This window comes from Pseudophryne corroboree, chromosome 12 (assembly GCF_028390025.1).
Source record: "Pseudophryne corroboree isolate aPseCor3 chromosome 12, aPseCor3.hap2, whole genome shotgun sequence".
NCBI lineage: Eukaryota > Metazoa > Chordata > Amphibia > Anura > Myobatrachidae > Pseudophryne > Pseudophryne corroboree.
The window spans coordinates 137,122,076-137,194,164 of NC_086455.1; the positions used below are offsets into that span (position 1 = coordinate 137,122,076).

The 72,089-nt window shown below is 40.7% G+C and overlaps 1 protein-coding gene across 1 annotated transcript; it reads right to left on the reverse strand.

The window, feature by feature from the left end:
• Positions 1-9,214: 9,214 nt before the first annotated feature.
• LOC134979952 (putative olfactory receptor 5AK3) lies at positions 9,215-22,467 on the reverse strand. Its single transcript, XM_063946558.1, has 3 exons — positions 22,386-22,467; positions 14,312-14,493; positions 9,215-10,165 (listed from the first exon to the last, which is right to left on the reverse strand). The coding sequence occupies exons 1-3, from the start codon at positions 22,465-22,467 to the stop codon at positions 9,215-9,217; spliced, it is 1,215 nt and encodes a 404-aa protein (XP_063802628.1).
• Positions 22,468-72,089: the final 49,622 nt, after the last annotated feature.

Sequence of the window (72,089 nt, forward strand, 5' to 3'; positions counted from 1 at the left end):
GAGGTCCTTGCTTTGCGGATGGCGTCGCTCTAAGACGGACCAAGTGGGGAGAGGTCGTTGGGTCACCTTGGTTCCGGCACTGGATGGGAGCATTTGCCCAGTAAGTGTGGCAGGGTAGTATGCGGCAGTACGGCCCGGCGGTCGGGGGTCATGGCTGCTGCATGATGACGGGCTGCTGGTGACGAAGTATCAATTTCATTGGATGCTGGGTCGCTGTCTTGCGAGCTTGGGCCTTCCACCCGCTGCGTTCGGGATGCATTCCTTCCGCATAGGGGCTGCGGCGTCGGCTGCGGCGGCGGGATTTTCCATGGACGAGGTCCAGGCGGTGGGGCGATGGAAGTCGTCAAGTTACAGACGATATATTCGCCCCGTTGCATGAGATGTTGGCTCGCGCGTAGTTTGTTGTTTAATTACAGTTGTTCAGTCATGTTGTACAGTTCAGTACGTTATGGTGTTGTGCGTGTGTTTGTCTTCCCCCCTTTTAGCCTACTCAGGGATTAGCTACTCGCCGTTGCGGGCATGAGCCGGCAGCGGGGGTCTGGAGTTATTTTGCGATTTTTTGCCTGACTTGACGGACTGAATTCTAATCCACAATTCGGCTAATCTGTTCTAATCAGAGTCCCTCAGCAGGTCTTTACGCTTTCACCTCCAGCTGAGTTATTACATGTTTTACCCCTTTTTTACCCCCCCCTCCCCCCCCTTTTTTTGTTTATTTCTTAATTTTGTTTTCATCTTTCCCATTTGTGTGTTCATGTTCTGCTTCAAATTGGCTGGAAGCTCGTGCAGATCGGCTAGGCCGGGACTGCTGCAATATACGGAAACAAAATTTTTCTTTTTGGCAGATCCTTCAGGTTAATGCAGTAAATTAAACAATGGTATAGATGATTAGTAACCACTTTTACCCCTTTTCCTCCTCTTCAGGTTGGTTGGAAGATGACTTGCCTATTTGGGTGGTTGGCCACTCTTATGTGTATTGGGCCGCCCAGTTTTGGCCTCGGAGGGGGCACAGATGTTTCCTAGGGCTCGAGGAGTTCGTTGGCTTGGTTGGCAAGGGATGATGTGGACGGAGTTGAGAAGTAGACTAGTGAGTCAGGCCAGCAAGCATGGAGCCCTAGGGTGTTGGTTGTCCATTTAGGTGGCAACGACCTGGGGAAGAGGACTTCTTTGGAGATGCGGTGGGCCATGATACAGGATCTGGCAAGTTTGGCCGCAGCATGGACCAATTCAGTATTGGTATTCTCCTTGATGGTGCCAAGGTTGAGTTGGCAAGGTGTGGCGGATGGTCGCGAAATTGAAGAGGCCAGGCAGAAGGTGAATGGGGCGGTGGCGAAGTGGGTGTTGTCCCACGGAGGCCAAGTGGTTCGCCACCCTAGGATTCGGTTCAGAGACAGTCACCTTTTTCGGCCTGATGGTATGCATCTATCCAGTGAGGGGATGATGCTTTTCCTGGAGGATCTGTTCCTAGTGTTGCAGGAGACTCTGGGAAGGAGTCTTTCGCTGTTGGCGGAAAAGAACGGCAGTTTGTATTTGTATGGTAAGCTGTAGTGTTTTACAGTTTGGTGTGGTTTAGGTGCACTCACCTCCATCGACTTATTGGCCGCTTGACCACCCGTCCGGGAAGGCAGCGGCAGGGCACCCAGGAGCGGTGGGTAGTCACTGTGGGGGTTGAGTTGTCACCTATTACCGGTTTGTGATAGTTGTAGTAAAATTAGGATGGTCTCGAATTTTTAGTATTTTAAGGTTAATTTAGGTTAATAGAGCCGTTCTTTTTGCTGCCACCATATGCCGGCTGGATCGGCATCTTAATAAAATTTTCTATTACAGGTTTGCTACTGGTTAGGGTCAAATAAATAGCTAGCAATTTTTCTGCCAAAATTCAAGTCTCCGTGTCTTTATTTCTGGTTTTGAAGGTAATGAATGCTTTACTTTAAAAGAAGGGGGTCCACCAAATATCACTAGGATGTTTAGATTAGCAGAATTGCGAATAGACAGTTCTTAGCAGTTTCTGAGTAGCTCCACACTTACTCTGCCACTGCGATCAATTCAGTCAGTTTCGTTGCTGGTTTGACGTCACAAACACACCCAGCGTTCGCCCAGACACTCCCCCGTTTCTCCAGCCACTCCCGCGTTTTTCCCAGAAACGCCAGCGTTTTTTCGCACACACCCATAAAACGGCCTTTTTCCGCCCAGAAACACCCACTTCCTGTCAATCACATTACGATCACCAGAACGAAGAAAAAACCTCGTAATGCCGTGAGTAAAATACCTAACTGCATAGCAAATTTACTTGGCGCAGTCGCACTGCGGACATTGCGCATGCGCATTAGTGACTAATCGCTCCGTTGTGAAAGAAAAATAACGAGGGAACAACTCGGAATGACCACCTATATCCTAACTAGCTGGTGTTAAACACTTGTCCTTTTCTCTGACTGCTTAATTCTTTCTTATATAATGCTGAATAACTCAGATGTTCTGATTGAACTTTTTGAATTGCAGCACCACACTGAAATCTGCCAACGACACTAAAGCTGGGTACACACTGGACAATGGGGATCATTCTGAGTTGATTGCTAGCTGAATTTGTTCGCAGCGCATCGATCAGGCTAAAAATCGGCAGTTCTGAGCATGCGTATGCGGCGCAATGCACACCTGTGACGGACAGGTACAACGAACGATGTAGTTTTGCACAGGGTCTAGCGATGCATTTCAGTCGCACTGCTTGCCGCAGAGTGATTGACATGAAGTGGATGTTTCTGGGTGGCAAATGACCGTTTTCAGGGAGTGCGCGTACGCGTGCCATGAAAACCGAAGGTGTGGCTGGCCGAACGCTGGGCAGGTGTGTGACGGCAAATCCGGAACTGAATAGTCTGAAGTGATCGCAAGTGCCGAGTAGGTTTTGAGCTACTCTGAAACTACACAAAAATGTTTGCAGGCGCTCTGCGATACAACCGTTTGCACGTCTGCTAAGCTAAAATACACTCCCAGTGGGCGGCGGCATAGCGTTTGCACAGCTGCTAAAATTAGCTAGCGAGCTATCAACTCGGAATGACCCCCAATATGTTGCCCAATACCACAGATCAGAGCCACATATCAGGTACATCATCTAGTGAGTACCCATGATATGCGTGCTCCCACATTCTGCAGAATGTCATGTGGCTCCCCCCTCACTCTTTGGACACGGCATCGGCAAGCGTGTATGCTCTTGCCGCATGACAGGTCCTGGCGGCAATATTGGGTTGGGTTGGGTACACATCACTAAGTGTGTGCCCAGCTTAAGGGCACAGTCCAAAACACAGTCCAGGATCTGATACATAGGATTTTGAACTGCAGGGGTACAGAAGAGCTAAGCAAAAGCCAAGTTCAGGCATAGAGCAGAAAGATCAATACACAGAATTTCAGCTAGGGTACTGCAGATGAACTAGAATCTAATTTAATAACCTACCATGGTTTACTAGAAAAATGATTTCCTTTTGTACCCATGTAGAGATAGGAGAACCAGCGATACTAATAGAGGTGGGTTTTGTTGCAGTGACTGCACACAGACAGGTTGTAACTGCTGATGCCATGATGCAGGCCGGGTAACTATCCTTCCTAGCTTCTCACAATGTCAACAAAGTGTTGAAACCCAAACTGGGTAAGGTGGCTCAAGTAACTAGCATGTATTTTATAAGAAAAAACACTGTTGAGTTTTGAATAATCTTTTGCTATCAAGATATCGCTTCATATACATTGACTACAGTACTCTCTTTGTAAAATCACTGAACTGCAAGATTGTCCTCTCCAGTCTCATAGTATTGATGTATTCTTGCGGCACTATGCGCTGTCAAAAATGCATTATACTATAAACAGTTGCCAGAGCCATTGCTAGACTTTTTGGTGCCCTGTGCCAAAGAGAGAGAATTGCGCCCCCCCCCCCCCCCCATTTTTTCCAGTAGGGACATAAGGAACATGCCTTGTGCGGAAGGGGCATGACTAGACTGATACCAGGGGAGGCCCATGCTATATTGCCCTTTCATACATTTTAAATATAATATATAATAAAATATATTATATATAAATAATACACACACATTTATAGGCCACTGCAAAAAAATGGATTCGGACACAATTCCTCTTTATACCACATTCATGCACTTAACTTGGGAGCTCATTGTTATTCAGTTACAATACCCTTTATTAAATAACACATGTCAATATACTGGCATAAAAAAATTCTCTAGCTTGGAATTATCTAGCTTCCTATGTAAAAGCAGATAGCTCAATGAATAGATTGTCTGACTGCAATGTTACAGGTAATGGGTTTGAATCCCATGTGACTGAATAACAAAGACATCTCAAATTGAGTTAATGAATGTTGTGTAGGTATTAGCGACAGAAGGGCTAAGGGTAGGAGACAGGGGCGGTTAGGAGAAGCTGCAAGCGAATGTAATTAAAACAGATAATAGACAAGTGCCGCCAACAGCGCCCCCTACCCTGCAGCTCTATGTGCGGTGCCCCCTCTGCACACACCTAGTTACGGGCCTGACAGCTGCCACAGTAGCAAGTAACATTTTGCAACCACAGCAACTCTACAATGGGAAATGCGTCAGTATGTCAATGCCTCATTTCTCCACATAGTAGCTGGGATCAGTAAGATACTGTATCTCTGCTGTCGGCAAACCGACAGCCAGAATACCGGTGGCGAGTGCAGCGTGTCCCCTCATAGGCTCGCTGCGCTCGCCATGCTTCAGGCCCGGTGGTGATGTTATATTCCTCCTCGGGTGGTGGCATGGACCACCACACAAGTGGGGATTTCGGCCCGACCACCAGCATTTCACCAGGTGTCGGGATTCCGGCATCGGTCTCCTGACAGCCGGGATTCTGACAACCGGTAAATTGACTGCCTCCCAGTAGTATAAGTGGTTTCTTCAGAAGACAGAATTTAAAACATCCAATTGGATAGTGATAATAATTAGGTTCATAGAGTCAAGACCTATGAATCAATTCTAAAAATATAGTCTAACAAAAAAGAATTACAAAACATAAAACATTTAAAAAACCTACATAAGATAGTGGCAGTATGCTATAAGTTAGTCCTATCCATTTAGAAGAAATTTAAAGAGCTGTTAAAACAAGCTTAATAAAAACTGTTTAGTGTTCAGATACATGGTTGAGTCACATATTATGACCACCAGCTAACAGCCAGAGTAACCACCATGTGCAGCAAGGGCAGCAGCTAGACTGGCTGGGAGTGACTCAATAAGGTGTTGGTAGTTTGGCACAGGTATAATTTCACGGTGAGCTTTTCAGGATAGCGTGTCTGTCGGCCCTCACGCACCTTCATAGCCGACGTTCACCTCTCACATCGATGGTACATTGTGCTCCGCAGTTTCCATATCAGTTATTCGCAATGGTACCAATTGAGCAGTCACGTTACACCTTCACTACATCAGCACAGGGACAGTTCACAAAATGCTCTATTTCAGAAATACTGCCACCCTTGACCTGAAAGCCAATAATCATCCCTTTTTGCAAGTGGAATAAATCGCCCTTTTCACCCATGACAGTAACAAGTGATATGTGCCAAACAGCCTATCAAATCACCTTATATACCCACCAAGCCAGCACATACTGGTACTTCAAGGGCTACACGTTGCCGATGTCAAATATAGGAGGTGGACATAATAATGTGACTCGACCGTGTATATATATATATATATATATATATATATATATATAGCTCTATCTATCTATCTATCTATCTATCTATCTATCTATCTATCTATCTATCTATCTATCTATCTATCTATCTATCTATCGTATCTTTCTATACATATAAGCACATATTCATGTTTAAAACAGTATAGAGGACACTATGGGGAATGCAGATAACAGTGTATTAGAATAAAATTACAACAATAAGGGGCCCATTCATTATTTATTGAATTTTATACACAAGAAATAGAAAACTAAATGTAACATGTGAGTGACTTACCTTCAGGTAGTAGATGTCTGTGTGACTGATCGTAGATGTGCACATCTACCATCATGTCTGAATTAGGCCCTAAGTCTTTGGAATGCCCTAAAGAACAGCATTTGAGACGTGGGATTGGGTCATTGTCCCTTCCACTGACATTTTTCCTCCAGCCAACAGGTGGAGCAGTACCCCAAAAAAAAGCCTGCCCACCAAAATAATGATTGGAGGAGGGCATATTCATACATAACACATACATATAGTCACACACATATACATATACTGTACATACAGTCATATACACATACAGTACATATAGACAGTTACCAATATATAGTCACATGCACATACATACAGTTACAGTCTTAAACATATACCCAGACATACAGCCAAACACATACAGTCCCACACTTACAGTATAACCATAATATATACATACTGTAACATACATAGTCACATGCAGTCAAACACATAGTCACATACATACAGTCACACACATACATACATTATGGTCACGCCCTTATACACATCACTAGGCATACTGCAGCTGCTCCTGTTTCCTCATCTCCTCTCTCCCAGGATTCTGGCACTGACAGCAAACAGGGAAAGTGGCATGTAGCCCAGCCTGCCCACCTCCAACTCAACCCCCTCACCTTTTACATTTCTACAGCTCACAGTTCACTTATTGCACTGCAGCTGTAATAGAAGGGGGCTTGAGTTACTTTACCCCTGTGTTCCCCCCTTATTCTGTCTCCCAGAGGGGGACACAAGGGGGAAGGGGTGTTTGATTCCAGGGGGGAGGGGATGAAGGGAGATCTAAGGAATATATGAAGTGGGTGTGAGAAGGACACAAAGCTGGTCTCAGAGGAGGGGCCAGCCCACAGTAACTAGCTGCAAATTGTATGAGCTGGGTGCAGGTGCTGGGAGGAGAGACCTAGCTGGTGCTGGTATAAGGACGGTCCTGGAGGTGAGTGGAAATAGGCAGTGGGAATTGAGGAGGTTGGAGCATCCTGGACAGAATATTATATCTGTTCTGACAGTGACATTGACAGACAGTGGTAACCTTAGATGGTGACTGACTTTACTGTGCCTGATGACTGGTACCTCTCAAATGCCCACTTTTGACCACCCTTCCCCCATTCTAACCCATATAGGCAGAAGTCAAATATGCATAAATATTTAGGTGCGGTGTATCCAAATTCCAACCTAGATTGCAGCATAAAAATAAAGCTGTCTAGTATTTGTGGGCTACATGAAATAGCAACCAGTATGTACCCTGCATGCAAAAAAATAAATAAAAAAATTATTTGTACCCCTTGCATTGCAACATGGTTTGTTCCACATACAAAGTGACTTGCTTATTTTATTTGCTCCCATTTTAGAATCTACCCCGTAGGGTATACTGTATATACTAAAGTGCGGATTTACAAAAGTAGAGATGTTGCCCATAGCAACCAATCAGATTCTAGCTATTATCTTCTATAAGGTGCTAGGTAAATAAGTAGAATCCGGTTGCTATGGGCAAGGGATCCACTTTTGTGAACCCACACTTAAGTAAATTTATTCCCTAGTGTTTAGGAGGATACCAAATTTCTACATGAGATACTGTAGGTAATGTACCTCAAAGATCACCTAAGTTCCCAATCAAATATAAAAATGCTAAAAGTCAGAGTATTATGAGGCAATGGATTTAGAACATTGGGTTTCAAAACATGGGACAAGGATTAATGTATTTGTACAGAGATGGCACTAAACTGTTTCTTTTATTGTGAATTAGAACTCTATTAAACGGGTGTGGATCATTGGGTTGACCCTAACTAGGTTGATACTAGTCACTAGGATGACGACTATTGGACAACATGCACTAAGTCAACACAGGAAAAAGGTCAATATGGAGTAAAGGTCCTTTGGATATGGATTAAAGGTCGACATGAAAAAGCTCCTAAAAAAAAGTTTTTTTTGTAACTTTTTTTGGTGTTGTTTACTCTGTACTCCATAAAATCAGTGGAAACATCAATTAGTGCACCACGTCCCCTAGCATGGCTCACTTCACACGCTATGCTTAGGACAAGGAGTGGTCATTCCGAATTGATCGCTATCTGCCGTTGTTCGCAGCGCAGTGATCAGGCTAAAAATTGGCATTTCTGCGCATGCGTATGCACCGCAATGCGCAGGCGCATCGTACAGGTACAATGAGCATCGTGGGTTTGCACAGGGTCTAACGAAGATTCCAGTCGCACGGCCGAACGCAGGAAGATTGACATGAAGTGGGCGTTTCTGGGTGGCAACTGACCGTTTTCAGGGAGTGCTAGGCGTGTCTGGAAAAACGCAGGCGTGTCTGGAAAAACGCAGGCGTGGCTGGGCAAACGCTGGGCAGGTGTGTGACATCAAAAGCCGTCCCTCCATCGTTAGAATCAACGCACACGAAGAGTAACTACAGGGCTGGTCTTGTTTTGCACAAAAAGATTTTGCAAGCGCTCTGCTGCACAAGCATTCGCACTTCTGCAAAGCAAAAATACACTCCCCAGTGGGCGGCGACAATGCGTTTGCACGGCTGCTAAAAACTGCTAGCAAGCGATCAACTCAGAATGACCCCCAAGGTGTCTTGTTCCGCTACCTCTGCACTCTGCACAGGTTACTATTCCCAATCGTAGTCCAGGTGGATCGCAAATTATGAAAAAGTTCAACAAATTTTTAAAAAAAGTGTAACTCAAGTTAACATTTTCATGTGTGTCGACCTTTGCCATGTCGACAGATTGTCAATGTCAACCTTTTAGCCATGTCTACTTAATGCATGTCAACCAATAGTGGTTGACCTATTGACTGTCAAGCTAAGTGTGGTTGATCTAACAATCGCATACCCCAGTGGTTCCCAAACTTTTTGGAATCATGGCACCCTAGAGTATCAGCATTTTATTCATGGCACCCCCTAGGACAAAAATTTATTAGCGAGAAATTTTGTAATAAATATTAAATCAAAGATTGTATTTATATGTCATCTTTAGGTTCCATTATGTGGTGAGGAACAAGATTTGCTTCTGTTTGTCCACATATTTTATGATTGGCAGCCACCAGCACTGTTTTTGCCTATTACATTGACCAGAAATAATTTTGATTGGTCCTGGACCACCAATCCAAGGCACCCCTGCAAGTGTTCTGATGCACCCCAGGGTGCCTAGGCACACAGTTTGGGAACAACTGGCATACCCTATAAAACATACTGTATCTTGAAAAGCATAGTCAGCTTTACTTCACGTATTCTCATTTTCCTCTTGCCATCTTACTGATAATGCTAAAATTTTTCAAGAAAGCTATCTTCACATCTTTGTTTCTCAATGTATATATAAAAGGATTCAACAATGGGGTGACAACTTTGTATATTAGGGCAAAGGATTTTTCATTTCTGCCACCGTTTGGGTTTACATAAACAATGATGCCTGTACCAAAAAAAAGACTGGCTACAAAAAGGTGTGAAGAACAAGTGGAGAAGGCTTTATATTTACCTCTACCACTCTTGATCTTCATGATTGTGATTATGATATGTGTATAGAACACTATAATTATGATAAAGGGGAAAATCACTACAAAGATGGCTGTTGTGCTTGTAACCAAATTGCTGATGAAGGGATCAGAACATGCTAAACTCTGCAGTGGAACCAAGTCACAGAAGAAATGGTTGATCATATTAGAACCACAGAATTCTAAGCGAGCTGTGAAGACAGTGGGGACGGAAGCAGCAACAAAACCGACAATCCATGGGAATATTGCAAGCTTTATATATGCTTGGCTCATTACAGCAGAATAACGCAAAGGGTTAGTGATGGCTAAGTGCCTGTCAAAGACCATAATAGCCAGGAGGTAACATTCAACTATCCCCGTGGTGTCAGCACAGTACATTTGTGTAAAGCAGCCAACAAAAGATATCCTGTTTTTACCTGCAATGAGGATATCCAAAAGTTTGGGGACAATGACAGAGACAAAAATAATTTCCAAGATGGCAAACGTACTGATAAAAAAGTACATTGGCGTATGAAGGGAAAGGTCAAACTTAATTAGCAAATATATGAGCATGTTCCCAACAATGCATGTGTTGTATATTAGCAAAATCACAATGAAAAGCAAAACCTGGAATTGATGAAGCTCTTGAAATGCTAAAAAAATAAATTCAGTGACAACTGTATTGTTAACTTGAGCCATTTTCACACTAGATTTCTGTAAAGAAATAAAAATAAAAATAAATCAATTACAACAAAAACAACATTGTAGGGTTAAATTTTTTTTCTTTTTGAAAATTGTAACTAAAGTAACTACTTTGAACAACCAATTAGTTATCTGTGGGCCTTAATCAGTCTTGTTAGCAAACAAAACAAGTTGCAATTGGGCAAAACCATGCTGCACTGCATATGGGGCAGATGTAACATGTGCAGAGATATTTAACTTTTATTAATGCATTTAAAAATTGCCATCTTGCGGAACTTCATATTTTAGCGAAAAATATTTTTTTGTTAAAACTTATTTGAAATATGACAGAAATGTGCTGAAAGATGAAGAAAATGTGAATAATAAAAGAAAAGAAAAAGTGTCTGCTCAGCTGTTTATTCCTTTCTTGTTTCAATAAACGCCCAAAATTGTGTGTTAAAGCCTATTCTAATTCACACATGTACAGCCTGTTCAGCCTGCCTGAGCTCCTTCATTAGATTAATAAAAGCAAATATCGGTCAGCTGGAAAGGGTGGTAGTGGATGTAAAGTTAAAGCTGGGAAGGCGGGGTGGTTTAAGTAAAGGTGGAACTATCTGTGACCAGCTTACCTTATGAGCAGTGCAGTCAGATACAGTATTTATACTGTGTGCTCTATCCCAGGGAAAGCAGCAGAGGGGTCGCAGGTGCCGCCTGACACAGCCTGTCTGCACTTGCTGTATCTCCATTCTTTGCCTGGCTGAGCTTGGTGACCTGGGGTGGATGGAGTTACTATTTTTCCAGACACACAGGTCAGATAGGAGATCTGACCTTAGTTCCGATGCATACTGTTGCTGGGAGGAGGGATGAGAGGGACAGACCCTCTCCGCACCACATGACATTGGCACCCGGGATTACACAGTGTCAGCCAAGCAGGTATATTCTTCACCAACCCAGCTTCATGCTGCTAGTGGTGACGCTGCCTATTTATGTATTTAGGAAGACAGTGGTGCTCATAGTGTATAGCAGGCCTGGCCAACCTTTGGCTCTCCAGCTGTTGTGAAACTACACAACCCAGCATGCCCTTCCACAATTTTAGCATTTCCTAATTGTAAAACTGTAGCAAGGAATGTTGGGACTTGTAGTTTCACAACAGCTGGAGAGCCACAGGTTGGCCAGGTCTGGTGTATAGGGTGTACACGCCCACATGGCTCTTGCCACATTCACACAGCACTGGTCACAGATCCTCTCCTTCTCAGTATAGTATAGGCCCTTCAACATTTTTAGCTCCAGGCCCATGTGGCCCTTAATCCGGCCCTGCCTAACCTCCCCCCCCCCAGCAGCCAAGTTCTAACTGTCCCTTGTTGCCTAAACCTAACCCACCTCCCCATACCCTAACTCTAACACTACCTTCCCCACTGCCTAACCCTAACCCTCCCATTGGTGACTAACCCCAACTCCCCCTCCGCGCAGCCTAACCCTCCCTTTTTAGAATGCCTGTGGTGTGGATTCCGGCATCGGTATTCCAAGTGTTGTCGGAGTTCCGACACCAGCATTTTGCCCATGTGTTGGGATTCTGGCACTAGTATTTAGAGCGTCAGCATCCTGCAGCAGGAGACATCTGGTAATAATAGAGTCCTCCTGACTGCTTCAGTGATCTGCTGGTGTGTGTCAGGATGCACCATCAGATTACACTGAGTGACCATCGGTCATCTGAGTAACCTTCAGGTCTCAGGTTTATAGCCAAGGTCAGATGCAGACACTGACCTCATCACTCCTGCAAAAGGAGGCAACAAGCCTCCGTTTTGAGGAACAGACCATGCCGCCACCCCACTCCTGCCCCCAAATGGCCTCTGCCTGTCAATCAGGCTGGGGTTTAGGGTGCACTGCATGCGAGGATGCAGGACCAGTTCTGCACGTGTACAGAATGGGTCATGCACATATGCAGTCTACCCACCATCGGACTTGTACACTAACCATCGGGTTAGCGTCCAAGTCAGAATTAGGCCCAGAGATTATAGAATAAGCAATTGTTTGCCATGAAGAGATAAGTAACAACAAAGGTCATTGGCAGAGTATTAATCTTGGATTAAATCTTGTTCACCCTAGTATTTAAAATATGCTCTTATTTCAATGGGAAAGTGAGGTTTTTTTTCTCATTAACCAACTGAGAATGTATTTTGTTTATATTTTCTAAAGATATATGTTTTAAAGATGCCAAATCTCACTGTGGCTATGAGGGCTGGATTTAAAATGATGATGATAATAATAATAATAATAATAATAATAATAATAATAATAGTAATAATAATAACATAGTATCTAATGTTGAATAAAGACAATTTGTCCATCAAGTTCAACCTACACACAAAATCAGTCTTGGCTTGGTTACTGTATATATTGTATACTATTGCCCTTTTAAATGCAGCTCTCAAAGTCAGAGCTGCCAAGTACTGTATCTGTGGCTTTGGCAAAATAATATTCAGTTAAGAAAATTCTTTGCAACTTTTACAAACATACAGTAAATGGATTTGTGTGGCTACCAGGATAACAATGAGAATGCTACAGTAAGGGGATTGCAAGCACTGCACTATAGTTTCCTTCTTTCTCAAAATTGGAATTTATTTTCTTATTGTTAGGTTGTTGAACATTTCTCCTTTTGTATCTTCTTTATGTTTGCTGTACTTTTCACCCCTATATGCTTATGTTTGAAGTATACTAAGGTATGTCCAATTTGGTACATTAAAAAATTGTGTTGCAGAGGGGTTGGGTCTATAATGCCGGCAGTCGGGATCCCGGAGGTCAGCATCCCAACCATGGGATTCCAGCTTGCCGAATGGTGGTGGGTGGGGGGACGAGCGCAACGGAGCCCCTTGTGGGCTCGATGCACTCGTCACAGGTTGTATTCCCACTCTATAGGTGTTGTGGACACCCACGAGTTGGAATAGCCCTTGTTTGCATTCCGGCTGCCGGCATTGTAGGTGGTCTGGATTCCGGCATCTGTATTCTGACCGCCAGGATTCTGACCGCTCGTAAAGCAACTACATCCCATTGCAGAGACCCTATGTTGTTTAAATCTTTCTGAGAGGTTAATCCAGTCAAATTGACACACACGTATGAAGTTTTTGATTGAATAGTTTGTCCTCCCATATTAAAAAATATCAAGATTGGTAAATGAATCTGTTTTATACTGTGATTTATGAAACCTACACAAAGATATGGAGAGTAGAGCAGTCTTGAAAAAGAGTACACAAAAGCTGGGTACACACATGTACAGTCACCCTGCTGATCGGGTTAACGCTCCCGATCAGCAGAACAGTGTATCCCCGGCTTGATCTGCTACTGACACATATACAAAACTGCCATGAATGATATACTGTATGTGTGTATGGGCTTCTATGGGATCGGGAGGTCGGCCCGATAAATATTAAACTAAGATGTGAACTACCAATCCCTACCAATGTTTGTTTATTATTTGGATTTGAAGACTTTTGATTACATTGCCTAGTCTCTAAACAATGTTTATATGCTGTATTTTACCTAAAGTAGGGGGAGATAAATGGGGGACTTACCAATTGACAGCTGTTTCCTGGGAGGAAACTTGTGCTCATTGCAGTTTTTCCAGAGCAGGGTGTTTCACTTCTGTAAGGTAAAGAGATAGGGGTCTATTTACTAAGCCAGGATGGAGATAAAGTACCAGCCAATCAGATTTGAACTGCCATGTCAACAGGCTGTGTTTGAAAAATGACAGTTAGTAGCTGATTGGCTGGTACTTTGTCTCCGTCCACTTTATCTCCCTGCAAGGCTTAAGGGGTTACTCACGGAGCGATCCATGCTTAAAATCTAAGCAATATGACTAGATTGCTTAGATTTTAAGCACAGATCACTCGTGTGTAGCCCCCTCAGCGATAGCGATGCGCGGACCCGCACATCGCTATCGCCGCTGCTAGATTGAGCCTGCATGCAGGCCAATCGTACATAGACCCTATATTCTGATATGCTGCTGTAAGACAACAATCTCTCTGGAAAGAGGTTGGGACAACCGTATCCAGCTACCAGGTTGGGTGAATTGTCATCACTTTTGCAAAAGACTAAGATACTATACCCTGATTTGTCTATAAACTCTGTCATGCTCAAGGAAAAGGCTTGTCTTTTGCCTGCATATAATACACTCTAGCTCACCAAGTTTGGGAGGGAAACAGAAAAGGACAGATAGGGCAGAGTGCACTCACCAACGAAAAGCCCAGGGCTGAGTGTTTTGTCATCTGTTGACACATCAATGTCTGCCATCTCCTGTAACAAATATTCTCCTGCTGCATGACCCCTAGCCTGAATAAAACTGTAGTTTGCCTTACAGTACCTTACTAAAACAACAATTGTACACAACACAGAACCCTGACGTAAAATTTTTCTGACTGGTCATTTGCTTTAAGTGAGCTAACAGTGATTTATGCACCAACAGGTCAACACTACTTCACACCTGAAGAAAACAACACAATACAGACTGATAAATCAGCAATGGAGACAGCAGTCACAACACACAGAGAATTGCTGCTTAATCAGCTGGGAAGAACTACACCTGGGGTTCTATATATATATGTCACACCACATAGGAGAGAGTGTAATCACAATAAACAGCTAATCCATAGGGGATCAAGGTGGATTCACCAATTAAAACTGTTACACTATTGGGACTAATCTGACCTGTTTTCTTAAAGTCATTATGATTACACAGTACTGTATATGTAAATGGTATATTAGAGAGTTGTGTTACTAGCTCTTTCTGATATTTTCATGTACTTCATTTCTTGATCACAGTTGAGATATTTTTTCACATTTAGGAGATTTTATGAATGAATGTCCTTATACAGTATGAACATTCAAAATGGACGTGATCACAAAATCTGCAGCTCCACTGCATATATTATTTTCACAGCTTGCCGGTTTGCAAAATATGCTAAATATGTAGCCAAAACCTACCCCCCACCACGCAGCCTAACCCCCGGCAGTGGTGCCTAACCCTAACCTCCATTGCCCTCAGATTAAAGCTATCCCTCACCCCATCCCCCCCCCCCCGCAGCCTAACCATAACCCTCCCTGGGGGGTGCCTAACCCTAGCCCCCTCCCCGCAGCCTAAAAATGACTCCCCCAAACTTAAACCCCCCCTCCCCCTGCAGTCTATCTCTCCAGGGCAGCTGTGTGTTCTCATTTGGCATCCCAATTCACGGTGTTCCGGCACTAAGATGGTGAACCTATTCTAGATGCTGAATAGTGTTGGGATTCCGGTGTCAGTATTCTGACTGCCGAGATCCCGACAGACGGGATCCTGACTGGATCCCGACTGGATCCCCTCCAGGTACATCCTCACACTAGCATACTGTATGTATATATATATATATATATATTTATCTATCTATCTATCTATCTATCTATCTATCTATATATATATATATATATATATATATACTGTATATGTGTATATATATATATATATATATACTGTATGTATATATATATATTCAGTGGCGTGACTCCTGCCCCCGCAGCCACTGCGGTAACTTGGAGGTGCAGGGCTGTGGGGGTGCCACCGCCACTGACTGCTGCTGGGAGTTTTGGGAAGGAGCCGGAGGGCACATGTGCTCCTCTTCTTTGTGTCCCTCCTGGGCCTCCGGCGGCGGTGGCGGCGTGTCTGTTAAATGAAGTGCCGGTTCGTGAGCCAATCAGAGCTCACGAACCGTCACTTTATTTGACAGACATGCCGCTGGAGACACAGGGCGGACACAGCCAGGAGAGGTGCACGCTGTGCCCTCCGGCTCCTCCCCAGACTCACAGCAGCAGGGAAGGGTGTGTACCTGGCACTGGGGGGGGGGCATATTTGGCACTGGGGGGTATATGTGTTACTGACATGGGGGGGCATATGGGGCACTGGGGGCATATGTGTATCTGGCACTGTGAGGGGCATATCTGGCACTGGGGGCAAATGTGTTTCTGGCACTATGGGGGCATATTTTTATCTGGCACTGTGGGGGAATATCTGGCACTGGGGGCATATGTGGCACTGGGAGCACAGCCCTAGCAACAAGCATTACCCCCCTGGTAACAAGCACAACACTCAGTGCATGAAATCCCTGGCAACCAGCATTACCCCTTAGCAACAAGCATGACACCCAGTGCATGAAACCCCTGGCAATGATCTTTATACCCAGCACATGATACCTCTGGCAACAAGCATAACACCTAGTGCATGAAACCCCTGGCAACGAGCATGACACCCTGAGCATGAAAACCCCTGGCACCGTGCATGGAACCAAGGGCATGAAAACCCTGGCAATGAGCAGGTAATTTAAAAGTAATTGTAAGCCTTACTGTAGGCCTTAATGTGTAATGGGCATTGTGGTGTGTGGCATAATGTATCACGGACATTGCGGTGTACGGCATAATGTATCACAGACATTGCGGTGTGTGTCATAATGTGTCACAGGCATCACGGTGTGTGGTATACTATATCACGGGCATTGTGGTATGTGGTATAATGTCTCAGGGGTATTGCAGTGTGTGGCATTATGTATAACGGGCATTGCGGTGTGTGGCATAAGGTATAACGGGCATTACGATCTGTGTCACAGGCATTACGGTGTATGGTATACTATATCACAGGCATTGCGGTATGTGGTATAATGTCTCAGGGGTATTGCAGTGTTTGGCGTAATGTATAACGGGCATTGCGATGTGTGTCATAATGTGTCACAGGCATGACTGTGTGTGGTGTACTGTATCACAGGCATTGTATGTGCTATAATGTCTCAGGGGCATTGCAGTGTGTAGCATAATGTATAACGAACATTGCAATGTGTGGCATAATGTGTCATAGGCATTGCGATGTGTGGCATAATGTGTCATAGGCATTACGTGTGTGGCATAATGTGTCGGGGGCATTACGATATGTGGCATATTGTGTCATGGGCATTAATGAGTGTGGTATAATGTCTAAGGGCCATTGCAGTATATGGCATAATGTATATTGGGCATTACTATAAGGAGAAAAAATAACAAATAATGTAAGAGGCATGAATCAGGACTATTTTTTTCCTGTGGTGGTCAACGCCTGGGCGTGCAGGTTGCGAAACTGGGATATAAGGTAGTCTTTTCCTCCAATACCACGCCCCTTTATGCAAAGCCACACCCATTTCAGCAATGATACGCCCCTTTTTTTTGCGGCACGCGCAGGTTCATTACTTTGCTGGTGGCAATTATGGGGGGGGGGGGGGGAGGGGGGCACCAGAGACTGTTTTGGCTTGGGGGAGAAAAAAATTCTAGTTTTAACTTTATCCCCTGCTGTAATGACATAATCGCCTGCTGTATTGTTCTCTGTGATTGTATTGCAGCTGAGAACAATAGATAAAGGGTTTATGCTAATAAATCATGTTATGCCTAGGCGCAGAAAACTATCCTCACTTAGGTTTCACAGTATTGTCAATATGGTTACATACCCACAATTTAAATTGGTATATAGATACTGGTTGGATATTGTAAGGTTTACACTGAAAGACTGAGTTGATACATGTATGTTTATCCACACTAGATTAAGTAATTGTAACCATTGTCTGTGAGAATAATATTGATTCAGTCCGTTTTTTGAGATCTGAAATTATTTCACTGACTATCTGATAATATGAAAAAGGCATAGTGTATATGATCTGAAATACGCTGTGTAACTTACAAATCACCATGGAAAACACTGTATGATGTTAATTACTGTTTTGTAGGCTTGATCAACACAATTGTGCTTATAACTGGTAGCGAATACAGCATTGAATTCCTTTATTACAATATCATATTGGTATGTATGTTCAGCTTCTTTAGGGAAAATAATTCCTTTTATTCTCCACCACCAATTAAATGGAAATACATTATAATCAGTAAAAATACTATATATTGATATAATTTGTATTATAGGCCTGATCCATTGTCAAATATTGAAAAACTCAGCATCCTTTTTCTGTTATTTGCATAATGGTATGTAAAAATTACACACAGTTAAGTGTTCACCTTGTATTGAGCTATTGTACATCCCACATTAATATCTTGATATATGCTCCACGTCCCGTTGTAAAAGCATGAATAATGCTAACAATGTATTACTACTAGCATGATTAAAACACAATAAATTGTCCATATCATTAGAATGTAAAAAGATTAATATATAAATATGTAATTCACAATAAGGAAAAACTCTAATGTTTTTTCCTGTCTGAGCTAACCCCCTGCCATAATATGAAAGAGTAATTATGCTAGCAGGGCCATTGCTATTCAATTTATATATATGTCCCGGATACTCACCCCCCCCCCCCCCCTTACTGTATCGGATAAAGTGACCACCCCATTTCCTCTGATAATATTGAGGAATTCCTCTTTTATTATTGAGGAATTTATTATTATTTCTTTGATATGGTTCTTTCAGATGTTCCTGTGGGAAAAACATTACTGATGAATCGGTTATTGACCCCATAGAGCTCTTCCAATATATATTGGTATGTATATAATCACTATCCCAAATATGACCACCATAGCAACACACACAAAGGTTCTTAATATATTTCTTATTTGTATAATATTTTCATCCAGATATGAACCCCTGATGAAGTCCTTCGGGAAAAAACGCATTGGGTTGCAGGTCAGATGTGAGAACATCAAACATTCATTGAAAGACATTATTGGATGAACATATTGAGTCATTTTATGTCAGGTCTTAAATTGTAGTTTGTATTTTAATATTGTCATGTACATATGATTTACTGCAAACGTACTGTTCAAGGGCAATATGTGAATAAATTGAACGTATTTTAATGATTTTGTGGTCAAATAATCTGGGAAGAGATTTTGCATTTAAAGATATCACCATACAGCTCCCTTAGACATTTATTTCTTGCATTCTATCTTTGTACCCCAGCTAACAGAGGGTACGTCTTAAGGTTGTAGCTCATAAATAGTGCGAAATAGGTCTACACCACATCTATATATATATATATATATATATATATATATAGAACACTGACAGCATGCGTGAACTAAAAGTGCATTGTTGACATCAAACCGGATAAATCACCACACTAGTTTTTGTTTCCTGTATGAAGTGAAACCTGTCAAGGTGGTTGGAGGTCTCAGTCTTTCTCTCAACATTGTTCTGTGCAGACATTAGTGAATCATGTCTGAGCTCACAGACTTTCAGAGAGGGCAAATTGTTGGTGCCCACCTAATGGGTACGTCTGTGACTACAGAAGCCAGGTTATTTGGGATATTGTGAGGAACTGTATCAAAGGTTAATGATGGCATATACCATTTCTGGAAAACATCATCAGCTAAACATCATCAGCTAAACACCAGCATGGACAAAAGTGTAAACTGAGTGCCAGAGACAGAAGGGTATTGTAGAGGATTGTGGCCAAGAATAAGAACAATCACTGTAATTGTGACTGCTGATCTGATTTGCCTCGTTCCATATCCCGGGTCTAGAAGAACAGTGGGGAGGGAACTCCATAAGAACTATATTCATGGGTGAGCTGCAGTTGCCAAACCACTGGTAAATGCAGAAAATACCAAGAAGCAGAGAAAGTGGTGTAATACTTAGAGATGAGCGGGTTTGGTTTTACTTGGATTTACTCGGATTCACCTGGATCTCAAAACGGCATCTTATTGGCTCACAGATGTCACTGATAGCCAATAAGGGAAAAATGGGTAAAACAGAACTTGCATTCATTCAGGCGTTAAGAGCCAAGTAAATCCAAACCCGCTCATCTCTAGTAATACTCATATATTGGGGACTGCCAAACAAAGGAAAACTGCCATCTGGTCAGATAAATCATCCCTCACCCTGTTCCCAACAACAGGATGAGTTTACCTGAGGATGTTACCAAGCCAAGCATATGGTCAGGACTGTCTGGAGCCAAGAGTGAAGCATGGTGGAGTGTCGGTGATGATTTGGGCAGCCATATCATGGTATTCTGTTGACACTATTATTACCATGCACTGTTCAGTCACTGCCACGGACTATGTAGACATTTTGGCTGACCAGGTACATCCCATGGTGCAGACAGTGATCCGCCAGGTGACACTTAGTACCAAGATGATCAGGCTCTGATTCATATAGCTCATATTATTCAATCATGGTTTTCTGAGCATGCAGACAAGGTGTCTCATCTTCCCTGGTCCCCCCAATTGCTGGACCTCAATATGGCCATGTTATCTGCCTCCAACATCACTCCAGTTACTTGAACAAGTTTTGCATGAAGAATGGTTTAAGATTCCATTGTTGACCATCCAGGACTTATACTTGTCCATTCCAGGAAGAATTTCCATCCATCTTGCATGCCACAATGGTGGTCTTACACCTTATTAGATAATAAAAACATTATTTTCCAAGGTGTTTCCACATTTTTGTTTAACCCCTATGTGTGTGTGTGTGTGTGTGTGTGTTTATATATATATATATATATATATATATGTGTGTGTGTGTGTGTGTGTGTGTGTGTGTGTGTGTGTGTGTGTGTGTGTTGTAATAATGCGGTGTATGTAGCTCAGTAGAGGGGTGTATTTGGTGCAGTGTCTAATGGCTAAATCAGAATCCAAAGACAGCTTTTCCAGTAAATACATAAATGAAAAGTGCTTTACTGTCAGCATAAATAAACAGAAAGAAAACATCAAATAACCTAACCCCCATTCAGGTCAACTATCTCACTACTTGAGCCCTTACTACAAGTGATTAGCTAATTTGCAAACATATAGGCTCTCACAAAAGTCTTACACTCTGTTTCCTCCAGGGTAACATATACTCTGGCCTAGTCTTTGGCTGGCTGGGCAGCTTCACAGTGTCAATATAGGGTCCTCTCTGTCTTCCACAGGCTAAACCAAGGCCATTTGGCCTGTATTACTGCTTCAGCCCTACCTGGGTTCTGTGCAAAAGGCAGTCTCCTGGTGTGTTCCCACACTCCTTTTCTTCTCTGTGTGGGTGGATCCCTCCTGCCCCACGTAGAATATGTTGCTCACCATTGCGATCCCTGGTGATACTGCCACACATATAACCCTCCCCAGTTCAAAACCCCTAGGTTGAGTGATATGGGGTGAGGCATTCTTATAACACTGTCCCCTCTTCACTCTTCTCATGAAAGCCATCCACTACATCCAAGATCATCCAGGCACTTGTGATCTCTGGGGGTCTCATCCTCCAAGTTACATAGTTTATTTTCCTCCTAACTTTATCTCTGATTTTATGGTACAAATTGTACTTCTTGATTTATATATCAAGCACTTGCTATTTATTCTTGCATATGTCAGGCTTTGAGAATTTTAGGTACATTTCCAAAAGTACCATACTTCATCTTCACACTTGTCAACAACATCAAAATTTAAGCAATTTCTTTTTCTCAGATTTTCCTGGTTCAGACAAAGCACAGCTTTTTGCTGACTGAAGGTTCCTCTTGCTTAAACCTCTTAAAAGCACACCCATTGGTCAATTTCAGCATGTCACATCTTTAGCCTTCAGCCTTGCAGCACAGTATTGGCTACTGATATGCTTCACTGGTAACTCATCTTTTTTAAGGCGCCAACATTATCCTAAGAGCCACCAGACATTGGCTTTCTGTCAACAGACCATGTACTGGCACTGTCACTCTCAGATTCCGGACTCTTATGTCCACAGAAGATACCTAAATGTATACTCCACTGATTAACAAACTTTATCTTACGGCTTTGATGGCCATCTGCCACTTCAATAAGGCATGTATCTCTTGGATTTTTTTATGCACCCGCTTTATGGGCCTTGAATATAGGATGAACAACTTCTACATGTTCCACCATCACAAGTTAAAGTTCACTCTCCACCAAGGTCTTTATTTTCTAATCTTGTTAAGCTTGTTTTCTTGCTTTAAGCTTTGTAGAGTGAGACAACTTCACTTCCTCACAAGGCAAATTCATCTGCATTGCAAGTTCCAACCATGTTACATAAAGACACTATTTCACATACAGGAGTATTACTCCTCACAGACCATCAATATTAAGGTTCTGCTTTCCACTGCAAAATGTTGTTATTGGGTTACATTCATATTGCTCCGAACACATTGTGACAACAGAGTTTCATTCTTAGAAGCCATCAATATCTCTTTAAACTTCTGTATATCCTGTACCTTTGCCTCACAGGTCATACAATCACCATCTGTATTTGACAGTTAATTATCACCAATTTTAGACAGTGCTTTATTACCTTGAGCTATAGCCCTTTGGGAAGACTTCACATCTCCAGCTATCACTGTAAGCTGAAAGTCACTGCAATGTATCACATTCATTTTAACAATATCGTCTTTTAGGGAATTACCTAACTTTGATACTTAATTTCTTTCTTGCACACTGGTACATTTAATGAGAAAATCTCCATTGTCCCACTGCTGCTGACAGACATCATGCTTCTGAAACATCTTACTTTGTTCCCGCTTACTTTGTTCACTGTTTGTCTGTTGGTTATTACACAAGACACTTGGCATTGGTAACATAATTCTTTATGTTATCCTTTTCAGGATCAACCTGTAGTAACTGCTGCTAGTGCTTATAGACTTCTGTCAACTAGGTCCAGTAAAGACATCAGATGCCATTTTGGGTACACATTCCAATATCAGGGTGTTATCTAACTTATTTTCCTCTTCTGCTTTTCCCACTTCAAAGTGGAATGTTCCCTTAGCTGCAGAGAGCTGTTCTTAAAGCTAGGTAATTTTTCCCATGGTGCATTTCAACTTGTTCAAAAACTGCAGCAGATTGCCCTCCGTAATTTCAAATTCAACGAGTCTCAACTTTTGTACAGTTATTTCAGACTATCACTTTAATTGCACTGAAACTCTCTGGTACTCTCTGGTATTAATTTCCATTTGGAGATTTTGCAGCTGGTTTTCTATATTTAACAGATATTTTTCAAGGTTCTCACTCTGTCCTTGCAATTTTCCAGTCACACTATGTGCATGTTGAAGTTCTTCCTCAAAAGCTTTACTTGGCTCTGCTGCTTTATGCAAACTTTCCTCTAGAAATACATTATTTTCCATAAGACCCTGTGAAACTTATTTGGCTGCAGCCAAGTTGGATTGGAGTGTCTGTATTGTTTCCTAAAGCTTGCTTGAAAGTGGACAATATCCATATCTTTTCCCTCATGGTCTTTTTCGCACTGAGACAAAGCATCTCATTCTCATACTTTGTAATGTATATTATTTCATCAGCCTTCTTAAGGTGTTCAGACATGACTGACAATTGGGAGTCTGTTTATTTATTAAGCTAAACGTACAGCTCTCTCTTTTCTTGCTCTTCTCTCAGGGAAATTTTTTAAGGAGGACGTTCACTATGCAACTATTCCTCAACTTACTTACTGTATGTAGAAACATTTCTTCAGATGACTTCCTCTTCAAGTCACTTATAGTATTTGCATATAATAATATGACAGTCTTTCATGCATTACTTATGATCAAACACTGCCATGCTGACATAATCTAATGGACCAAGCATCAAACACCTTACTACACTGACCACACCCACTATCAACTTTATTTTGTTTTGTCACTTTAAATGTCTCTTCTTCTTTATCATCACTTTCAAAGGAGTTACACAAGAGGTGCAGTTTAATAGAATTTTCAGGCACACCTACTTTCTTTCATGAGTGTTCACTACAGTCTGGGCTTTGCATTTCTCTACCTAGAAACTGGACCCTTATAGTAGGCATTTGGCCCTTAACATGTTCTTTTCTCTTACGTCCTAGAGGATGCCAGGCTCCACATTAGTACCATGGGGTATAGACGGGTCCATTTGGAGCCATGGGCACTTTAAGAGATCAAAAGTGTGGGCTGGCTCCTCCCTCTATGCCCCTCCTACCAGACTCAGTTTACAAAATGTGCCCTAAGGAGCCGGTCACAGTTAGTTGAGCTCTTAGGAGTGTTCTTAGTTTTTTTTAATTTTATTTAGATCTTTAGGTACAGGAAGGCTGCTGGCAACAGCCTTCCTACTTCATGGGACTTAGGGAGGGAGTAGGAACCAACTCTAGAAGTTATTGGTTCTCTATCTCCGCTGACAGGATACTGAGCTCCTGGGGGTGATGATCGCAAGCCCACCAGGCGACCACTCATTCCTGCAGCACGACCACCACCCCCTAACAGAGCCAGAAGTAAGAAGAGTGGTGAGTACAGCACCGGCATCCCGGTTAGCAGGTCACCGGCAGGTATGGCGGCACAAGGGTGGGAGCGCAGCTCTGACAGGCTGCACTCCAGGAAGGCTCAGTAACACTTTGTATAGGCGCTTGGAGGGGCATCCTGGGCCAGCGCAGTCACCCTAAACTGGTCACAGATGCTAACAAGGGCTAATCCTGCTGTTAGCATAGAGACCTCCAGCCAGTATAATCAAATTTGTGCGGGAAGCTGCGCGCCATTGCGGGGGGTGGGGCTTCTCCTCAGAGCAGGTCCAGCACTCACCAGTGCCATTTACCTCCCTGCAGACACAGAAGAAATGCTGACAGGGAGCGCTGACCTTCCACATAACTCCAATTACTGTGCTACCAGGATGTTATAGACATGGGGGGAGTGAAATGTTAGTAATAATCAACTTATTAAGGTTGATTTCTCAGTGCTGTGCTTTTATCACAATAACTGCTCCAAAGGGCGCTGTGTGGCTGGCTCCTTAGACTCTGTGACTCTCTGAAGGTACTCTGGGGGGAAACTGTATCTGACATTTTCCTGTGTGTGTGTATATATCCCACATTACCATGTCTAAGGGCTCTGTATCATGTGCTGCAGAGTGTGTATCTTTTTCAAAAGAGTCTATCCCATGTACTCAGGACTACAATATACTGTATCAGCCTTCTGAATCCAAACCCCCATGTGTGGATTCTTTAAGGGGAATGATATACCAGATATCTACAAGGATGTCACATACTGAGAAAGAGACGCAGTTTTTGAGGAAATCTGAGGAGGGGTTAAAGTGTTTGGCCCCCACTACTTCATAAAAAACCCCACCTACATACCCACAAAAGTGTACACTTGCCCAGATAATACAAGCTGACACTGATACCGACTCTGATACAGGGGACGGTGATGGCGATTGGCATGAAGGGGATGCATCCCTTGCAAAAGGGGTGCAACTAATGATTGAAGCCTTAAGGAATGTTTTACACATTTCTGAGAATGTACCTGAACAGGTGGAGGAATCTTATTTTACAGAAAGTAAGAAATCCTTCCTTACCTTTTCGGCTTCCAAGGAATTAAACTTTTGTTTGAAAAATCCTGGGAAAACCCAGAGAAAAATTCCAGATCCCAAAAAGGGTTCTCATTGCTTTCCCTTTTCCTGAAGAGGGTAGAAAAAAGTGGGAAAAGCCACCTATAGTTGACGCATCTGTATCTAGGTTGTCAAAAAAGGTGGTTTTACCTGTTCCTGGTTCAACCGCTTTAAAAGAACCAGCTGAACGTAAGATTGAGAATACACTCAAATAACTATACACAGCTAATGGCGTTGCTTTACGGCCCACTATTGCTTGTGCGTGGATTTCTAAAGCCATAGTAAAGTGGTCAGGCACATTGCTAGAAGACTTGGATACTATGGATAGAAGTGACATTGATTTGTTCTGACGTCACAATCAGGATTCTGCAGGGTTCATGGTGGAGGCCATGGAGGACCTTGGCATGCTGAATGCAAGGGCCACTGCTATGGTGGTCTCGGTGCACAGAGGATTCTGGCTACGCGAATGGACTGCGGGTGCGGAATCCAAGAGAAGTGCGGAGAACCTTCTCTTTACAGGTCAGGTTCTATTTGGGGATGCTTTGGATGCATGGATGTCCATGGCAACTGCGGGTAAGTCAACTTTTCTTCCATCAGCAACACCACTGGCAAGGAAGTCATTTCCTTCGCCTATACTGCAGTCCTTTCGGACCGCAAAATTTAAGAAATCCAAACCCCCTCCCATCTTCTTTAGAGGAGGTCGGGGAAAGTCCAAAAAAGCTGTGCCATCAGGTTCCAAGGAGCAGAAGCCAGGTTCTGCTTCCTCAAAATCTTCAGCATGACGGTGGACCTCCCTGCCTGGAGTTCGGGCAGGTGGGAGCAAGACTAAAAGTCTTCAGTCACGTTTTGTCATCATCATGCCTAGATCCCTGGGTAAAGGATATTGTGGCCCAGGGATACACACTGGAGTTTCAACAACTCCCACCTCACAGATTCTTCATATCAGGCTTACCAGTTTTGCTGACAGACAGTGCTAACCTATAGGAAGCAATTCAAAAATAGGTTCAAACAAATGTCATTGTTCCTGTTCCACTCCACCTACAACAGAAGGGTTATTACTCAAACCTGTTTGTGGTGCCGAAACCAGACGGTTCGGTAAGGCCGATATTAAACCTAAAGTCATTGAACCCCTACTTGAGGGAATTCAAATTCAAGATGGAGTCTCTGAGAGCGGTGATCTCAGGTCTGGAGGAGGGGGAATTCCTGGTATCCCTAGATATCAAGGATGCATACCTTCACATTCCGATCTGGCCGCTTCACCAGGTTTATCTCAGATTTGTGCTGCTGGACTGTCACTATCAGTTCCAAGCACTGCCATTTGGCCTCTCTATAGCACCGAGGGTATTCACCAAGGTCATGGCGGAGATGATGCTACTCCTCCAAAAACAGGGTGTGAACATAATTCCATTTTGGATGATCTGCTGATAAAAGCATCTTCCAAGGAGAAGTTGTTGTAGAGTATTGCTCTCTCAACTTGTCTACTCCAGGATCATGGGTGGATCCTGAATTTTCCAAAGTCATATTTGGAGCCAACAAGGAGACTGCCCTTCCTGGGAAAGATACTCGATACGGAAGTACAGAGGGTGTTTCTACCGGTGGAGAAAGCATTGGTGATTAAATCAATGGTCCGGGAACTCCTGAAACTGTCCAGGGTATCGGTTCATCAGTGCATTCGTCTTCTGGGGGAGATGGTTGCCTCCTACGAGGCTATTCAGTATGGAAGGTTCCATGAGAGGTTCTTCCAACTGGATCTCCTGGACAAATGGTCGGGATTACACCTTCACATGCACCAGCGGATACGCCAGTCACTGAAAGCCAGAATTTCACTCCTCTGGTGGCTACAAATGTCTCTCCTACTTGAAGGGCGCAGGTTCGGGATTCTGAATTGGATCCTCCTAACCACGGATGCAAGCCTCAGCGGTTGGGGAGCAGTCACCCAAGGGGAAAACTTCCAAGGAATGTGGTCCAGTCAAGAATCTCTCCTTCCAATAAATGTTCTGGAACTGAGGGCCATTTACAATGGCCTTCTACAAGCAGCACTCAAATCAAGCCATTCAGGTTCAGTCAGACAACGTCACAGCGGTGTCCTACATAAACAGACAGGGCGGAACGAAGAGCAGAGCTGCGATGTCAGAGGTAACAATAATCATCCTCTGGGCAGAAAAGCACATGGTGGCACTGTCAGCAATCTTCATTCCGGGAGTGGACAACTGGGAAGCGGACTTCCTCAGCAGAAATGATCTCCATCCAGGAGAATGGGGCTTCCATCTGGAGGTGTTCGCAGAGGTGACAAGCCAATGGGGAGTACCTCTGATAGACATGATGGACTCTTGCCTCAACAAGAAGCTTCGGAGGTACTGTTCCAGGTCTAGAAACCCACACGCAATGGTGGTGGATGCACTTGTCACTCCGTGGATGTTCCAGTTGGTGTATGTGTTCCCTTCACTTCCGCTCCTCCCAAAGGTTCTCAAGCTCATAAAAAGAACAAGATTTCAGGTGATCCTCATTGCTCTGGACTGGCCAAGACGGGCTTGGTATGTGGATCTTCTGGAATTACTGCTGGAGGATCCAAAGCCTTTTCCTCTTCATGAAGACCTTCTCCAACAGGGGCCGTTTACCTATTAAGACTTACCATGGCTACGTTTGACAGCATGGAGGTTGAAAGCCAGATTTTAGCTTGTAAAGGCATTCCAAAAAAGTTCATTCCTACCCTGATACAGGATAGGAAGGGAGTAACAACAAAGCATTACCATCTAACAGTACACAAGATACATACACAATATTTTTATGCTCAGGACAGGGGGTGTTGATAGACTGGATAAGTTATTATCTGGGATAAATGGTTCAGATTCCCCAATAAAATTGACTAATGTATACAGTTCAGTTGAATCCATCTTTTTGAATGTTAAGATTCATATTAGAAATAATAAGTTTGAAACTCAGGTACACTATAATTCTACAGATAGAAATACATTTCCAATGGCTTCAAGCCATCACTCCGAACCCCTAAAATGTGGCTTTCCATTGTACCGAATGATAAGAATTGCTAGATTCACTAGCGATTCAGATAAATTATCAGGACATATTGATAGACTTATTGAAAAAACTTTAGAAGAACAAAAATACAAGGAACTGAAAGAAAGACAGGACATTGTCATTAGAGGAGCTGATAAAGGCAGAGCTATCATAACGATGGACATTGACAAATATAAAACAGAATGTAACAGACTTTTAGGGGATGCTTCAACATATGCAAATCTAACTGTGGATTCCAGCATCAGGTTCCAAAAGGAACTCGACAGCTTCTGACAGAAGGTTTCAAAGAAGGCATTATCACACCAGGTGTACTGTATATAAAGCTTTATCAAAAACACCCCCCATTGTTCACCTTTTTTATGTGATCCTAAAGTTGCATTAGAATGCCCAGAATACTCCTGTCAGACCAATCATATCAGCCAGGGGATCTCTATGTGAGCCAGTGGCTATCTATTTAGATTCCTTTCTGCAACCATGCATTCAGGACAGACACACTCATCTTAAGGATACCACCTCCTTGTCAAGGAATTTTTCCAGCATCGAGAAGGTTCGTCCTGGTACAACATTGGCTACGGTAGCTGTATCGAGCCTGTACACTTGCATTTCTCATGATATGGGGTTACAGGCGCTTAGGCTATTTATTACCAATAACCCCTCTATCAGGGCCCAAAGATTAATTTCTCTCTGGCGTTATTAGAGTTCATGTTTACTCACAATTATTTTGTCCATGATAACTGTTTCTACATGGGGACATGATCAACATTTACAAATATATAAGGGGACAATATACAGATCTTGCGCAGGACCTGTTTTTGGTTAGATCAACACAGAGAACTAGTGGACACTCGCTCAGGTTAGAGGAGAGGAGATTCACACAATACGGCGTAAAGGCTTTTTTACGGTAAGGACGATACGTGTTTGGAATTCCCTGCCTGAGGGAGTTGTAATGGGCGACTCAGTCAACACCTTTAAGAATGGGTTAGATAAATTCCTAATGGATAAGGATATCCAGGGTTACGGGGCATAGTCACGCACTATGGTTATTATAAAAAAGAGGGGTAAAACGTAACGGCAGCCATCAACTTCAGTCAAAATTTTATACAAAATAATCGTGCATAGGAGACCAAAAATAGGTTGAACTCAATGGACAATTGTCTTTTTTCAACCTTAGATATTATGTTACTATGTTACATACAGGTGACCGGGTGTGCGATGGGGTCCTGCATGGCCCTATCATTTGCTAATACATTTATGTGGCAGGTGGAAAAGGATCTGTTTCTTAGTCATTCTACACTAGCACAGCATATGTTCGTATATTTAAGATACATACACGATTTGTTGATGTTGTGGACTAGTCCAAAACAATTGCTCAGGAACACCATTGTGTCACATAATAATTCCAGCAGTCCAGTTAAACTGACTATGGTTATAGATGATCAAGGTACATTCTTTAGATGTTCACAATTCTTTAGTAGAAGAGCACATCTTTCACATCTTTATATGCAAAAAGTATGGATTGCAATACCATACTTAGATACAATAGCTTCCACCCCAGGGCAATTATTTGTGGTTTGCCCTATTCCCAAATGTTGCATGTCTGCAGAATAAATAATGATCCAACAATGCGGGATCATCAGCTAGACGAAATTACCCTTACCTTTTGCGATAGAGGCTACCCCACACCATGTTAGAAAATGCTCGCTACAAAGCCCTTAGCAAACCTAGACACAACTTGCTACAAACCAAGGACACAAAACCAATGGATAAAATCATTCCTTGGATCAACCAGTACAATACAGTGAGCACTCATACAAACAAATGAGGTAAAGAGCTGTGGCCTATTATATAATCTGATCCAGATTTGTGGAAGTTTATGAACACCAAATTAATGCCCAGTTACACACGCAGTGCCAATATTACAAGTCTGGATGTGAAAACTGATATATCTAGAAAATCTCCTGAAGTTTCGTGTTATAAATGTGGCTGCACCACATGCAATTTTTTAATTCCAGGGGATTCTTTTAAACATCCATACTCAGGTAAAAAGATAAACATCAAGGTAGCAGTTACCTGTAATTCTAAATACGTTGTCTATCTGCTCTCATGCCCATGTGGACAACATTATGTGGGAAAAACTTAATGTAGTTTTAAAGTGCGGACGACCCAACACATATCAGCTATTAGGGAAGTCATACTAACAGGCACAAGTGAACGACCTGTGGCAAGGCATTTTGCCTCAGCCAAACACAATTTGTCCTCACTGAGGTACAATATAATAGACCAGGTACCATATTTGGTAAGATGGGGAGACAGGGCCAAACACTTACTACAGCTAGAAACCCGCTGGATCCTGGCTCTTGATACCCTCATGCCTAGAGGTCTTAATAAAATGTTGGCATGAGCAATTTTCTATAGGTCTGTAGGTCGATAGAGCGGATGGAGAGATGAGTCTGATAATCACATAATAGTAAGCATCTGGTTATATGACATGCAGTTATGGATATATACTGATCTAATGTTCTATAAGTACCTATTGCACATTTGTGCATTAGGGGGTGATAGATCAATTGATATATTACATTACGGGTAACATTGAATTGTAACATTTCAATAAGATCAGGGAGATGTGTTTAAATTGATGCATACAGTAGGTATAATTCAGGGGATACTTAATTTAAGGCTTTGTATGTGTAGAAATTTCTGAATTTTAAATCCATGTCCATTTAGCAATGTGCAGCCTACAGTTTCCAGTAATGTTTTAATTATCACCTTTTCACGTCAGTGAATTTCTTATGGCACACTGTATCTCATATGTGTAGTATGTTATGCACTTTATATCATTAATAATGCAATGTTGTAAGCATATCCTCTGTGCATCAAGATATTTTTATGTATATTTATTGACATCCTTGTTCTGGTTTTTTGCTGTTTTATAACTATATAATTTTAATTTATGGTAAAAATGCTTAATTTTATTGCAATCTTAATGTCATTTCAAAATTTTATATTTGTCAATTTTAACAGTTGATGTTTTGTTCTAAACTGTAACACATGTTTTCAGAACTCCCTAAAAAAAGCCTCCTATTATGTGGTATGCTGTGACCCTTTTAGGCCTTCTTTAATGGAGTGGTCATTTTGGACTGCTTGGACAGTTGGCCCCTTGCTTACCGAACATGAAAGGGAGCCCAGGACTCTGTCCAGGCTTGTCTTACTCCGCTTATAGTGGCACAGGTGAGTAGGCCATCTATTAGGATGGCTGGATACATGATGTTTTACCAAATGCTTACAGTTTCCAATACTTTTCTTTCCCTACATGATTACCTGTCTCCACAATTCCTTATAAAAGCATCCTCGGTGGTATGCTGTGACTCTTCTAGGACTACTTCAATGGAGATCACCCTTAGGACTGCTAGCCCTACTGACCCCTTGCTTATGGGACTATGGAAGGGACCCCTGGACTCTGGCAAGGCTGATCTGACACCGATTGGAGTTGCATAGGTGTTTTGTTTAGGTTTTTCACCTGCTTACATTTCACCAAATTTCTGTTGTACTATGCAAATAGGGTTGGTAGGTTATGTTCCAGGTTACCACAGTATAGTCCGCTATTGAAATCACCAGCTGACATTTGATTGCTATACAGGTGTATTGTAGGGACACTTTCTCATAGTGTGTTACCTGTGTGATTTCTTTAGGGAATGTATTGTGTATCAGGTTTATGCAGTGTGTATAGTTGTTATGTTATATGTAACACCTTGTCACAACTTTGAATAGTTTTCATACAACCTTTTGTACCCCATTTAAAAAAAAAAGCACTGTGTGATAAACTTTCAACTTCTTTTCCATTGAGCTGTAAAAACACCCCTTTGTAACAATTTTTTTTACATCTCAACAATAGTACCCCATTTACAAATGTATACCTTGGTACTGTAAGTTTGATAAGCAACTTGCCATATTACAAAATTCTTCTTCTTTACCACCTCTATCAGCCCTGGTTACCAAATCAACAACTTTTCATATTGGTAAAACACATTCAATGACTAATAATCCAAAATGTGAATATTTTTCCATTAGTAACCCCCTAGCAAATGTAAGCCATTATGCATCTTTTTTCTTTAATATTACCCCCTTGCCATTACTATTTGTACATATTTATTCAAATTGTTATAAAAATGCAATTTATATCAAAACATTTGATTCCTACAGTGACGCAAAATTGAGATTGTCTACTCTATACTACAGATTACACTACTGGAAAACCCACCCAGAATCTAAAGATTTTGTAAATTTGGAAATGTGGACTCTGATATGCCAGTGTCACATTTGTGCAACATACAGGACAGTCCTCTATTCACAGAAACAAAATGAAGTAAAACCCATCAGAGAAAAGTTTACAGAGGCAAGGAACTTATAGTCCGGCACTGCACTGACTGTATTTGAAAATTAATTCTAATAAAAAGTAAAGAGCTTACTGGATTAACTAATTCTAAACTATTTATGGAGATGATATTAACTCTGATATGTTGGCATCTCTAATTGAGTTTATCTAACCCTTTACACCCACTGCCCTCAAACCACCCATATTGTGGTAATATCTATTGTGAATATTAAACTATAACTAAACCCAACTCCAACCCGCCACCTTTCACTTTTAGCAATGCTAATTTTTTATATGAAAGAATTCAGTTTAATCAAGTTACTGTAGGTTGTTTTTATTGAAGAAACATTGCATGCAATATAAAAAAGCAGTTTTTGATTATGTTTTATTTATAAATAAGGAAAATAAATGAAGTTAAAATTTTTTTTTTAAAGTTTTCATGCTTTTCTTGGACTTTCAGTTGATCTTCATTAGAGTCATCTTTGAAATTACTTTTGTGAAATACATAGAATTAGAAATAATAATTTACTTCTAAAGATATATTTTTTTAAATTAAAATATTACAATGGCCTACACATTTTATAAAAAAAACACACAAGACAATTGAACTCATTGTGGCCCTCTTTTTGTTCCCTGATGACACACTACAAATGGATTACACAGCGATGGAATTAAAATGTCAATAATTGACTCTGAGTGATGTCTTGGGCATTATCAAAGTAGCTGCTAGCTGTCCTATGGTGTGAGTTTAACCCAATACCCACATCCTAGGATGCAGGTATTTGATCTCTACTGTAGAAGAAGCTGTCTACTACAAGTAGACGCCTTATGCTGCACTACCAGGGCTGTTCTTTCTTAAGTAGCAGCAGTGATAGCTACAATATTCCGTTGACAACTGCATGACCCTTGAATGTCTAAAGCCTGTTTGTCAGGTTAGGAAGTGTGAACATTAGGGTCTAATTTATACTTACCATTCTACCTTCTTGAACACTAACATGTTTTAATCACTGGTCAAGGCATATATACAAGTCAAGGTTAAAAAATATATCCATGTTTATCCACAGTTGACTTATACAATTTTAATAAGCCCTGTTTAAGTCAAGTTTTGATAAAATGGATATCTATTTAACCTTGACCAGTATGGATGCCTTGACTAGTGGGTATGGCAACATACAGTAGGTGTTAACGTATGTGTGTGCAGTTTGAATACTCTAGGTGTGAGACACTTTTCATTGGTACTCACCATTCTTTGTTCTCTAGTGTCTTGTGATTCTTTCTTGTATTGGAATTTAGATGTCCTGTATATCATGAAGACACCATTCCTAAGGGGAAAATAAATAATTGGTGAATAATATGGAAATATGGAACTAATGTACCCTGCAAAAGTTAAATACATTTAGTGTTCTAAAAGATAAAGTGAGATCTGCTATGCTCATTTGTAGCCCATCTGACAGCTGTAACCAATAATAGAGCTTTCATCATCTCCAACTTTTATACATGCACACGCATTTCTTAATGTATGTACGTATGCCCAACTTCTTTTACAAATATCCCAATGTTAAATAATTAAAACAGTTCAAGAAAAATATCAAACTGGAAATAGGTATGATAAAAAAATATCATTTTCAAATAAAAGTTAAAGAAAATACAAAAAAGTGTGTTCATATGGGGTGGTTCTGTTCATCCTCCATGTTGTCTGATATGGTGAAGGTGACAGAGCTGATGCTGTTCCCTGAGTTGGAGCCATTGTAGTTGGTACTGGTTGGTACATTTGGTAGCCTCCTGTGTACCCTTGATAATGTTGGGATGGAGGGCCGTACCGAGGGCCCTGGGGAGCAAAGGCATATGATGCTTGTGCTGGTGGTGTTTGCTGGTATCTTTATGTACTTCATCTTTCATGAGTACAGTACATTGTAAGTTCTCATTTATCTGCTTCAGTGATGTGGCAATGATGCTGGAACTAGCAGCAGTCTGTAGCTGTCTGCAATGTTCCTGAGGCTTTTGGCTTCGCAAGCAGTATTCTCTACAAGCTTGTTCAGGGAAATTATCATGAAGTTCAGATTTTTCATAATTGCCCTTATTTGTTCTTGGTCCTGCTTTCTTGTCTTCTTTTGTTTGCTGAGAGTGTTTACAACGTGGCCCAGGGTTTTGTCCATCTGGTCAAGTCATTTGTCAATTGAGAAGCTGTAAAAAAAGATTGTTAAATAGGAAAGTATCCTGTATCGCAGCGTAGCATTATAATGTAACTTCAGCTGACTTTATACATTGAACAATATTTTGCACAACTGTGTCAAAATATAATTAAAGATATCTTACCAATTGAAGTAGATTCTCTAGCAATGGTTGGATCCACATCCTCATCCTCATCATTGTCTTCTTGAAATAAATCGAGATGGAAAAAAAGTACAAATTTAGAAATAAGGTTTATTACTTTAAAAGTTACACAAAATAAGACATATATTTACCCGGTTAATCCATAGGTTCTGCAATTCCAAATCCAGGACCTTCTTCAGTCCTACCTGTTCCTAAATCTTGAGTACTTGGTTGGAGTTCAAGGGTTAAAGTTTTACTCACTCGGACTGTACTCTCCTGACAATGGGCAGCCGGCTCCTTCCCCGATTGGCTTTCCCCTTTCATTATCTGTTTTAATTTGTAGATTTTCTCTGCACTAGCAAATCATCTACAGGGAATAACAAACAAAAATGTTAAAAATAAAGACAGAATACATAAAAGTTTTAACAGCACATTGTTACAAGGACTTCTCAGTTTCGAGTACTTCCAGGTGGCACCAGGTAGAGTTCGTACAATTATGCTTGCCCAGCAGTCCTTTATCCACCTGCTATGCTAGGCTTAACCTTTAGCAGCCACCTTTCCAGGGTGAATTAGGACCACCTTGTACTCAGATGCCACCAGGTCTTATGGATGTACAAGGCAGCTATTGGAGGCTGGGCAAGAGTAAGGTATAGTGCAAAAAGACAATCACCAGATGCAAACTAGACTGCCTGCCCAATTTTCAAACTGACATCTATAACAGTGTATGTGAGTGCATCAATGCACAGGATGGAATCAGTGACTAAACGTTAACTGTAAATAAATGCAACAATGCACAGGGTGGAATAAGTGACTGAGTATAACTGTATATAAATGCAACAATGCACAAGATGGTAAACCATAAAAGAGCAAAAGGTAATAATCTGTGTGGAAGGTCCACACAAAACATGATTTCTAGGTGGACTGGATCTGATCAGGAACACGATCAAGACTAGGTAACCAATTTTAGGAACACACTGAGCTGACAGGATCTCACATGTAGCAAGAATTATAACCAGCACAGAAGAGTAAACAGGAAGGTAATATAAAGGGAGACACTCCCAATCAGAACAGCCAGAAAAACCAAGCCTCCTGATTAGGAGATACAGTGCAGCTGGACAGCTAGACACAAAGAGACGAACTACTAATTAAACAGCAGCTGAATCTGAACACAGGGATACATGCAGGAATCTAGCTTCTGGAGTTTAGTAACACAGATGCGCTGCTAGCGGCTTGTAAGACACACATGAATACATTCTTACCACACTGAGGCCTTGGCTGTCCAGAAGATCCCATAGGCCTGGCAAATGTCTGCAGTCCAGAAGGTCTTGTTCCATCTCTTATCACTCCTTGTTGTCCAGATGTCTGTCCTGTTGATGTGCTCGGTTGAGTGGTGGATGGATCATGCAAGTTAAATGTGCCCTCCATGCCTACCACCATCATGGGGGCCATCCATACTCACAACTTCTCCTCCAAGTTTATCCAATGGTTGACTAATTCTGGGCCACCGCCAATTTCTCTCTGATACCTTTTCTCCATTGCAATCTTCTTCTTGGTTTGTCTGCGGCAATCATTTTAATACTGCTTGCAGTGGTCTATGTCTCTACACCTACCGGAGCTTGCTGTCACTGTCTTCACAAACTCTTTCCAATACTTCTCCTTTGGTGTTATTGTCTGTGCTCAGGTTCCAGAGAGGCAGTCATAATATTTATCCATGCCTTCTACAAGGGCAGATTTATCTGATTTTGTGAGTCTGTCTCTGCAGTGAGCTTTCTTTGCAGATTCCTCTTGGTCTTATAAAGGATTTTCACATGTGTACTGTAATATTTATAGATTAGATGAATTTACATATATTAAAACAATACAATACCGTAGCATCAACAATTTATTTTTCAAATTATGTAAATAATTATTGAAATAATTAAAAGCTGCATAATTCATGCCACAGCAGAAAAAAATATTAAATAGCAAATGTATATTACACTCATCAATATATACATCTAACAGTGAGCAATCCAGTCCATGTAGGGTAGGCAAAACAGAGAATAATAATAATGTGGGATATCTGAGTAATGGGTATTCAGTAAATACATGTGAGACTATATAGGAATGCTTTGTTCCATTAGTGGACAAATCCTGTTGGGTACATAGCACTGTCTTTCTATTAAGTCCTTAGTCCTATAATATATCTAGCAGATAAACAATACCAAAATTCAACTCAAGATATATTTATGTTATATCATATATCAATTGTTTCATCTGACACTTCACTTCATGGGGAAGTTTTCCTACAGATGTGACATGGTTTGTTTAGTTACCTTTGTGTGTTATCTTTCATAAATAATTTGACAGTGTATAATCCCTTAATCATGTAATTTACTAATTTAGAAAAATCTCTCAGCAGCAGTGCTAGATCAAACTGCACAAACAATGGTATGATCAAAATGTTGATATGTGCCAATTAATACAGCACTAATAACTACAGTGAGGACATATGTGTAGAAAAGAATCACACGCACATGTTATTTTTTTCAGACATCCTTTATTTTTGCTGTTATTCATGTAACTGTTTCATTTTCTAAATTGTTTTTTGAGAATATATTTAGGCTACACGAACATGTAACAATGTGGTTAATTGGTTTGCCCATTTTATAATAACTATTTCTATTCATTCAGCTCTAAATACTAAATAGAGTTTATAGGTCAGATTGATCTGTCCATAAAATATGACCAGGATAAGGTTGATTTTGATGCCTGAAAATATGAACATCATATTACTACAGTATACTGTTACAATTGCATTGGCCCCAATATTTTGGTCTATAGTCTACTCAGTTCACTTAGTTTGCCAAAATAACTTGATCTGTATTCTGTAGACCTCCTCTATGTTTGTGGCAAGAGTGACTTCAGATCTGACTAGTCAATGACCTGTTCTTACTACAAGTTTGTAAATGTGGAGAACACAATTAATAGCATGATGTCTTAGAAAACATAAAGTTGGACTACTACCCGAGAGAACACATTTATATTCACCACTGTAAACTGTTACAGATGGGTTTTATCTGGGTGTGTACTTTAATAATTTTTTCACTGGATAATGTCAGCCATAGAAGTGTGCATGCATAGACCCTCCCCCCCAAAAAAAATAACAACCAACAGATATGTAATAGATGTGGCTTAATCATGTCACTAGTAAATCCTAAAGTCCCATTATCCTTTTTGTACACAGTATAATAATGCAATGACGTGCCACATAGTGTTATTAATAAATACAAATTTGATATAAAATTTAATGAAATACAATCTCTTCCACATTTGTTAATAACCCCTTCATAATCTACAATGTGAAATGCAGAAGTACAAGGGGAAATTCCAATTAAATTATGTAGATTGATGAATGTCCCTTCATGTAATATAGCCGGAGGTGCTGACATGGGAACTCCCAGGCAATAATGCACCATTCACTCCTTCCAAATCCCCACTGCTGGTGCCCCAGTACAGAACCAAGTTATTTCATATCCCACTAGGCACACTAGTGCTGCTGATAATCACCATCTTTTTAAATCATTGCAATAGCCACCAGTACTCTCACTGTACTCAGTCTACACTTGCCACTCCTGTCCACCCCATTCCCTCTGTCTTTTAATGCAAGTCAATGGTATGCAAAGTATACATATGGACATAGCTCTATATTGTTTGAGCATATAAACAGTGCACAAACAATGATGTTTGTCCAGCTCAAAATGAGCTGCAATGTGACCTTTACAAGCTCATAACAATATCAAATTCTTATTTATTATTGTTTTCCAAAACTTTTAAGTAAGTCTTTTTTTATATATTTTGTTAATGAGAAAAGAAAGAAGTAGGAATAAGGACAAAGAAGAAAGACATATGTAGAAGAAGGAAGAAGACTTAGCAAGAATATGAAGCACAAGGAAGGAGGAGGAAGAAAGAAAATGAATGATAAAATAAGTAGGAGAAAGAAAGAGGAGGTAGAAGTTAGAAGAAAGATGAAGGAAGGAGGAGGAAGAAAGAAGAAGAAAGAAAGAAAGAAAGAAAGAAAGAAAGAAAGAGAGAGAGAAAGAAAGAAAGAAAGAAAGAAAGAAAGAAAGAAAGAAAGAAAGAAAGAAAGAAAGAGAAAGATGATGATGATGATGATGAAGGCAGAAGTAAGATGAAAGAGGAAGGCTGGAGGTACAAAGTAAGAAGAAAGAAGCAAGGAAGGAGGGGAAAGAAAGAAAGAAAGAGAAAGAAAGAAAGAAAGAACAAGTAGTAAGGAGAAGATAAAAGAAGGAAGAAAGAATAATAATAACTAAATGAGATTTTGCCATTTTCCATAAACGCTTATAAACTTGAAGATATTGTTCTGAGCAAAATTTTATGATTTCCCAGCATAGTCACTTCATGTGACATGCTTTAAATTGTTTATGGATTTTTTTGTCATTGGATTTACATAAGCAATTAACTTGAAGAATCCACTTTTCACATCCCTGTTTCTCAGTACATAAATAAATGGATTTAACAATGGTGTGACTATTGTGTATATAAGAGCAAGAAATTTGTCATACTGGCTGCGATATGGTCTTCCATACACAACAATCGTTGTGAAAAAGAACAGACTGGCTACAATGAGATGGGAAGAGCAGGTGGAGAAAGCTTTTTGTTTTCCCTTCACACTCTTAATTTTTGAGATGGTGACTATAATGTGCAAATAGAACCCTATAATAATAAGAAAAGGAAACATTACAGCAACAAGGGCTACTGAGTTTGTAGCTAACCTACTGACAAAGGAATCAGAGCAAGCCAAATTTTGCAGAGGTGTCAAATCGCAAAAGAAATGGTCAATTTTGGTATGGTCACAAAATTTTAAGGAAGCTGTAAATATGGCAGGGATAAAAGCAAACACAAATCCAGCAATCCAAGAATTTATTGCAAGCTTTTTTTTTAGTCTACTCATGATGTTAAAATAATGAAACGGATTGTTAATAGCTAAGTCGCGATCAAAAGCCATAACAACCAGGAGAAAACATTCCACTAGTCCCATTGTATTGGCAGTATACATTTGTGCAAAACAGCCAACATGTGATATCCTGTTGTTGGTTGCAACAAGTATGTGTAAGAATGGTGGAATAATAATAGAAACATATATTATTTCTACAAAAGCAAAGTTACTGATAAAAAAATACATAGGACCATGAAGACATGAGTCCCACATAATTAGGGAAATGATTGTCATGTATCCAAAAACACATGTGATGTACATCAATAGGACTATAATAAAAAGCAAAAGTTGGAACTGGTGGAGATTTGGAAAAGCCAGAAGAATAAATTCTTTCACCAAGGTTATGTTATCTTGTTCCATTTTAATTACAAGATATCTCTGTAAGAAAATAAAAATAAAAAACAAAATTAAAAAAGCATACTAGCATAAGAACATCGTATAATAAACCTGTTTCTGTGACACTACACACAAGATTAAAAATAAACTCTATAAACTCAGGTAAAATATTAATAGTAGTTACATTTTAAAAATGGGTTTGTATTCTGAAGTTTAAAATCAGGTTTATTTGCACAGAATGGCTAAAATATAATAGCCCGACATTTACTGGAACTGTTGTGATTCCGGTAAAATACTGTAGTCACTAGATTGAAATAAACAATTACTTAAAGTAAAACCAGGTTGATTTTGCCTTTAAACTACAGCAATTATAGATTTAAAGCTAGTCACTGTCTCTCCGAAATCAGCTGGCTCCAGCAAATCACTGGCTATTACATTTGGGCAGAGTCAGACTGGAAGCATTTTCAAGAAAGTTAAATAGAAAGCAGATATCCATGCAGAGATTCTTCAGTTGGTACCAGTTCACATACAGTATCAGTGTAAGCTAAGGACATAAGATTGTTGATTTTGCAATGAGTACTAATATCTGTACTTTTAATCTGCCCCGCTGTTAGTAAATTCAATTAAAAAGGTAGAACATTTTTATTACTCTGTTTTTTTTTATTTATATGCATTTATATCAGTGCACAACTGATTTGCATCCAAACATGAACTCAAACAGGAGAAACAAACAAATATGACCCGGAGCTCTACTTTAATTGGCTATGAATCTAAATAAGAGTTTCTGAAGAAAGTGCAGCTTTCAATTTAGAGGGACTGATGTGACCCCAATAGATCAGAAAAAAACAAAGATATATACTGTATAGAAAGTGGAGATGTGTGGTTCAGTTTTCCTGAAATACGAACACACCCAAACTTAGGTGTTTTGAGTTAAATCAAGTCCCAGTTCTAAATCACTTTGGGTCTGTTGTCAGTTCAAAACTCGGATTAAAAAACTGAACTCGGGTTTTGGATTATATGTTAACAGGTTCAAATTATATGATATTAATGGTTTTTATAGATATTTATAGATTTTTTAAATCAATGTTTATTGATTTGTAATGATTTTAAAGGAAGCCAAAACCAAACCAAAAACCATATCCAAATCAAAATACTTGAATGTGGTTTTGCAAAAAAAACAAAACATGATGATGGATTAGAACCAAAACCAAAACACAGGATTCTGCATGTACTCTAATAGAGAGGAAGCGTTGTTTAGTCAGGTACAAAAAAGTTTTATGGCACAATAACAAAAATTCACACTGACATACTCTATATACTATAAACAGTCTCCTTACATATAAAAATAGCTTCAAGTGTAAATCTGATAGAAATTCGAATCCATTCTATTAATATCACAACCTAACTATGACACTTATATGGCTAAGGTTAGTTGTTAATAGGCTGTTATTTGTTAGTTGAGTACAGTTTTATTTTTGTTTAGTGAGTTCAAAGATACGTAATTTGCACCATATATCCACAGTTCATAAATGCATCTACTACCATTTGTAGCATGATAAATGTACCAGTCCAACTTTAATAATATGACTGAACTCACTTCCTCTCTATGTATTTTGGTTGAGCGCTTCCTCTTTATATATCTTTGTACAATAAGTACAATACAGAAGTAATACACAGATAATACACAGATTGTTAACAGTTTTCCATTCAATATTCTGTTCTGATTCTAGAACAATGGATCACTATTTGTCGTTCTTGGTCCATCCTTTCCTGTAATGTCTATACCAGGGGTAGGGAAACTTTTTTCTACCAAGGGCCATTTGGATCTTTATAAAATCCTCTGGGGGCCATACAAAAATGATCAACTTAAAAATTACCCTGCCGCCCAGTAGTTATGCCCCTTAGTTGTACTGAGTGTGCGCACCAAAAAATGGGTGTGGCCAATTAAAATGGGACATGATACACATATGCCCCAATAGTGCAGTGCCATAAACACATATGCCACCACAGTGCCAGATACACAAATGCCCCACAGTGCCAGATACACAAATGCCCCACAGTGCCAGATACACAAATGCCCCCACAGTGCCAGATACACAAATGCCCCCACAGTGCCAGATACACAAATGCCCCCTTAGTGACAGATACATATTGCCCCACACATGCCCCCCCACCCCACTGTGCTGCTCACTGCTGCTGCTGTGTGTCAGGGGAGGGGGGTGAGCGCAGCGTACACCTCTCCGGACCCTTAGTGCTCCATCAGGCGGCGGTGTCTCTCAGCTGTCAGGGGCCAGGCAGGGAGGAGAGCGCAGCTATGTCAGGCGGCAGTGGCAGCATGTAGGACCTCAAACCAGCTGCCGGTACATGAGCCAATCAGAGCTCGCAGACCAGCAGTGGCAGCTCCTGATTGGCTGCTGGTCTGCGAGCTCTGATTGGCTCATGAACTAGCGGCTGATTTGAGATCCTACCCGCCGCTGCCGCCGGACATAGCTGCACTCTCCTCCCTGCCCTGACAGCTGAGACACACCGCTGCCGGACTGAGAGGCGGCATGTCTTGCTGACACACAGCAGCAGGTGGGCCGGGACAAATGGCTTTGCGGGCCTTATACGTCCCGTGGGCTGGAGGTTCCTCACCCCTGGTCTATACATAGCATGAACCGTCCATTTCACCTACAAATGCTTGTATCTGTATTGTAATTTTGTTCTTTAAGCACAGCTGCACCAATGCAATTTAACCTGCAAACACTTAAAAAATCTAACACAATTACCATTGCTTCTTAAACCTCTCACAATCCTTTCATTTCTTACAGCCTAAATACATTTCTGCACCCACTTTATCTACGCTTTTGACTCATTTTATACTAAATCTACACCCATTGAGCCTACACTGCTTTTCTCACCTGCATTTCTGCAATTATTCTGCTCGGATTCCCTTGCAATCTCCTCTCCTACTTCCACTTTCCCTCAACCTATTTACCTACTTAACACTATGTCAAGGCTTTCCTATACTCCCCACATCACTCAGTGTCTACCTAATAATGTATCTTTATCCTTCCCCCCTAGTCTCCTACACCTTCTCCTCTCTCCCCTCCTCTGTCTCCCCTCCATCCCTTTGTTTCCTACCCCCACCTTTCCTGTTACCCCACTTTCATTCACCTCTGCCCCATGATCCTGCTACCCCACAACTCAGCCCTGCTCCCTCTCTCCCTTCCCTGTCACCTCCCCACACCCCCATCCACATCACACTGACCTCCCTCCCTGCCCACCTCCTGCAGATTCCCCTCCTAGCTCAGGCACCAGTACCATCACTACTCTCTCATCATCCCTGCCCTCAAAGTTAATCCCACCTCATCGCTACAGCAACCCTGAAAATCTCATTCACATCTCTCCCACAAACTCATACCCCCTATCCTGTGCACTCTGGAATGCCAGATCTGTTTGTAACAAACTGGTCCCCACTCATGACCTTTTCATTTCCAACTCCCTACACCTACTAGCCATTACTGAAACTTGGATTACGCCCTCTGACACTACTTCTGCTGCTGCTCTCTCTGCTGGGGGCCTCACATTCACACACACCCCCTGACCTGGGGGTTGCCATGGGCGTGGTGTTGGGGTCATTTTACCTTCTAGTTACTCCTAACAACTCATACCACCAGAACCATCCCTTATATTCTCTACATTTGAGGTCCACGCCATACGCCTCTTCCAACCAGTCCATCTTAGAGTAGCTGTCATTTACCGTCCCTCTGGCACTGCTTCCAAATTCATCGACAACTTTGCTTCCTGGCTTCCTCACTTCCTCTCTTCTGACATTCCCACCATTATCCTAGGTGATTTCAACATCCCTATTGACATCCCCACACAATCCCCTGCCTCTAAACTCCTTAACCTCACCTCTTCACTTGGTCTCTCCCAGTGGACCTCCTCACCCTCTCATGTGAATGGGAGATCACTGGATCTGGTCTTCACTCACCGCTGTGATATTTCTGATTTTTCCAACTCCCCATTTCCCCTCTCTGACAACCACCTGCTCTCCTTTAACCTATCTCTCTCGACTTCCCCATCTCTACCTCCTAAGGCTACCATCACTAAGCGTAACATAGAAGCTATTGACACCACATTCCTTTCCTCCCTGTTTGACTCACTTCTCTCTCCTATTCTCTCTCTCTCATGCCCTGAACAAGCCACTTCCACATACAATGCTTCCCTTACTTCTGCTCTTGACTCTGTTGCTCCACCAACCACTATTCACCCTCACAAATTAACACCTCAACCTTGGCACACCAAATGCACCAGATATCTGCAAAAATGCTCACGTACTGCTGAGCGACACTGGAGGAAATCACGCTCTAAGGCAGACTTCCTCCATTTCAAACTTATGCTTTCATCCTTCAGTGTTGCCCTTTCTCTTGCTAAACAGTCATACTTCAAGAATGTCATCTCCTCCCAGTCTTCCAACCCCCGGCGCCTCTTTGCCACTCTCAACTCACTCCTCTGCCCACCTCCACCTCGTCTCCCTTCCTCACTCTCTGCTCTTGACTTTGCCACTTACTTCACATCCAAAATTGACTCCATACGTCAGGACATCACATCACACCAGACCATCAGTAACCAGCCTTCTCCCATCCCTTACCAACCCTCCCCATCCCTTGCACCATTTCTGTCATCTTTCTCCCATGCATCTGGAGAGGAAGTCATGGCCCTCATTCGTTCCTGTCCCCTCACCACCTCCCCACTTGACCCTTGTTCCCATCTTTCCCACCTTCTCAATCTCTCCCTATCATCAGGCACTGTCCCCTCTGCCTTCAAGCACGCACTCATCTCTCCTATTCTTAAAAAACCTACCCTTGATCCAAACACTCTCTCCAACTACCGACCCATCTCTCTCCTCCCTTTTGCCTCCAAACTCCTTGAGCGTATTGTCTACAGCCGCCTTACTTCCTTTCTTTCCTCACACTCACTGCTTGACCCATTCCAATCTGGCTTCCGTCCTCTCCACTCCACTGAAACTGCCCTTACAAAAGTATGCAATGACCTCCATGCTGCTAAATCTAAGGGACACTACTCTCTACTTATTCTACTTGATCTCTCTGCTGCTTTTGACACTGTGGACCATCCTCTCCTACTGCAAATCCTTCACTCCATTGGTCTGCGTGACACTGCCCTCTCTTGGTTGTCGTCCTACCTTTCTGACCGTTCATTCTCTGTCTCCTCTCATGACTCCACCGCCCCCTCACTTCCACTAACTGTAGGGGTACCCCAAGGTTCTGTCCTTGGTCCTCTTCTCTTCTCTTTCTATACGTCCTCACTAGGTAAGCTCATTAGTTCTTTTGGTTTCCAATATCATCTCTATGCTGATGACACTCAAATCTATCTTTCCTCTCCAGACCTCTCCCCTACTCTCCTCACTCGTATCTCCAACTGTCTCTCTGCTATCTCTTCCTGGATGTCCCAGCACTTTCTTAAACTTAACATGTCTAAGACCGAGCTGATCATCCTCCCTCCCCCCCGCATAACCTCACCTCCTACAATCTCATTATCTATTGATGGCACTACTATCTCCTCTACCCCCCAAGTGCGCTGTCTTGGAGTAATCCTTGACTTCTCCCTCTCCTTCAAACCACACATTCAGCACCTCTCACAAACCTGCCATTTTCATCTAAAAAATATTTCCAGAATCAGACCCTTTCTGACCCAGGATGCTACTAAGACTCTTATCCACTCACTGGTCATCTCCAGACTGGACTACTGTAATCTCCTCCTGACTGGCATTCCTGACAAATACCTCTCTCCACTCCAATCTATCCTCAATGCTGCTGCCCGGCTCATTTTCCTCAATAAACGCACAACGTCCACCTCTCCTCTCTTACTAGACCTTCACTGGCTCCCCTACCCTTTCAGAATCCATTTCAAGCTTCTCACACTTGCTTACAAAGCCCTCACCCACTCCTCTCCCATCTACATCTCTGATCTTATCTCGCTTTACACTCCCACCCGTCCTCTTCGCTCTGCTAATGCTCGCCGACTCTCCTGCCTAAGGATTACATCCTCCCACTCCTACCTCCAAGATTTTTCACGTGCTGCACCACTTCTCTGGAATTCCCTACCTCTCCCCCTCAGACTATCCACCTCTCTACAAAACTTCAAACGGGCTCTCAAGACCCACTTCTTCACCAAACCCAGCCAAATCTCATCCTAAACCTCTGTTCCACGCTCTCTATGTACCCCATCTGTCTTACCCCTGTCTGTCTACCCCTCCCCTTTAGAATGTAAGCTCTCACGAGCAGGGCCCTCTTCCCTCATGTGCTTACCCTTTTCTTACTTTAATAATCTTCAGCTGCACCAAATCCAGCAGTCTTCTGCCACCTGATACTTATTCCAGTGTCATCTGCTGCTGTAGCTATGTTTTTTACCCTGTACTTGTCCTATATTGTCGTCAACTGTAAGTTGCTGTTTTCCTGTTTGATTATTTGTTTATGTACTCTGTAATTGGGCGCTGCGGAACCCTTGTGGCGCCATATAAATAAAGGATAATAATAATAATTATACATGAACCAAAATTTCATGTTAGCTACGTTTATTTCAGATTTTAAAGCACCTAAATAACAATGTATTTATAAATACTGTTCCATGTTTTTGAAAATGTTGTTTTGTACTTTTTATTTCATTGTGACCAAATAAATGATGACTGATGATGCTAAATTCCAGGTCTCCGGCATCATGCATATCTTTCTGGAATCCATGCTTACCTTTTTGTACTTCTTTTGATCTTTAAAAAACAAATTGCAACAGTGATGTGTTGTCAGAGAAGGCATAGAGAATTAATGCTGCTGTAGGCAGATGTACACATTGAGAATACTTTTAAATTATTTATATTTTAATTTTAAAGAGACTTCCTCAGCAATACTGGTTATAGTACAGGTATTGCTTGTGTCACATGGAGTAAGGGTACAGCTCATAAGATGATATAATCGAATAGTTAAGATGGGGATTGTAAATGCAAGTATTCCTCATCTTCTTGTAGGTAAGGTATTTGAAGAGACACAAGTAGAAATACTTGTGTCTCAAGTTCTACTGATTGGAGCCATCTGTTTGGAGGTACAAGAGGTCCGGAATAAGAGCAATGACCAAAAGATACCTTTCAGCACATGTAGGGCTTATCATAAAGGTAAGCCTGGTGCAGATGGGTGATTTATCATAAAGTTGATGCTACATGGATTATTGAAGAGAAACCTTTATATCGATTATTGTGGAGCCATATTGTTTGGAGGTACAGGAGGTCCACAATAGAAGTAAGAACCAAAAGATACCTTTCAACACACATAGGGCTTATTATAAAGGTCAGTCTCCAAAGGCAATGATTTCAAGATTTCTTGGAAGCACCTGAATCTGCTAATGGATATATTGTGCATTAAGTCTTCTTTTTGAGGAACAAAGAGAATATACGGATCAGAATTGTATATAGCCACGCTGGGAGGTCACCCTTCTGCATTACACAAGTAGAAATAAACTAATGAATTGGATTTGGATTGGTTTATATGCTGTGTAACACAGATGCAGAAGTATAAACCATTTAGGCTAAATACATTTTTGCTATATTCATGCTTACCTAGAGTGTAATCAGTAATTTCCTACTGTCTTTTCTATATATAAGGGGGTGGTTCAGTAAGTAAGTTCACAAGACCTCTCACATTTGTAATGTCTATTTCATTATAATTTCCCACCAGGCCAGAGCAAATAAACCACTGCTTCCTCTCATGGCCATTAGATTGGGCCTCATATCATTCATACTGTCCAAACATCAGTTGTAGGATGGCGAGGCTGGTGGAAACGTGGTCATACAATGAGGTGAATAGTGTTGTCAAAGGACATTAGAAGCTGAAATTCATCACCAACCTATCGTGGTGTACAGTGATAACGTGATGTCACAGACACAGGTTTGGGTTTAGTGCACTGTCTGTGGTGCACGTGCTTGGCTGGCCGGATCGCTGCTCATCTTGAATGTCTGTCCTGCTGTTATCAAAGGAAGTACACCAAACCCAATCCTGTTTCTGTGACATGACATAATCACTGTACACCCCGACAAGGTGTCATTTCATTTCAGATGCTGATGTGCCCTTTAGACACACAAATCTGATCACACGACGCACCTCAATGTATGACAATGTTCCTGCCAGCCCTGTCATCTTACAACAGATGTTGGGACAGTATGAGTGATATGAGGCGCAGTCTAATGGTCGTGAGGGAAAGCAGTAGTCTACCTGTTTTGGCATGGTGGGAAATTAGAATAAAGTAGAGAACATGACACAAGTGAGGATTCTTGTTACCTTGTTACCTTACTTATTGAACCATATTTATGTAATTGTAATTTAGGAGTCTATTTACTAAGCCTTGGATGGAGCTAAAGTGGATGGAGATAAAGTACCAGCCAATCACTGTCTAACTGCCATGCCACAGGCTGGGGTGGTCATTCCGAGTTGTTCGCTCGTTGCCGATTTTCGCTATATTGCGATTTTCCGCTTACTGCGCATGCGCAATGTCCGCAGTGCGACTGCGCCAAGTAAATTTGCTATGCAGTTAGGTATTTTACTCACGGCATTACAAGGTTTTTTCTTCGTTCTGGTGATCGTAATGTGATTGACAGGAAGTGGGTGTTTCTGGGCGGAAACTGGCCGTTTTATGGGTGTGTGGGGAAAAACGCTACCGTTTCTGGGAAAAACGCGGGAGTGGCTGGAGAAACGGAGGAGTGTCTGGGCGAACGCTGGGTGTGTTTGTGACGTCAAACCTGGAACAAAACTGACTGAACTGATCGCAGTGGCAGAGTAAGTCTGGAGCTACTCAGAAACTGCTAAGAAAGGTCTATTCGCAATATTGCGAATCTTTCGGTCGCAATTTTGAGAAGCTAAGATTCACTCTCAGAGCGCGGCGGCTTAGCGTGTGCAATGCTGCTAAAAGCAGCTAGCGAGCGAACAACTCGGAATGAGGGCCTGGGTTTGAAAAATGACAGTCAGGAGCTGATTGGCTGGTACTTTATCTCCATCCACTTTATCTCCATCCAAGGCTTAGTAAATAGACCCATTAGTTTTTATTATGTAATTTTGTTATTCTGTCCATTTGTAAACTAGTTTGTATCTGTAAATTGTACTTTTGTAATTTGTTCATGCCATTGTTTATTTGTTGCCTATTTAGGAAAAGATAATAATGATAATAAAAAACGTTTTCATTATAGCAAATTCATCGAAAGGCTCGTTCTACAAAAACATAGAATTGTATGCTTTTTACACATGTAGTTCGACCACGAAATATTGCTGTATAAAATAAAATGTGATTTAGTAGGGACGACACTCACCAAATTAGAATAAGTCTCACATTAATGCCGATATGTGTCATATGTGTATTGAAAATAAGCAATACTAGTGTATTGGTATTGACAATAAGGTGGAAAAGTCATATAAAATTCTCAAATGCTACACTTCTAAAACCACATTTGACATAGCTGAAAAAGACACAAAACACACATGTATAGTACAGTGTATATATATATATATATATATATATACAGGCACATGCACAGTGAACAAAGAACGCCGCAGGCGCATGCGCACTAGCAAACCGGAAGTGGGGCGGAAATACCCGGAGTCACGTGACGCGCTACCTCCGTCACCGGAAGTGTGGCGGAAGTGCCACAATTTACTATATCTCAGCATTTCTGAACACTTTAAGCTATGTTTGCACTACATAAACCACTTGTTTTTATTAAGAGCAAGCATACTGTGACCCCTAGTTCCTTGGACCATGCTTTGATTTAATGTCCTTGTTTGTTTTTATGTTAAACATTTTCATTTGATCACATGACTAATTATGACATCACAAACCCAGAGCTAGTATTGCCAGGGGTATAAATAGGCATGCAATCTCATTCTGTCCCTACCCCTTGAAGAAGTCAGGTGTGACGAAACGCGTTGGTTTCCCTGCAGTGACCCCCTTGCCTATTTTTAAAGTTAAGTCATAACTCCTTACCTTTTTATCTGACCTTTGAGTTTTATTACTATTTGAAAAAGTTTTATGTTTTATCCCATTTTTTATGTGCTATTAAAAACTGTTTGTTCAATTTTATATTTTTTGGCTTATAAATTTTAACATTAGTATTTGTACATTCTAACAACACTAGTTGCCGGTACCCTTGTCCCCCCACTATATACTTCATTCAGCAGTACTGTAACAGAATTGCAATCTTAAGTGGTGGAAGACACCTCTAACAAGGTTTTGTGTGTTTTTTAGTATTTTAGAAAAAAATTTATCACCAAAAATTTTTATTACTGAGATCATACCCCACAAGTGGCGCTGTATAATTTTGCTACACACATATATATATATATATATATATATATATATATATATTAAAAAAAGCAAATAGAGGATGCGCTCCATAGTGTAAAACAGTTATTTAATAGTAAAAAGTTTTTTGTAAAAGTACAAATAAAAGCAAATGATATTGCCTGTATCAATGCGTAACCAGTGTGGGCTGGTTACCACATGATTCCACACATAAAACAAAGGCAAATGCTGGAACACTCCTATCAGCGGAACAGGATTCCTCAACCCCTTTACCGTACTCCAGACTCGGATACCGTCACAGGTAGGATCACAGCCCCCGAGCATCGGGTGTCCAGAACGCCAGGGATCAGAGACTCAGTTGCATCAGCAGACTCTGCCCTAATGTGTTTCGTCACAGACTTTGTTAAAGGTCTGGAGTCTGTGGTGCTAGACGCTGTTTATATACACCCACCTATTAGATCATCTGTGCTGCATCACAATCAAGCCTCAAAGGCAAGAGAGAAAAAAAAAAACAAAAAAAAAACCCCACTTACCACATCTCCACTTAAAAACCGGCAGCAATAACATCTGAATCTTTAGTCTTTGATGATCACATAACAAATATAAAATAACTGTTAGCAAAACAGAAACTAATTAGCTAGAACAAATATGCAAACTCCATAAGTAATATAACCAATATTACTGTAAGCCGGCTAGAAAGCACAGATACAATTTACAATTTACAATTCATCTACCAGTTCCAGACCCTCCAACATGACCCGCCCCACTAGGTACAAAATACTCTGTTTCTGGACTTCCCTCTTAATTTATGATTTCCATCACCTGTGTTGAACTAGTGAAATGATAAGAAAGCTGTTTCTTCACAGGTGAGGGCAATAATAAATTAAGAGGAAAGTCCAGAAACAGAGCATTTTGTACCTAGTGGGGCGGGTCATGTTGGAGGGTATGCAGTTCCAACATTGCAAATCAGTATATTAATAATATTACATATACAATCTTCTTTAGTTACAATTGGCAGCAGGTATTCAAAGACTCCTATTTAGGACCACATTATTCTTTGATAAAGCTCTTCAAATGGAGTGAAACACATTAGTGAAAAGCTTTTTGACTCTGGTCTTGCTGCTATATATCCCTGAGGTCTTAACAGCCTATGGTCCTCACACACCTGCTGCTGATATAGACGATGGATTGCAGTTGCATATTGTATGTATGGGCACAGAATGGGTACAGCAAATGCAACCATCTGGTGGTACTGGTGAAAGGACAACTCCACACTCAGTTGTTTCTGCATAAATAGGAATAACACCAGCGGATGTATTATTTATATACCTTTTGGAGACTTACGTGAAGCCATTGAGATCCACTTAGCTGAGGAGTTCATCACACATCAAACTACATTTTCTTCTTAAACTCTTGATACTTGATAGTGCCTAATCGTAGAATCACAAACAAGTGCACTTTACCTACTGGAAATGGCAAACCATAAAGAATTTTTTTTTTTTTAAACAGAAAACTTTTTTGCTAAGAGTTGAAGAAGGTTAGAATTTAGCATTATTTTATATACATATGAAATAAAATTCTCTATACTTGTAGTCATAAATGCCCATATTTTTAAAGTGGCAATCATTTGCAAGGCACAACCAGGTCAGTTTTGCCTTGTAAATGAATGCCTCTTTAAAAATATGAGCAGACTCGCAGGAATATCCCAAACAGCCTGCACCTTGCAGGAAAGAAAGAAAGAAAGAAAGAAAGAAAGAAAGAAAGAAAGAAAGAAAGAAAGAAAGAAAGAAAGAAAGAAAGAAAGAAAGAAAGAAAGAAAGAAAGAAAGAAAGAAAGAAAGAAAATTATGAATCTGGTGATAGTAATACTTCCAATTGACTCTGGGCCTAATTCAGACCTGATTGTAGCAGCAAAATTGTTCTGTAATGGGCAAACCATGTGCACTGCAGGTGGGGCAGATGTAATGTGTGCAGAGAAAGTAAGATTTGGGTAGGTTATTTTGTTTCTGTAATAGGCAAAACTATGTGCACTGCAGGTGGGGCAGATGTAATAATTGCAGAGAAAGTAAGATTTGGGTAGGTTGTTTTGTTTCTATGCACAGTAAATACTGGCTGCTTTATTTTACACTGTAATTTAGATTTCAGTTTAAACACACCCCACCCAAATCTCTCTCTGCACATGTTATATTTGCCCCACCTGCAGTGCACATAGTTTTGCCCATTAGAGAACAATTTTGCTGCTGTGATCAGGTCTGAATTAGGCCCTCTGTCCAGGGCCAGATTAAGCATTTGGGGTGCCCAGGGCACTTACTGCAGGAGGGGGGAACAGTGAAAGATGGGGGGTGTATATTAGATTGTGCATACCTCCTAACATCCCATTCCAGGAGGGACAAAATGCTCTATACCTGGACTTCCCATTTAATATATGATTGGCATCACCTGTGTTGAATTATTTAATTGATGAGAAATGTACTTCAACACAGGTGAGTGCAATCATAAATTAAGAAGGAAGTCAAGGTAGAGAACATGTTGTCCCTCCTGGAATGGGTCATGGTGGGAGGTATGGAATGTGTATATTAATTTTAAACCACTGGTGTACATACGTTTTAAACTAATAGTTTAATAATGGCTGGGCACTGTTTATAGCTCCACCTAATTGAAAGACAACTTTTTTATAAAATGTGCTTATAGTGTAACAAAGACAACTTAACCTTAAAATACACATAGAAAAATAACATAATTTATCTTGTTATATGCAACAATAGCAGCAGCCTCTGTCCTACTTACACACTGGTACAGTGTGTGTCTCTATGTCTAAACCAAAATGGTTAGTTGCATAACAGTTAACACCAGATTCAGACACCCTAGCAGGGAAGAGGAGAAGCTGGGTTCCATGTGTTACTTACAGCTCTCTCCACCCTCCTCTCTCTCCTCTGGTCAGAAAGCTCTGTCGGTAGCTCATGAAACATGATACTCCTGTGTATTTCTCCTTTACTACATGCTGTCCTGCTTGCATTCTGGCTGCTGGTTCTGCTGCTGCTTAAGAGGGAAAGCTAGTGTGTCAGTGTGTTCTGGCTGGGGGGCTCCCTGACAAGGGGCGGCCCAGTGTACAGTATGCCCTGCATCCCCCCTTAATCTGGCTATGCCTCTGTCCCTTTTCCACCACTTGTTCCTGCAACATTATGAACATATAATACTGTATATTTTTCTCTTTTTATCCAGTCTGTTGAATTTGAGCAGGATTGGTATATGAAAAAGAAGCAAAACATTGCTGACCACTAATGTACTGTATAGTAATGTACAGGGCAATAACAAATAATGTCTAAGAATCAGAATCAGAGTGAATTTATTGGCCAGGTGTACTTCCACAAATCCGGAATTTGTCTCTGGTCAACTGCACGCCACATGAATTTACATAAATACACCACAAACACTCTTTAAAATACAATCAAATGCAAAAAATAATAACAAAAATAATAAAAAACAGATAAATGTATAATTATTTAACAAATGAATTGCCTGCGGAAAAAACTATTTTTGTGTCTGACGGTTTTTACAGGGTGAGCTCTATAGTGCATACCTGATTGCAGCAACTGAAACAAGGACCAGCCAGGATGCGTCTGGTCCTTTACAATATTACTAGCTTGTTTAATAACCCTCGATAAGTACAACATCTGAATGGATGGCAGACCTACCCCAATAGTCCTTTCTGCAGTTCTCACTATTTTTTGGAGCCTAAGCCTGTCATGTTCAGTTGCTGAACAAAAGCAGACCATCGCCGACGAACATAACACAGACTCAAATATGGCCAAGTTAACCAGGATCAGCAACTTGCGAGGGAGTTATCTAAGGAAAGATGGATTATTATCATCTGATGTCATATAACAATTCCATAATTGTTTTGTCTGTTTCTTCTCTCCATCTTCATATGCATTGGATAATATTTTAAATAAATTAATTTATTATCTTCTCAAACATTTTTTTTCATTTTGTGCATCCTTTTCTAAAATAACCAACAATAATTACTTACTTTAAATTTAGCATTTCCACAAAAAAAATTAACAATTTCATGAGAGATTTCCATAATTATTATTTTTTGTTTCAATTTTCCCTTTCTTGGTATGTGAGGCATCATTTTTTAAATACATTAAATTCATAATTTCTCTGAAAATTATAATTTTGTGCATCCTTATAAAATTACCCACAATCGTTACTTACTTTGCATTTACTGGTAGCATTGTCATAAGAAGCTAACATTTTCTATAGAATGAAGATCAATGTTTCTCTAAGATCAAAGTCATTCAGCTTTATTGGGACGCTAACAAGCATCTAACATGAATTCGGATTCCAATATCTACTGTTTTCAGAATTAATACACAGTGGGGAATTTGTCCTTTGATGCGACATAGCTGTAACCTGGGAATTAAATGTCAAACTAACTGTACCCTTTGAGAATTTCTAATTAACAATTTCACTAATGTGTATTAAAAAAACATACTGTATAAATAAAGCAATATATACATTTCCACATATAATATTCAGTATGAGCCAAAATAAAAATATTTTGAACAATGGTTAGTACTAATATGTAATATTTGTAAAGCCATATTATTAAACTAAGTTTTATATGCTACAGATTAATTCTTATGCAACCGAACAGGATTCTGATCACATGAACATAGTGGAGAAATTTCCTGAGAGTGTTCACAGACAGACTCCAATATCCAAGGGTGGAGTCAGCATTTTGTGAAGTAGTGGGTATCTGGTAGCTGAATTCAGTACTTCAGAGATAGATTCTTGCAAAGTTCTAATAATGAATACCTAATGCACAGACAGGCTCTAAGCATAGCAGAGCAGAAAAGAATGCACTTGTAGACAGTGGTACATATGGATTGTAGGCAACAGCGTAGTGTAACACTTTACTTTCTGAGGTCTTGTGTATTTGCAGGCAACACAGAGCCCAGATAGATTAATATAAGTTATGTACTGTAATGTAGTCTTAACACAGTTAATTGACTGGTACACTTGTTGGCAATATAATGTATACAATAGATAGGTGGTAGCATAGCGCTGACAGGGTCAGTGCTACAGTACACAGGCAGGCAATATTTGATACACAAGGATTCTGCAGTCTCATTGTGTAAACACAATCCAAGATAGCCATATTTAGCTAATGTGGATTCAATGGCTGAGAAATCCATTATGTAGTATATTTGTGTATATAGAAGACATACAGATGTATCTGAAGTAAGAAATTCCACTCTATATGGAACTCTATATTTTCACTCCACCCCAGAGATAATAGGTCACCCATGTAGTGAAATTAGTGTTTTGGGCATCTTAGGAAGGTGATATGAAAATGGGAATAATCAGAAAGGGAGAAAATAGGGACCACTCTAGAAAAATTGGAAGTGTCTTCTTTCTTCCATTTGGTTTATACTTATAATAATTTTCTTTTTTCCTGACACATTTTACTTACAGGTAATGGGAACAGCCATGGGGCTAGGTCTGTGCCTAGTTACACTAATCTCTACTAATGATGTTCAGTCAGGGTAGGCAAGGCCTCACCTGCCATACTCCAGTGCACTCCAGAGTTCTAACTATTAAAATGATTAGAATAATACAAAGAAGACATTTATAACTTATAAATATCTATATATTAATCATATCATCTTTGTATTATTCTAATCATTTTTATATTCAAAATACCTCACCAAATCATGTGTGTAAATCTGGATCTCATACTAGCCAGTGCCTCCCAAGCCATTGACCTCAATGCTCACCACTAACCTCTTTATGGGGATGTTTGAGGATTGCTATGTGTGTGGATGTGTGTGTGTGTGTGTGTGTGTGTGTGTGTGTGTGGGGGGGGGGGGGGTGACCTGGTCTTCTATGGCTGTTATATACCCTGTGAATTACCTACAGTATTTATTTTTTGGGATGGGGACTTAGACATGGCACGTTCCTTCCAGGATGTGGATCTAGAAGTCCAAAATTACCAAATTATATGTTCAAACTATCGCAAGGAGGTGGGCACCAATGGCGATCTCCAGTATGTTTTTCCACAAGGGACAGCTTTTAAGAATACATTTAAATTGTACCACTTTAGAAACCTTTAAGGCTCAGGCTAGTGAACTTATACAATTGTTTAGACAGAATGGCTATCCTATAGACTTACTTACACAAGCACTAAAAGAGGTAACTTCCATAAAAAGATAATCTCTTCTTAGGAAAAGCATTAGGGATAAAAGTACTTCAGATTTGGGAGTATAAGTAATAAAGTCTGAGTTTGCCAGAGGTATGGAATGTCAGCCGAGAATGGCCATATTTTTTAAACGGCAATAATTTGCAAGGTGAAACGAACCTGGTATTGCCTTGTAAGTAGAGATGTGCGGCAGGCACTTTTTGTGTTTTGGTTTTGGATCTGGATCCTCACTCGTGTTTTGGATCTGGACTGGTTTTGCCAAAACCACCCTTTCGGGTTTTGGTTTTGGATCGTGATGATTTTTTTAAAAAAAAACACAAAAACAGCTAAAATCACAGAATTTGGGGGTAATTTTGATCCTACTGTATTATTAACCTCAATAACATTCATTTCCACTCATTTCCAGTCTATTCTGAACACCTCACACCTCACAATATTGTTTTTAGACCAAAAGGTTGCACCAAGGTAACTGGATGACTTTACTTAGCGACACAAGTGTGCGGCACAAACACCTGGCCCATCTAGGAGTGACACTGCAGTGTCAGACAGGATGGCACTTTCAAAAACTAGGCCCCAAAGAGCACATCATGCAAAGAAAAAAAGAGGTGCTCCGAGGTCACTGGGTGACTAAGCTAAGCGACACAAGTGTGCGACACAAACACCTATCCCATCTAGGAGCGGCACTGCAGTGTCAGACAGGATGGCAGATTTAAAAAATAGGCTCCAAACAGCACATCATGCAAAGAAGAAAAAGAGGTGCAATGAGGTAGTTGGATGGCTAAGTTTAGCAACACAAGTGTGCAGCACAAACAATTGGCCCATCTAGGAGTGGCACTACAGTGTCAGACAGGATGGCAAATTTAAAAAATAGGCCCCAAACAGTACATCATGCAAAGAAAAAAAAAAGGTGCAATGAGGTAGCTGGATGACTTTGCTAAGTGACACAAGTGTGCGCCACAAACACCTGGCCCATCTAGGAGTGGCATGCAGTGGCTAAATGTTGAAAGTGTCCCGTAATTTTTCGGGCCACCAACAGCATCTCCTGCACACCCCTGTAATTTAAAAAAAGATTCTGCACCACCAAATTATTTGTATGTGCAAGACATGGGACATGCTGGAATTTGCCCAGATGTAATGCAAGCACAATATTGGTGGACTTATATGGCAGTACCCCTGAACTTATACAGCTGCACTACTGGAATGGACTTATACGGAAGTACCACTGGACTTATACGGCAGTACCACTTGACTTATATGGAAGTACCCCTGGACTTTTACGGCAGTACCACTGGACTTATATGGCTGCACAACTGAACTGGACTTATACGGCAGTACCACTGGACTTATATGGCAGTACCCCTGGACTTATACAGCAATACCACTGGACTTATACGGCAGTACCACTGGACTTATACGGCAGTACCCCAGAACTTATTCGGCTGCACCACTGAAATGGACTTATATGGCAGTACCACTGGACTTATATGGCAGTACCCCTGGACTTATACAGCAGTACCACTAGACTTATATGACAGTACAAACAGAAATGGTTTGGATAGGACCCTGTTGTGGTGCAATGATACAAAATAACTCTAAATATTACCCGTATGGGTCAGAGTCCATCAATTTCACAGAGAGTAGTCCATATGTAGAATCAGTTCCAATGAATGATATGTGAAAAAACACAATTTATGTCAAATGTTCAGTATATACTGTACTCATGTGAATGTTCCAATAAAAGACTTCCACCCAAGCCTCCTTGACTATTGTATTTTAGGATGTGAAGTGACTATCCATACAGGTTCACCCAGGTGCTGATGGTGAAATGTCGCTTACATGCGTGCTTACTTTCATACACTCCGGAAAATACCTATAAAGGTTTATTTAAACAAAACGACTCCTAATACTCAGTGCTCATGTGTTGCTATACATTCACACCTGGATTCCTTTATATAAGGTGCTCACATCTATGCTTACTTCCAAAGACGTTGTACTTTCAAATAAAGGTTTCTTTTAATCTGCCAGTTTGTCGTTCTCAGTCATTCTTTCAAATCGCTTTATGCTCGGTATTAAGCACAGAGACAAAGGAATATGTGAGGATTCACATACAATATTTTTATAAAAACTTCTTAAAAACAATACTAGTTGATATATCACAACAAAGCCAGTGATATAGATGTCACATAACACAGAGCAACAGTGGAAAAAGATGGTAACACGGGATGTCTAACTGTTTTGTAAATACACTGGTAATAGTGATTCTTCAATGCTCACATGCTCCACCAACGCGTTTCTACTAATGTAAAAGTTTTTCTCAAGGTGACTTTTACATTAGTTATGTGACATCTATATCACTGGCTTTGTTGTGATATATCAACTAGTATTGTTTTTAAGAAGTTTTTATTAAAAAATTGTATGTGAATCCTCACATATTCCTTTGTCTCTGTGCTTAATACCGAGCATAAAGCGATTTGAAGGAATGACTGAGGACGAAACACTGGCAGATTGAAAGAAACCTTTATATGACAGTACAACATCTTTGAAAGTAAGCATAGATGTGAGCACCTTATATAAAGGAATCCAGGTGTGAATGTATAGCAACACATGAGCACTGAGTATAAGGAGTCGTTTCATGTAAAGAAACCTTTATAGGTATTTCTGTCGTGTAAGAAAGTAAGCACGCATGTAAATGACATTTCACCATCAGCACCTGGGTGAACCTGTACGGTTAGACACTTCATATCCTGAAATACCATAGTCAAGGAGGCTTGGGTGGAAGTCTTTGATTATAATGTTCACAAGAGTATATAATGAACATTTGCCATAAATTACGTTTTTTTCACTTATCATCTATTGAAACTGATTCTACATATGGACTACTCTCTGTGAAATTGATGGACTCTGACCCATACGGGTAATATTTAGAGTTATTTTGTATCATTGCGCCACAATAGGGTCCTGTCCAAACCATTTCTGTTCATTTAATCCTTGGGTGTGTGGGGTGACACATCAGGGTGGGACCTTGTGTTTGGCTGCAGTGCAGAGTGCGCAGGAATATCTTAAATTCTCATTTTCTTATATGGCAGTACCCCTGGACTTATATGGCAGTACCACTGGACTTAAACAGCAATACCCCAGGACTTATATGGCAGTACCCCAGGACTTATATGTCAGTACCCCTGGACTTATATGGCAGTACCACTGAACTGGACTTATACGGCAGTATCCCTGGACTTATACAGCAATACCCCTGAACTTATTTGACTGCACCACTGGACTGGGCTTATACGGCAGTACCCCTGGACTTATACGGCAGTACCACTGGACTTATACGGCAGTACCCCTGTACTTATACGGCAGTACCCCATGACTTATATAGCAGTACTCTGGGACTGATAAATGGTATAGTAAACTAATATAAACATATAAAAATAAAAATAAATATTTAAAAGGGATTACTTCCAAACAAACTAAAATTAGGGGTATGACATTAAGAATGAATATAAACTGAAATATATTTTAATAATGTTCTCAATGCAGGGGTATATGCAATCACAGTCAGATCCTCTCTGACAGAGTATTCAGTAGTGGGCCATTTCCGTCTCTTTCCCCTCCCATTCCGATTCATTTCTGCCTCTCTCTTATCGGTGAAAAATTAATGGTCGAAAACGGGACATTTCCGACAGCTGCGGGATTGAAAACACATGGATTCTGCTTATCCATGTATTTTTCGACTTGTCGTAAGCTCCGACAAGAAAATAGCACTTTAATTGAATATTGAATTGTCAGAAAGTTCAGATTATCGTCAGAAAGTGCCGTCTTTCCGCCCAGTCAGAACTTCCAACTGTGATTGATTATCCTCCTATATGTACAAATTGTGATATAATGGTGACATTTGGTTAAGAGACTTGTGGGCTAGCTATTTATGAAACCTTTGGGTGTTTGATATAATGCAGTTTGGTCAATAATGTATGGAAGGATTTAAGCAGCACTTGAGAGATAGCAACATTCACTTTTAATGAAGCCGTGAATGGAACCATGGGGAAATGTGTCTGATCTTGCCACTACTCACCCTTAAGCAATTCAAGCATGAGACAGGGTGATTGTAATCACAAGATATTGAGAGTCAGATTGCATTAGTACTCTCAGCAGCAGCTAGATTGCTCCCTTGAGGATACAGCTGCCTGCTGAACCCTCTGACTTTGTTCTGCTTACCACTGCAGACATATCACGGGGAAAGAGTCTGGACAAATTTAAGCAGGGGAAGTTGGGAATCAAATACCAGCATCAGAAGAGTTCAAAGGAGTTCTCTTATTTGCATTGTGATAGAGTTTTTGCTCAATCTGATTTAATTTTATACCATTACTTGGGCTGTCCTTCGTCCTGTTCTCTGGCAACTTCATTGAAGTCCAAAATTAAGCTGTTGGATGCATGGCTGCAATGACATAGTGTCCTTGAGAGGAGAAGACTGTGGTAAAAATTACAAAGTATATATTTTGGGATAAAATGTAGCATTGAAATAAAATGTGTGTGTTGAAAACCGGGAGCAGAGAAACACAAAGTCAGTAAAGAAACACAGTTGGGACAAATTGTGGCTTTGTTTTAAAATGTTATGAATGGTACAATCATAACAAGCTATATGGTGAAAATGTGGGGTTATTGCACAGGGGTAAAGCAAGTGAAAATCAAATAGTATTGATTATTTTGGTCTGGGGAAGAGGTAGCAGGAGAGCAGTACAAAAAGGGTTATATGGGGAATAAAGGATATGGAAGAATGCTTCTATAGTAGACCAAGATCTAAAGCAATACATATTAGGATAGTTACAGTATGTGGAGTTATAGAATTTCACTAAAAAAAAATATACCAACATTAGAATCAACTTTTTGTAATTTCTGCATGCTAGCTCTTGGTCTCATACCAACCTATCTGAAGTATGCAGAGACTTATGCTCCATATACACTAGATGAGAAAGTTAAAGATATTGTTTAGAAGGGCCATTCTGAGGGATATTTTTCACTATCTCATCCAGTGTGTACACTCAGTATCGTTAATGATGCATATTCCCGTGCATCGTTAACGACCCCCTCCCTCATGTGAACAGTCCAGCCGAGGGAGGACCTCATTAACGAGGGCCATGTTGCAGCTGAAGCATGGCCCCCACTCCCCTTGTCGCTCCCCCACTGTCGCTTCCTTCATGCCAGCATTGGCAAGTGTGTATGCACTTGCCGATGCCAGCTCCCCGCCTGGTCCCTGCCGCAGCCAATATCACTTGTACACACATTGGCTAGTGTGTACCCAGCTATAGATTGTTGAGGGGCATCTCAAAATGCAAATCTAAATTGCACTGTATAAAATAATGCTGTCCAGCATTTGTGGGTTACATGCATAAACAGGCAGAGTGTACCCTGTAATGAGCTGCTTACTTTCCTAGGCTTGGAAGATATTCCCTTAATTTACACTTGGTCACCGACTTTTATATCAGGTCAGATATCAGGTGTTTTTTTTTCTTTTTTAAAGGACACTTTATTGTTGCATACATATACAAATAAAAAAAATAAAAAAATCCAGAAAAGTGAACAGCTATGTACTTTACTGATAGATGTTACAATCAGCATGTGTTAAAATGGTTCAGATTGGGATAAGACACACCTGATAAATGCAATGAAAGAGGCACTTATATGTGATTTCTGGCTATCTAACTGACTCCCGGTTCCACTGTTGTTTCAGTTATCTGGATCAGGACCATTGTAACCTACTCGGATTGTAACATCTTGCTATAGGGTTATAATACCCCACAATATGAGTCACAACATTTTCCTGTGTTTGCACCTAAACTATTTTTTCCCATATTTTGGCTAATGCACAAACATTGCCTGTCTTTCTATGTTTTCATATTGGAGAAAAATTTCCAATAAGAACTTTGGTAGTTATTCCGACCCATTCGCACGCAGCGGTTCTTTGCTGCGATCACTTGTGCAGCCCTGCTATGCTAAAAAAGTTTCTTACAAAACAAGACCAGGGTCAGACTTACTTACCCTCTGCGACGGATCCAGCGACGAAGGTCCCGGGATTGACGTCAGACATCCGCCCCCCAAACACCTGAACACGCCTGCGTTCGGATCTCCACGCCTGGGAAAACGATGAGTATCCACCCCGTAACGCCTCCATGCTGTCAATCTTCTTGCAATCGTGTTAGTGATCACTTTCTTCTCTCTTCTGGTCATTGACCGGTGACAGCTGTTGCAGGGCAACATCACACATGTGCATTGCGGGCACCGCGCATGCGTAGTTCCGACCCGGAAGGTCGGAACTACGCATGCGCGGTGCCCGCAATGCGCATGTGTGATGTTGCCCTGCAACAGCTGTCACCGGTCAATGACCAGAAGAGAGAAGAAAGTGATCACTAACACGATTGCAAGAAGATTGACAGCATGGAGGCATTACGGGCTGGATACTCACCGTTTTCCCAGGCGTGGAGATCCAAACGCAGGCTTGTCCAGGTGTTTGGAGGGCGGATGTCTGACGTCAATCCCGGGACCTTCGTCGCTGGATCCGTCGCAGAGGGTAAGTAAGTCTGACCCTGGTCTTGTTTTGTAAGAAACTTTTTTAGCATAGCAGGGCTGCACAAGTGATCGCAGCCCTGCTATGCTAAAATACACTCCCCCATAGGTGGTGTCAAGTTGATTGGATGAGCAGCAAAAAGTTGCTACGTGCGATCAACTTGGAGTGAGGGCCAATATTCTTCCATTAAGTTAAAAGAATACTTTTCACATTACTCATCTGTGACAGTGGAGCTTTGTTGACTTTTTGGACATTGGTTATACAGTATTTTATGCTTTCAAATTGTAATCACCTTTAGCTGATCATAGTTATGTGTGAATCAGGTGATACTTTGCATGGTTTTGATCTGAGTCTGCAATTCTTATTAGTGTGCTACAAATTGGGGTTCAGTCCTTTTCATTTAACTTTTCATTTCAACCATTTCAACTTGCGGAAGCCATAATCTTATCATTGGCTTTCAAGTAATGAAATTGCATGATATGATCACATGGCAGTTGAACAGAAGAGGGCTTTGGTTGAGGAGCTCTGTGATCATAATCCAGATTAAATAAATCCAAAGGGACGTCAGGACTCAGTTGATGAAAGAAGCCATCCAAAATAGTCAGAAAAGTGAGTCTGTGAAGATAAATTTGCTATATGTTTGAAGTTGGTATTAATGTAGTGGTTGCAGTTTTTGTATATAATGAAGATGATCAGGGTTCAATTTAAATCACAGATCAGTGGATATTAAATTCATATTGGTATACTTCATCCACCTTTTGTTCTACAGTATTATGTCAGTCCGTAATCCCAGTTCCAGTAGCTCAGATTTAAACTCATTAACTATAGACCTCATTTCAAACTGTATTTCCTTTGCCACAATAGCCCCAAGAAATGAATTGTTAAGGGTGTCTCTAGTGCCATGGACTTGTCTTACTTTGAGGAAGAGCCAAGAAGAACACATGACACCTTGCTGTGTCATCTGACTTTCTCTACGGCACATAGAAAACTATATTGGTGAACTTCTTGTGCCTCTGGGACATTGCAACAATGATAGAAAGTAGAAGTAATACAACAAAGAACAAGCAAAAGTACACAATGGGACACTCACATATAGAATATAAACAAGGAGCTTTTGCACATAATCAGATATCAGCAAGAGTTCCATAAAAATTACAGCATACTCTATCCACTCAGAATTCATTTACAGTAGACAACTTTAAGCCTACATGGCTTCCATATCTAAAGGAAAGCAGCAGAACAGAAGAGATAAACTGGAGAGTGTTGCCAAACTAGATTGTTAGAGTAGCAAACCTGGTCAAAGACAGAGACAAATGTGCTGCACAGTAACATAGTGATAAAAGCATGGTATTTACGGTTCCACAAAATGTAAACACTGAAATAACCAGTATGATTTGTAACAAGAACTGTGCATTGTGAACTTGAGACCAGAGCAACAGCCAGTTGAGCTATAGCATATGCAGTGTGCTTAGTCCAGCTTCTAGTATAGTTTACATTTCAGAGAAATTCCTGCAATCCACCCACTTTCAAGCCACAGCCAATCTCATGCAGTCTGTGAGTATATAAGGGAGAAAGTGAATACATCCATTGGTAGTGATATTGTCTGTGTTTAGGTTTGTAACTAAAACTGATACTGATTCTTTGAATATTCCTGCTATTGACATAGGCCATTTTGACTACACTCTAACCCTGACCTTGTCATTCATAATTGGACTCCTCTGTTTTTTCTGAATGCCCAGAATTTGGGTTGCCTGCCGTATCTTTGAATCTGTCATCTGCAACCGAGACCATGGACTGGACTTTCTGTAATATGTCCAGACCTTGAACATCTCTGGCTCAGTTCTGCTCATTGTTCCATTAGTGTACTGGTGTCCAACTCAACAATTTCCAGTTATGTCCAGTACTTAACCATAAGAGCATTACTTGTGTAGCATAGCAGCATACCCCATATGCCATTTCAGGGATCACTTTTGAATACCTGTACTGCATTACACTCCATACACTGGAGATAAGTAGAGCCAAATTAGACTGACAGAATCAAAGAACCTCTGACTAAGGTTAGTGGCTCCTAAAATTTTAACCAGCCAAATCTACATGAGTTTGACACCATGGAATAAGGAAATTAATCTCTAGCAGAAGTGTTGGCAAGTTAAATTCAGATATTCACTTAATTAGTAGAAGATTGATTGGAGGATGTGGCTGCTCAAGAGCAAGCTGGGTAAAATTCCTCTGGGGCTACTGCACCACAGTGGAACTGAATATTTGTTTGCCAGACAGTTTTTTCATTGACTGAAGAACTGTCTTTAACTATCAAGAGGGTTGAAAACTTTATTTTAGATCCAGACCTCATTCTTTTGGATCTGAGAAACAGCAGGTTGGCATCAAAATATTTCTTCCTTATGATGACCAACAAACCTTGGATCCTTTGTCTGGGTCCCAAGCATCCCACTTTATAGTCCACTGAGGCCTTTTATGGCACCCTGATGCCACTGTATGATGATCCAGATAACTTCATGCTTGATGTTAGGGCCGTAGTTCAGGAAAGCAGAATAGTATAGCATTCCTTATCTACTTTCAGACTATGAGTGGAGCAATCCAGCCTTATGTAGTCTTGTCAGGATAGGATTGTCTAGATAGTTCAATATCCAGCTCTTGCATCTCTGTAAGAACTAATGTAATAATCTATCCATATTGACTGACAATTCAGGTGAAAAGTTATAATCTGTTTGTTGCAACTGTGGTCTCCTCAGTTTATCCACAGTTTATCATGGACTATTTATGGAAACCAAAAGATCCAGGAGATATATAAGAGGGCTCTATGTTTTGTGGAGAGGATTGTTATCTGGTCTGAAAATGTTATGTCTAAAGAGACAGAAAAAAAGAAAAAGCATGAGCCCTAATGGGGAGGAGTTTTCAGATTATCCAGTAAAAATTTCTTTAAACTCACTACAAATTTGTGTTCAAGTATCCTTCCTCTTCCAAGAGTGTGGAATAATTCGAGGTATACTGGAAGAAGGATCTAATGGGAATTTTTTTTAGACCAAACTGTTGTTTTTGAACTAGCCCTTCAAATTGTGATCCTCAAGACAACTACAATATTCTATTTTTTTTTTGTTTAAATCATAATGTGATGTCTGGTGAGACTATTAAGTTTCAGACCACACCTATTACTGTAAGACTTGGCTCCTTGCACTTTGAATCTATCTCCATGTTAGTAAAATACTCTCATGCATATAACATATTCTAGGATTTCTGTGGCTGATCAAATATAGTACTTTAATAGACTGTAATCTGGGTCATGTCCTTAAATTGAAGACTGCACCAATTAATGCATGAAACTACTGGTAAGACTGATGAAGAACCCCTCAAGGAATACCAAAACCCTGTTGGGGCTATTCAGAGGTGTCATCCCAACAATTGCTGTATTGAATTTGTGTCCATAGCTAATCTGCCTAAAGGGATATGTTTCTTATTATCAACACCTGAATTAAAATAATGCATTGAATTCACAGGGGAGAACATAAAGAAGGGAATTAGTAGTTCCTTTAGGACATCTTTAGTAACTGGGCTATTTTTTGTAAACAGAATAGATGGAGGCTTGAGGCCTGGCATTGATCATGGAGCTTTGAAGAAAATAGCAGTCAACAACCAGTACATGGTACTCCTGATTTCTTAACTATTCAATTAATTACAAAAACAGCAATTTTACTAAGACTTATCTTCAATGTACATACTACCTGATTCTGAAAAATTGTCAAGTAAATATTGATTGTATAGAAGTGAAGCTGAATGAATTAAGGGTTAACTATGTTTGATTGTATTGACAAGATCTGTGAATAGGAATATCCATATCACAGGTACTACTATTATCATTTTACATTTGACTGTAAATGTCCCTAGCAAATGTCCTTTTGAGGGGACTTACATGACATTACTCAGGGGTCAGATGTATAGAAAATAATGGAAAAAGACTCCCTTTTGACATATTGCCCCTGTGTGACAGTCCATATGGTCCAGCATGCTTATAGTTAGAAAAAGTGATGTGCTCAGCATAAGCAATAATTATTTTCAAGGTACAGTATGATGTGTGATTAGTTGCACTCACCACTGTTAACATATGTGGATTGGAAACTGCCTATTTAAACCTGCTGTAATATGTGCAGAATCATATGCTTTCTTCTATAAGACTATAAGAAGGAAGGACACCCATACATGTACGTATTTTTCCTGATAAGTAAATTATTATGCTGTTTTCATTTGATCTTTGCATAGTCAATTATTTATTTCCTTATCAAAGGGACAAATGGAAAACCCCTTTCAAAAGACACACAAATAATTATAAATATCTGGTCATGTCCCTTTGAGCTTAACAATGCACCAGTATTTTTTCAAGATTTTATTAAATACATATTGTATTAAGAAATTTCCTGAGCAGGTTTATGTTGGTCTACTTGGACAACATTTTAGTTTAGGCCCTCATTCCGAGTTGTTCGTTCACTAGCAGATTTTAGCAGCATTGCACACGCTAGGCCGCCGCCCTCTGGGAGTGTATCTTAGCTTAGCAGAATAGCAAATTAAAGATTAGCAGAATTGCAAATAGAAAATTCTTAGCAGTTTCTGAGTAGCTCGAGACTTACTCCTACACTGCGATCAGCTCAGCCCGTTTCGTTCCTGGTTTGATGTCACAAACACGCCCTGCGTTCGGCCAGCCACTCCCCCATTTCTCCAGCCACTCTCGCGTTTTATCCTGGCACGCCTGCGTTTTTCCGCAAACTCCCAGAAAAGGTCAGTTTCCGCCCAGAAACACCCACTTCCTGTCAATCACACTCTGATCACTTCAACTATGAAAATTCTTTGTTCGGACATGAGTAAATCTACTAAGTTTTGTGCTAAAATACTTAGCGCATGTGCACTGCGTACCATACACATGCGCATTTTTGCCTTAATCGCTCCGTTGCGAAAAACTGGCAACGAGCGAACAACTCGGACGCCCTTAGTCCCTGACACAGCATTGGGAACAAGTCTGCCTGGTCCTTTAAAATTAAGAATAAACATCCTCTACTGTATGGAATAATATGTTTTTAAAATCTCAACTCTATTGTTCCTTGGTAATGGGTTCTCCATGGGTTATAAACAATTACAGGCCATTCAGGATTGGAAACCTCCCAAGAATCCTTAAAGCTTTGCAAGTATTTCTTGGCTTCTCCAACTGATATAGTAGATTCAATAGGTGATTTTCTCATATACAGTAGTGACTTCACTTATAGCTCTAGCCTCTAACCCATCCATGTATATGAATGAGGCTCCTGGTGCCTTTGAGAATCTGAAAATAACCATTCAAACTGCTCTAGTCCTTCATCACCAAGAACCTCAAATTAATTTCCTGGTCAAAGTAGATGCTTCTGACATGTGAGTAGGGCTATACTTTCCCAAGTCTATTCGATAAAAAAGTTGCACCCCTGTGCATGCTTTTCAAAGAAGATCACTTCAGCAGAGAGTATCAATGACATCTGAAGCAGGGGATTGCTGTCCATTAAATTGGCTTTTGAGGAAAAGAGGTATTGGTTGGAGGGAATTAGACACACTGGTACCAGCTTTACTGACCACAACAAATTGCTTTATATAGATTTGGCAAAGAAATCCTAAAAGTCCCAGATAGGACATATGGGATCTCTTCTTTTCCAGATTTGACTTCAAAATTACTTCCATATTAAGGTTAAAAAAAACTAAAAGCACATATCCATTCAAGAAGTATTCTTAAACAATTTACTGATTCTTCTTCATCCAAAAGCAGTCGAACCCCTTGAGTAAGGTTTCTTTGGCTCTCACTAGAGATCTATCACAACTCCTGCAGTAATCACAGAATCAGGAAACATTAGATACACTGGACTGGTGGTCTTCCATAAAACATAATACCAAGGGGTATATTTACTTAAGTGTGGGTTTACAAAAATAGAGACGTCAGCCATAGAAACCAATCAGATTCTACTTATAATTTATCTAGCACCTTTGGAAGATAATTCCTAAAATCTGATTGGTTGCTATGGACAACATATCTGCTTTTGTTAACCCACTTTAGTAAATACCCCCCCCCCCCCGAGATTTGTGTTAACCTGCATGATTTGTGCTCACAATAAAAGTACCTGGGGTCAGGGTTGGACTGGCCATCAGGGGCACAGGGGAACCCCCTGGTGGGCCCCACTGCCTGTGGGCCCACCTCCTCCTCTAGTGCTCAGATTCCAGACTGTGCACTAGAAATATACATTATATTTATGTTACATTATACTGCACAGGACTATGGTCTACTTTCTCGAGTGTATTGCTGCTGTTAATCTAGCACGCTATCATGAAAGCATTAGCAGTATTTACTATATATATATATATATATATATATATATATATAAAGGGGACCAGACCATATACACTGTTAAGGTTAACAATAGCAATATACTGTAGCAAATGCACCATAGGCATGTGCAGTATAAAGCCTCTGTGGTAGCTAGTAACACTACCACATTATTCCCCTGGTGGGCCCTCCATGCCCCAGTCCGACACTGCCTGGGGTCAACCATTTGGCCTGCTTATACCATTTTCTGTTCAAGAAAAGCAATGGTCCCCTTTCTATATGGATTTTTATTGTTATACCTCAACACTATTAAGAATAATGCAAATAAAGTTGGACATCTTAAGAGTGATGGTAAGGTACCAGACATTGGAAGCATTTGTATAAATACAACATAGTCCTTGTGATATGTAGTATACTCCACAAAATTCAACATCCTATGGAACATTAATATATATTCAATATGCACTTAGAGTTTACTGCAGAATCCTTATAACAATATATCATCCATCCATCTGTACCATGACTCGAAATGTACAAAATAAGGAAGACATCACATGCGCAGATTAAAAACGTTGCTCCACCATGTTCAATATAGTGTCTGTTTCCAACTCAGAATAATGCCCAAAGACTTAAGCACGTATGCATTGCCCAACATTGTGGATAGTATAGTAATGTAAAAATCTAGAGTCAATTGTGCCCTTGCTTTTGCTGCATAATTGTTATTAATGCTAAATATAAAACATATTTTGGCCCATGTTGGCACTGTCATATTATATAGAAACCAACCAAGGGACGGAACTGTTTCATGAAAGACAGTATTTATTATTGAGAACAGAAATGCTAATATCCACAGGAGTAAATGGCAGGCCAGAACACAAGGACATCCATTAGTAGGATAACAAGAGTACAGGCTGAATATTACTAGGCAATACACATGGCAATTGAACAGGAGCAGAGCCTATTTCATTGAGGTCAAATTATGGTATGGCAGGTAGCTGCTGTGGAAGCTGCACCTCTAGGAATGACCACAGATGCTGATAATCCCTGGTTGATGAGAAGGGATTAAGGGCCCAATTTAGACCTAATCGCTGTTGTGTGAAATCACACAGCGGCTGATTATCGAATGACTGCACATGCGTATGCCCCGCAATGCACAGGCGCATCACTAAATAGCGACAGGATAGTGCGAAAATTTTGATTGCATGGGTGTTCGCAAGGTGATTGACAGGAAGCAGACATTTGGCGTGGTAACTGGCCATTTTCTGGGAGTGTGAGGAAAAACGCAGACATGCCCAAGTGTTTTCTGGGAGGGTTTGTGACGTCAGCTCCGGCCCAGAACAGCCTGATTCTATTTCACTGTAGGAGTAAGTCCCGGGCTACGCACAGACTGCATAGAAAAATTGTTTGATAGTAAGTGAGTTGCAAACGGATTTGCAGCTGTCTGGCGGAATTTTTGCACGCCGTACACACGCGTTCGCACACTTGCACGGGGTGGGTTTTCACTCTCTGTGGGCGGCAGCTTGGAATTATTTTTTACCCAAATCCTGACAACATTTGTGAAGGCATCTGTACCATTTGTGAGGTCAAAGTTAGTAGTATTCTGCACTAGTGGATGAGAATAATTTTGATGTGTAATATGCCATTAAATGTAATAAAAATACTTGAAATTGTATGTTTTCATGTAATTTCTATGTGCATTACATCTCAATTTGCTTAGGTTAGTAAGAACTATGACCGACTACTGTAAATAGGAGGTTTTGATGGTTTTCTGAACAAATTCCCTCAATTGCTCATTACATCTTTTTCATGAAGAGTAAGGGACTGTTTTGTGACATCCTATAGTACTGTATCATTGACACTCTTAGACCATTCCACTCTCAGTGCCGGAGATACAGTACCATCTATTATCTCAGCTCCATAGCCTGGGATTCAGTTAGGAAAACCCTATCTCTCCATAGGCTGCAGAGGGAGTATTCCTTCTGGTACCAACCATATTAAAAAAAATTGCAAGATGATCTGGGATAACCACAAGTTGGCTTCCATCGCTATGTGACACATCACACATTCCTCCCCAGCTCTTACTTTAAATAAAATTTTTGTTAAACAGTTAATTCATGAAGCTCCTAAATAATGTCAAATGAAACTTGTTATATTAAT

Bases quoted from the DNA above. Each gene is read 5' to 3' on its own strand.
- LOC134979952 (XM_063946558.1), bottom strand. From the start codon at position 22,467: ATGAATGTGATACATTGCAGTGACTTTCAGCTTACAGTGATAGCTGGA. The intron at 14,494-22,385 runs GTAATAAAGCAC...TTGTTGTTTTAG, and splicing joins CCAAAGGGCTATAGCTCAAG to TAAGGTACTGTAAGGCAAAC. The intron at 10,166-14,311 runs GTGAGCTAGAGT...ATTTCTTTACAG, and splicing joins CTGTTTCCCTCCCAAACTTG to AAATCTAGTGTGAAAATGGC.